Source organism: Heptranchias perlo, chromosome 16 (assembly GCF_035084215.1).
Source record: "Heptranchias perlo isolate sHepPer1 chromosome 16, sHepPer1.hap1, whole genome shotgun sequence".
Lineage (NCBI taxonomy): Eukaryota > Metazoa > Chordata > Chondrichthyes > Hexanchiformes > Hexanchidae > Heptranchias > Heptranchias perlo.
The window spans coordinates 1,779,891-1,851,979 of NC_090340.1; the positions used below are offsets into that span (position 1 = coordinate 1,779,891).

The 72,089-nt window shown below is 40.9% G+C and overlaps 1 protein-coding gene across 1 annotated transcript; it reads left to right on the plus strand.

The window, feature by feature from the left end:
- Positions 1-951: 951 nt before the first annotated feature.
- Positions 952-50,234, plus strand: LOC137333860 (probable G-protein coupled receptor 139). Its single transcript, XM_067998247.1, has 3 exons — positions 952-1,050; positions 46,472-46,613; positions 49,330-50,234. Exons 1-3 carry the CDS (start codon positions 952-954, stop codon positions 50,232-50,234), a joined length of 1,146 nt encoding a protein of 381 aa, XP_067854348.1.
- The last annotated feature ends 21,855 nt before the right edge of the window (positions 50,235-72,089 follow it).

A 72,089-nucleotide genomic window follows, 5' to 3' on the forward strand; every position in this document is an offset into this window, starting at 1 on the left:
TATTACCAACAGGATCTGGATATTACCAACAGGATCAGGATAGTACCATCAGGATCTGGATATTACCAACAGGATCAGGATATTACCAACAGGATCTGGATATTACCAACAGGATCAGGATATTACCAACAGGATCAGGATATTACCAATAGGATCTGGATAGTACCAACAGGATCTGGATATTACCAACAGGATCAGGATATTACCAACAGGATCAGGATAGTACCAACAGGATCAGGATATTACCAACAGTATCACGATATTACCAATAGGATCTGGATATTACAAACAGGATCTGGATATTACCAACAGGATCTGGATATTAGCAACAGGATCTGGATAGTACCAACAGTATCTGGATATTACCAACAGGATCTGGATATTACCAACAGGATCAGGATAGTACCAACAGGATCTGGATATTACCAACAGGATCAGGATATTACCAACAGTATCTGGATATTACCAACAGGATCTGGATATTACCAACAGGATCAGGATATTACCAACAGGATCAGGATAGTACCAACAGGATCTGGATATTACCAACAGGATCAGGATATTACCAACAGGATCAGGATAGATCGAACAGGATCCAGATGGACCCAACAGGATCAGAATTTTTGAATCGTGGCTTTCAAAAGGAAATTGTACAAATACTTGAATGGAAACAATTTGCAGGGATATGGGGAAAGGCTGGGGGAGCGGGACTAGTTGGATTGCTCTTGCAGAGAGCCGGCTCAACGGGCTGAATGGCCTTCATCTGTGCTGTAACCATTCTATGATTGTATGATTCTAGGATAGAACCAACAGAATCAGAATAGAACCAATAAGCACAACAAAGAACCAAAAGGCACCAGATTGAACCAAAAGGAACCAGATAGAACCAAAAGGATCAGGATAGAACCAACAGGATCAAGATAGAACCAAGTGGATCCAGATAGACATAACATGATCCAGATAGAACCAACAGGAACCAGATATTTCCAACAGGAATCAGTGAGACCAAACAGGAGCCAGATAGAACCAACAGGATCCAAGATAGGACCAGTAGGATCAGGATAGAAATAACAGGTCAAGATAGGACCAGTAGGATCAGGATAGTGCCAAGAGCCATCAGATAGAACCAACATGATGCAGATGGAACCAACAGAACTTTGATAGAAACAACAGGATCTAGATAGAACTAAAGGTTCAGGATTGAACCATCGGAGAGGTTCACTAGTGCTGTTGGGGTGGGGGAGTTTAAACTAATTTGGCAGGGGGATGGACACCAGGATGCAGCATTGGAAAGGGGAAACAATGGGCACAAAGGATCAGGCCAGAAGGATAGCCCTAGAGAAAAAATAGTAAGGTATTAGATGGGGTCAGACCAAGAGAGAGCACAACAAAGTCTAAGAAGGGTTTGTGATGCATGTGTGTGAACGCACAAAGCCTGGTAAACAAGGTTGGTGAGCTGCATGATGTCATGGTGATAACGGAGACCTGGCTCAAAAAAGGGCAGGATTGGGTACTAAATATTCCTGGATACAAGGTGTTCAGGAAAGATAGGGAAGGAAAGAAAGGAGGGGGTGGGGGGGGGGGGGCGGGGGTTGGCAGTATTGATTAAGGAGAATATTGGAGTGCTGGAGAGAGAGGATGTCCTGGAGGGGTCAAGGGAAGAATCTATTTAGCTAGAGTTAAGGAAAAATAGAGGTGCCATGACACTACTGGGAGTATGCTATAGGCCACTAACTAATGGGAAGGATATAGAGGAGCAAATTTGCAGGGAAATTACAGAGAGGTGCAAAAGCCATAGAGTAGTGATAACGGGGGATTTCAACTATCCTAATACAGACTGGGAGAACAATAATATAAGGGGCAAAGAGGGAGAGGAATTTTTGAAATGTGTTCAGGATAACTTTCTTGACGAGTATGTTTCTGGCCCAACGAGGAAGGAGGCAGTGCTGGACTTGGTTCCAGGGAATGAGCATTCGTAATAAGATAGATGAATTGACGGCACAAATAGAAACAAATGAGTATGATCTCGTGGCCATTACAGAGACGTGGTTGCAAGGTGACCAAGGTTGGGAGCTAAATATTCAGGGTTATTTAACATTTCGGAAGGATAGGAAAAAAGGCAAAGGTGGTGGGGTAGCTCTGTTAATAAAGGATGATGTGGAGATGCCGGTGATGGACTGGGGTTGACAATTGTAAACAATTTTACAACACCAAGTTATAGTCCAACAATTTTATTTTAAAATCCACAAGCTTTCGGAGGCTTCCTCCTTCCTCAGGTGAAGGTGGATATGAAATCCTCGAACCTATCGCATTTATAAATCACAGAACAACGCCTGGTGATTACAGACAGTCTTTTCAACTGCCCGTTGCCAAGGCAACCAAAGTGTTCAGACAGATAGGTGTTACCTACAGGGCCACCGAATATACAAACGGCCAGAACTAAAAAAACAGATGATGTGGAGACGCCAATTAAAAAAACAGAGCGAGAGAGGCAGAAACATAGAAACATCCGGAAGGAAAAGACAGCAATTGACCCGTTATATTAAAAACAGATAACATTTGTTCGCTGGTGGGGTAACGTGTAGCGTGACATGAACCCAAGATCCCGGTTGAGGCCGTCCTCATGGGTGCGGAACTTGGCTATCAATTTCTGCTCGACGATTTTGCGTTGTCGAGTGTCTCGAAGGCCACCTTGGAGAACGCTTACCCGAAGATCGGTGGCTGGATGTCCTTGACTGCTGAAGTGTTCCCCGACTGGGAGGGAACCCTCCTGTCTGGCGATTGTTGCGCGGTGTCCGTTCATCCGTTGTCGCAGCGTTTTCATGGTCTCGCCAATGTACCATGCTCTGGGGCATCCTTTCCTGCAACGTATGAGGTCGGGGAACACTTCCTAGTCGGGGAACACTTCCCAGTCGGGGGACACTTCAGCAGTCAAGGACATTCAGCCACCGACCTTTGGGTAAGCGTTCTCCAAGGCGGCCTTCGAGACACTCGACCACGCAAAATCGTCGAGCAGAAATTGATAGCCAAGTTCTGCACCCATGAGGATGGCCTCAACCGGGATCTTGGGTTCATGCCACGCTACATGTTACCCCACCAGCGAACAAATGTTATCTGTTTTTAATATAACGGGTCAATTGCTGTCTTTTCCTTCCGGATGTTTCTATGTTTCTGCCTCTATCGCTCTGTTTTTTTAATTGGCATCTCCACATCATCTGTTTTTTTTGTTCTGGCCGTTTGTATATTCGGTGGCCCTGTAGGTAACACCTATCTGTCTGAACACTTTGGTTGCCTTGGCAACGGGCAGTTGAAAAGACTGTCTGTAATCACCAGGCGTTGTTCTGTGATTTATAAATGCGATAGGTTCGAGGATTTCATTTCCACATTCACCTGAGGAAGGAGGAAGCCTCCGAAAGCTTGTGGATTTTAAAATAAAATTGTTGGACTATAACTTGGTGATGTAAAATTGTTTACAATAAAGGATGGAATTGGTATAATAGTGAGAAATGATCTTGGCTCAGAAGATCAAGATGTAGAGTCAATTTGGGTGGAGGTAAGAAATAGCAAGGGAAAGAAATCACTGGTGGGAGTAGTATAAAGGCCTCCTAACAGTAGCTACACTGTAGGGCAAAATATAAATCTGGAAATAAGGGGGACTTGTAAAAAAGGTAATGCAATAATCGTGGACGATTTTAACTTTGACATAGATTGGACAAATCAAATTGGCAAAAATAGCCCTGAGGAGGAGATCATAGAGTGTATTAGGGACTGTTTCTTAGACCAATACGTCAGGGAACCAACCAGGGAACAGGCCATTTTGGATCTGGTAATGGGTAACAAAACAGAATTAATTAATGATCTCAAAGTAAAGGATCCCTTGGGAAGCAGTGATCATAACATGATAGAATTTCACATCCAGTTTGAGAGCGAGGATCTTGGGTCTGAAACTAATGTATTAAACTTAAATAAGGGCAATTACAAAGGAATGAGGGCGGAATTGGCTCAAGCGGACTGGGTAAACAGATTAGATGGTATGATGGTGGATAAGCAGTGGCAAACATTTAAAAAGACATTTTATGACTTGCAACAAAAAATATATCCCTGTGAGGAGGAAAGACTCCACAAAAAGGGTGAACCGACCATGGCTAACTAAGGAAGGCAAGGATGGTATCAGGTTAAAAGAAAAAGCATCCAACATGGCAAAGATTACTGGTAAGCCCGAAGATTGGGAAAACTTTAAAAAACAACAAAGGATGACTAAAAGAATAATAAAGAGGGAGAAAATAAATGATGAGAGTAAACTAGCAAGAAATATAAAAACTGACAGTAAAAGCTTCTACAAGTATATACAAAGGAAGAGGGGAGCTAAAGTAAACATTGGTCCCTTAGAGGATGAGACTGGGGAAATAACAATGGAAAACAGGGAAATGGCAGAGGAATTGAACAGATATTTTGTATCTGTCTTCACAGTAGAAGACACTAATAACATACCCATAATAATAGAAAATCAAGGGGCAATGGGGAGGGAGGAACTAAAAACAATCACTATCACAAGAGAAAAAGTACTAGGTAAACTAATGGGTCTAAAGGCTGACAAGTCCACTGGACCTGATGGCTTGCATCCGAGGGTCTTAAAGGAAGTGGCTACAGAGATAGTGGATGCATTGGTTGTAATCTTCCAGAATTCACTACATTCTGGAAAGGTCCCAGCGGATTGGAAAACCGCAAACATAACACCCCTGTTCAAGAAGGGAGTGAGACAGAAAGCAGGGAACTATAGACCAGTTAGCCTAACATCTGTCATTGGGAAAATGCTAGAATCCATTATAAGGAAGTAGTAGCAGGACATTTGGAGAATCATAATACAATCAAGGAGAGTCAACATGATTTTATTAAGGGGAAATCATGTCTGACAAATTTATTAGAATTCTTTGAGGAAGTAACGGGCAGGGTGGATAAAGGGGAACCAATGGATTCAGTGTATTTGGATTTCCAAAAGGCATTCAATAAGGTGCCACATAAAAGATTACTGCACAAGATAAGAACTCATGGTGTTGGAGGTAATGTATTAGCATGGATAGAGGATTGGCTAACGAACAGAAAACAATGAATCGGGATAAAAGGGTCATTTTCAAAATGGCAATCTGTAACTAGTGGGGTGCTGCAGGGATCAGTGCTGGGGCCTCAACTATTTACAATCTATATCAATGACTTGGATGAAGGAACAGAGTGTCTTGTGGCCAAATTTGCTGATGATACAAAGATAGGTGGAAAAGCAAGTTGCGATGAGGACACAAAGTGTCTGCAAAGGGATATTGACAGGTTAAGCGAATGGGCAAAAATTTGGCAGATGGAATATAATGTGGGAAAATGTGAAGTCATCCACTTTGGGAGGAAAAATAAAAAAGCAAAATATTATTTGAAAGGAGAAATACTACAAAATGCTGCGGTACGGAGGGATCTGGGTGTCCTCGTAGATGGAACTCAAAAAGTCAACATACAGGTGCAGCAGGTAATCCGGAAGGCAAACGGAATAGTTTTTTAAAATTCGTTCATTGGATGTGGGCGTCACTGGCGAGGCCGGCATTTATTGCCCATCCCTAATTGCCCTTGAGAAGGTGGTGGTGAGCCGCCTTCTTGAACCGCTGCAGTCCGTGTGGTGAAGGTTCTCCCACAGTGCTGTTAGGAAGGGAGTTCCAGGATTTTGACCCAGCGATGATGAAGGAACGACGATATATTTCCAAGTCAGGATGGTGTGTGACTTGGAGGGGCTTGGTTTGCCGTTGTCGTGTCCGATGCCGGGTGGTCCGTCCGGTTATATTCTTATTATGACTTTTCGTAGCGAGATTTTACAACTGATTGGCTTGCTAGGCCATTTCAGAGGGCAATTAAGAATCAACCACATTGCTGTGGGCCTTTATTTCTAGGGGGATGGAGTTTAAAAGCAGTGAAGTCATGCTACAACTGTGCAGGGTGCTGGTGAGACCACACCTGGAGTACTGCATACAGTTCTGGTGCCCTTATTTAAGGAAGGACATACTTGCATTTGAGGCAGTTCAGAGAAGGTTCACTCAGTTGATTCCGGGTATGGAATGGTTGTCTTATGAGGAAGGATTGAACAGGTTGGGTCTCTACTCATTGGAGTTTAGAAGAATGAGAGGAGATCTTATTGAAACATATAAGATTCTGAGGGGACTCGATAGGGTAGATGCTGAGAGGATGTTACCCCTCATGGGGGAATCTAAAACTAGGGGGCATAGTCTCAGAATAAGGGGTCGCCCATTTATGATGGAAATGAGGAGGAATTTCTTCTCCCAGAGAGTAGTGAATCTTTGGAATTCTCTACCGCAAAAAGCGGTGGAGGCTGAGTCATTGAATACATTCAAGGTTGAGTTCGACAAATTTTTGATCAGCAAGGGAGTCAAAGGATATGGGGAAAGGGCGGGAAAATGGAGTTGAGGTAAAAATTAGATCAGCTAAGATCCCATTGAATGGCGGAGCGGGCTCGAGGGGCCGAATGGCCTACTCCTGCTCCTATCTCTTATGGTCTTATGGAGTCGGGCCAAGTGGAGCAAGTGTCAGTGGGAGAACATTTAGGGAACAGCAATCATAGTATCATAAGGTTTAGAATAGCTATGGAAAAGGACATGGACCACTCTATAATAAAACTACTCAATTGGAGGAGGGCCAATTTCAGTGGGATGAGAACCGATCTGGCCCGGGTAAATTGGAATCATAGATTGGCAGGCAAAACTGTAATTGAACAGTGGGCGGCCTTTAAAGAGGAGGTGATTCGGATACAGACAAGGTACATTCCAACGAGGGCGAAAGGTAGGGCAACTAAAGGTAGAGCTCCATGGATGACAAAGGAGCTAGAGAATAAGGTGAAGCAGAAAAAAGCGGCATATTACAGGTGTCAGGTTGATAACAGAAGTGAGAACCAGGCAGAATATAGAAAGTTCAGAGGGGAAATGAAAAAGGAAATAAGAGGGGCAAAGAGAGGGTAGGAGAATAGACGAGCGACCAACATAAAAGGGAATCCAAAAGTCTTCTACAGACATGTTAACAGTAAACGGGTAGCAAGAGGAGGGCTGGGGCCAATTAGGGACCGTAAAGGAGATCTGCTCATGGAGGCAGTGGGCATGGCTGAGGTATTAAATGAGTACTTTGCATCGATATTTACCAAGGAAGAAGATGCTGCCCGAGTCTCAGTAAAGGAAGATATAGTTAAGATACTGGATGGGTTAAAAATTGATAAAGAAGAGTTACTAGAAAGGCTGGCTGTACTTGAAGTAGATAAGTCACCTGGTCCAGATGGGATGCATCCTAGGTTGCTGAGGGAAGTAAGGGTGGAAATTGCAGAGGTACTGGCCATAATCTTCCAGACATCCTTAGATACGGGGGTGGTGCCAGAGGACTGGAGAATTGTTCAAAAACGGGTGTAAGGATAAACACGGCAACTACAGGCCAGTCAGTTTAACCTCAGTGGTGGGGAAACTTTCAGAAATGATAATCCAGGACAGAATTAACAGTCACTTGGATGAGTGTGGATTGATTTGGGGAAGCCAGCACGGATTTGTTAAAGGCAAATCATGTTTAACCAACTTGATCGAGTTTTTTGATGAGGTAACAGTGGGCAATGCAGTTGATGTGGTGTATATGGACTTTCAAAAAGCGTTTGATAAAGTGCCGCATGGTAGGCTTGCTATTAAGATTGCGGCCCATGGAATAAAAGAGACAATAGCAACATGGATACAGAATTGGCTAAATGACAGGAAACAGAGAGTAGTGGTGAGTAGTAGTGTTTTTTAGACTGGAGGGAGATGTGCAGTGGTGTTCCCCAGGGGTCGGTGCTGGGACCACTGCTCTTCTTGATATATATTAATGACTTGGACTTGGGTGTACAGGGCACAATTTCAAAATTTGCGGATGGCACAAAACTTGGAAGGGTAGTGAACAGTGAGGAGGATAGTGATAGACTTCAAGAGGATACAGAGACTGTGGTGGTATGGGCAGACACATGGGGCAGATGAAGTTTAATGTGGAAAAATGCGAGGTGATGCATTTCAGTAGGAAAAATGACGAGAGGCAATATAAAGTAGAGGGCACAATTTTAAAAGGGGTGGAGGTACAGAGGGATTTGGGGTATATGTACACAAATCACTGTAGGTGGCAGGGCAGGTTGAGAAAGTGGTTAAAAAAGCCTACTGGGTCCTGGGCTTTATAAATAGAGGCATAGAGTACAAAAGCAAGGAAGTCAGGATGAGCCTTTATAAAACACTGGTTTGGCCACAACTGGAGTATTGTGTCCAGTTCTGGGCACCACACTTCAGGAAAGATGCGAAGGCCTTAGAGAGGGTGCAGAAGAGATTTACTAGAATGATTCCAGGGATGAGGGACTTTAGTTACTTGGATAGACTGCAGAAGCTGAGGTTGTCCTCCTTGGAACAGAGAAGGTTGAGAGGAGATTTGATAGAGGTGTTCAAAATCATGAAGGGTCCAGACAGAGTGGATAGAGAGAAACTGTTCCCATTGGTGGAAGGATCAAGAACCAGAGGGCATAGATTTAAGGTGACTGGCAAAAGAACCAAAGGTGACATGAGGAAAAACTTTTTTACACAGCGAGTGGTTATGATCTGGAATGCACTGCCTGAGGGGGTGGTGGAGGCAGATTCAATCATGGCATTCAAAAGGGAACTGGATAAATACTTGAAACAAAAAAAAATGTGCAGGGCTACGGGGATAGGGCAGGGCAGTGGGACAAGCTGAATTGCTCATGCATAGAGCCGGCCCGGACTCGATGGGTCCAAAAGCCTCCTTCCGTGCTGTAACCTTTCTATAATTCTATGATTCTATGATCAACTACCAGGTAAAGCCAACAGGAACCAGATAGAATTAACAGGAGCAGGACAGAAATGTCAGGAACCTAATAGAACCAATAGGATCCTGGTAGGATCAACAGTAACACGATAGAATATACAGGATCAGGATAGAATATACAGGATCAGGATAGAATATACAGGAACAAGGTAGAACCATCAGGAACCAGATAGAACCGACAGGAAACAGAATCAACAGGGAGCAGAGAGAACCAACAAGATCCAAATAGAAGCAACTTGATCCGATGAGAACCAACACAATCTTGATGGGACCAACATGATCCATAAGCAAATGGAGCAGGAGAGAACCAGCAGGATTCAGATAGAACCAATAAGATCCCGATAGAAACAACAAGATCAGGATGGAACAATTAGGATCAGAATGGCACCAACAGGATACAGAAAGAACCAATATGATCAGGATAGCACCAATAGGAATGAGAAAAATAGAAAAGGTACCAGATCGAACCAAAAGGTACCAGGTTTATCCAACAAGAACCAGTTAAAATCAACAGGATCCAGATAGAACCATTAGGGTCAGGAAGGAACAGGAGGGTTTAAACTAAAGTGGCAGGGGGTTGGGAACCTGAACAGGGAGAGAGAGGAAAGCGTAACAGGAAGGGACAGAAGGTATGGAGTAATAGGTAAAGTGTTAAAAAAGGAAAAAGCAGGAACTAAGCATCACAAAACAGATTTGAAAGTTCTTTATCTGAATGCACGTAGCATTCGTAATAAAATGGACGAGTTAACGGCACAAATAACTACGTATGGGTATGATCTTGTGGCCATTACAGAAACATGGCTGCAGGGTGACAACGACTGGGAATTAAATATGCCAGGGTATTTAACAATCAGGAAGGACAGGCAGGAAGGAAGGGGAGGTGGGGTGGCTATGTTAATAAAGGAAGGAATCACTGTAATACAGAGAAATGATATTGGGACAAAGCATCAAGATAATGAAACAGTTTGGGTGGAGATAAGGAATAATAAGGGAAAGAAAACATTAGTGGGCGTAGTATATAGGCCTCCTAATAGTTGCAACTCTGCTGGAAGAAGTATTAATCAGGAGATAGTCGGGGCATGTAATAAGGGAACAGCCATAATTATGGGGGATTTTAATTATCATATTAACTGGACAAATCAAATTGGGCAGAGCAGCCTTGAGGACGAGTTCATTGAGTGCATCAGGGATGGATTTCTTGAGCAGTATGTAACTGATCCTACAAGGGGGCAGGCAACCTTGGACCTGGTCCTGTGTAATGAGTCAGGATTAATTAATAATGTCCTAGTTAAGGATCCCCTTGGAACGAGCGACCACAACATGGTTGAATTCCATATCCAATTAGAGGGTGAGAAGGTTGATTCTCAAACAAGCGTACTGAGCTTGAATAAAGGAGACTATGATGGTATGAGAGCGGAATTGATTAAAGTGGACTGGGAAAATAGATTAAAGGGTAAGACGGTACATGAGCAGTGGTGTTCATTTAGGGAGTTATTTTACAACTTTCAAAATAAATATATTCCACTGAGGAAAAAAGGGTGTAAAAGAAATGACAGCCACCCGTGGCTAAGTAAAGAAATCAAGGATAGTATCCGACTAAAAACAAGGACATATAAGGTAGCCAAACTTAGTTGGAGGATAGAAGATTGGGAATTCTTCAAAAGACAGCAAAAAGTAACTAAAGGATTGATTAAGAAAGGGAAGTTAGATTATGAAAAGAAATTAGCAAAAAATATAAAAACAGATAGCAAGAGTTTCTATAGTTATATAAAAAGAAAAAGGGTGGCTAAGGCAAACATAGGTCCCTTAGAGGATGAGACCGGGAAATTAATGGTGGGAAACATGGAGATGGCAAAAATGCTGAACAAATATTTTGTTTCAGTCTTTACAGTAGAGGACACTAAGAATATCCCAACACTGGACAAACAGGGGACTCTCGGGGGGGAGGAGCTAAATACGATTAAAATCACTCAAGAGATGGTACTCAGTAAAATAATGGGACTCAAGGCGGATAAATCCCCTGGACCTGATGGCTTCCATCCTAGGGTCTTGAGGGAAGTGGCAGTAGGGATTGTGGATGCTTTGGTGATAGTTTTCCAAAATTCCCTGGACTCAGGAGAGGTCCCGGCAGATTGGAAAACTGCTAATGTAACACCGTTATTTAAAAAGGGTAGTAGGCAGAAGGCTGGAAATTATAGGCCAGTTAGCTTAACATCTGTGGTGGGTAAAATTTTGGAGTCTATTATTAAGGAGACAGTAACGGAACATTTAGATAAGCATAATTTAATAGGACAAAGTCAGCATGGCTTTATGAAGGGGAAGTCATGTCTGACAAATTTGCTTGAGTTCTTCGAGGATATAACGTATAGGGTGGATAAAGGGGAACCAGTGGACGTAGTGTATTTAGACTTCCAGAAGGCATTCGACAAGGTGCCACATAAAAGATTATTACTTAAGATAAAAAATCATGGGATTGGGGGTAATATTCTGGCATGGGTGGAGGATTGGTTATCAAACAGGAAGCAGAGAGTTGGGATAAATGGTTCATTTTCGGACTGGCAACCAGTAACCAGTGGTGTTCCACAGGGGTCGGTGCTGGGTCCCCAACTCTTTACAATCTATATTAACGATTTGGAGGAGGGGACCGAGTGCAACATATCAAAATTTGCAGATGATACAAAGATGGGAGGGAAAGTAGAGAGTGAGGAGGACATAAAAAACCTGCAAGGGGATATAGACAGGCTGGGTGAGTGGGCGGAAATTTGGCAGATGCAATATAATATTGGAAAATGTGAGGTTATGCACTTTGGCAGGAAAAATCAGAGAGCAAGTTATTTTCTTAATGGCGAGAGACTGGAAAGTACTGCAGTACAAAGGGATCTGGGGGTCCTAGTGCAAGAAAATCAAAAAGTTGGTATGCAGGTGCAGCAGGTGATCAAGAAAGCCAACGGAATGTTGGCTTTTATTGCTAGGGGGATAGAATATAAAAACAAGGAGGTATTGCTGCAGTTATATAAGGTATTGGTGAGACCGCACCTGGAATACTGCATACAGTTTTGGTCTCCATACTTAAGAAAAGACATACTTGCTCTCGAGGCAGTACAAAGAAGGTTCACTCGGTTAATCCCGGGGATGAGGGGGCGGACATATGAGGAGAGGTTGAGTAGATTGGGACTCTACTCATTGGAGTTCAGAAGAATGAGAGGCGATCTTATTGAAACATATAAGATTGTGAAGGGTCTTGATCGGGTGGATGCAGTAAGGATGTTCCCAAAGATGGGTGAAACTAGAACTAGGGGGCATAATCTTAGAATAAGGGGCTGCTCTTTCAAAACTGAGATGAGGAGAAACTTCTTCACTCAGAGGGTGGTAGGTCTGTGGAATTTGCTGCCCCAGGAAGCTGTGGAAGCTACATCATTAGATAAATTTAAAACAGAAATAGACAGTTTCCTAGAAGTAAAGGGAATTAGGGGTTATGGGGAGCGGGCAGGAAATTGGACATGAAGCTGAGTTCGGATCGGTCAATGCCCTGTGGGTGGCGGAGAGGGCCCAGGGGCTATGTGGCCGGGTCCTGCTCCGACATCTTGTGTTCTTTAGATTTGTGGTTGGGATCAGATCAGCCATGATCTTATTGAATGGCGGAGCAGGCTCGAGGGGCCGATTGGCCTACTCCTGCTCCAATTTCTTATGTTCTTATGTTCTTATGTAACATAAACAGGATAGAACAGGATCCCAATGGAATCAACATGGTCTTTATAGAACCAACTGGATCAAGATAGCATGAACAGGATCAAAATAGAATGAAAAGGATCAGGATAGAATGAACTGGATTAGGATAGATACAACAAGATCCAGGTAGAATCAACAGGTTCCAGGTAGAACCAACAGGATAAGTATGTAACTAACAGGTTCTGGATAGAACCAACAGGATCAGGATACAACCAACAGGATCAGGAGTGAGTCAACAGGATCTGGATAGAACCAACAGGATCTGGATAGAACCAACAGGATCAGGAGAGAGCCAACAGGATCAGGAGAGAGCCAACAGGATCAGGAGAGAGCCAACAGGATCAGGAGAGAGCCAACAGAATCAGGATAGAACAAATAGGATCAGGATAGAATCAATAGGATCAGGAAAAAAAACAATAGGAGCAGGGTAGAACCAATAGGATCAGGATAGAATCAATAGGATCAGGAAAGAACCAATAGGATCAGGAAAAAACCAATAGGATCAGGATAGAACCAACAGGATTAGGAAAAACAATAGGATCAGGACAGAACCAATAGGATCAGGAAAAAACAATAAGATCAGGATAGAATCAAAAGGATCAGGAAAAAAACAATAGGATCAGGATAGAACCAACAGGATCAGGAAAAAACAATAGGATCAGGATAGAACCAACAGGATCAGGAAAAAACAAAAGGATCAGGAAAAAACCAATAGGATCAGGATAGAACCAATAGGATCGGGAAAAACAATAGGATCAGGATAGAATCAATAGGATCAGGATAGAATCAATAGGATCAGGAAAAAACAATAGGATCAGGATAGAATCAATAGGATCAGGATAGAATCAATAGGATCAGGAAAAAACAATAGGATCAGAATAGAACCAATAGGATCAGGATAGAATCAATAGGATGAGGAAAAAACAATAGGATCAGAATAGAACCAATAGGATCAGGATAGAATCAATAGGATCAGGAAAAACCAATAGGATCAGGATAGACCTGACAATCCGGATTCTTTCCCCTCAGTCTGGTTCAGTAATAACTGAAGTCGAATACATTTTAAAGTTCAACACAACTTTAATAGCAGGGTTCTTAGTCTGCAACATTGATTTGGACTCCTGATAGAGTCCCTCTGTGCTGGCAGAGCAAGAACAAAAACATACAGAAATCCACACGTCTTTATACAGATGAATAGGGTTGGAACATACTTAACGAGGGTCAACACCAATCATAAGCCGGGCATAGGTTGCCATGCGAGGTTACATTATTTCCGACCAATCATAAATCGTCCATGTGCTGATCATGCTGCTGTTAGACATCAAAGGGGATAACTTCCTCACTTTCCAACTTGGAATGTTCTTCCCTGTTCCTTCTGTTCCTTATCTCCCAACCTGGAATGTCTTTCAACTTTGGCTAAGCTCGTTACCTATATTGATCTGCCATAAACATGGAGACATTCAGACCAGTCCTTGACTCACATCAAAGACCTATCATTGATAAGACAATGCAGGCCTGCTGACTAAGCAAAGATATGGCCCAGCAGGAGGGCCAGGCCACTTGTATCAATCTCAGTTACTAACTAATTAACCCTTTCTAACCATTTTGCATTCTGCTTCTTTGCCACGTAGGCATTTTAATATTTTACTAAAAACTGACCACGTAGGGATTCTCATTCCCCCCTTTTATCATATCATGATAACCAATTATTACGGTGCTCACTGGTTCTGCAGGTTCTGCAGCGCAGCAACATTTAAGTAAGCAATAAACTATAAGAATTATAACAATGAATATGACTAGCCCTTGAACTAGAGAAGTCCCAATAGAACACAGACATGTTTCATCAATACGCCTTTGTACTCTTATCTGTTCTCAGGAACAGACTCCTTCTAAACATCTCTCAAGTAAGCTGCGAATGTCCTTGGTCAGCTAAACCTATTCATGTTAGTTTGAAAAGGCTAACATAGTCAAATATCCTATGGTGCTTTATATTTTGTTTCCAGCCTAACTAGACTGATTGGTACCTTTCAGACCATTTTACACCTGTGAATTGGTGCCCTCCCCATTATATCCCTTAATCCAAATTCTCCCTACAATATCCCGTTAGATGCTGTACCTCATATTAACCAGGTTCCCTTCGTGTTGGCCACCAGTCCGGGTGGAAGAGAGGCAGAGCATCTGATAATCCTATCAAACTATAATTGTCTTCCCTTTTACATGCACCTTACCCCAGCGGGTGCTACTCCCGGTACCATTAAGATGTTTTCTTAGTTGAAACCACAGAGACAATGGGGACATTCTCACCCAGGCTCTGTTTTACTATCTTTGCCAAACCCTTCATCCTCTGCTTACATTTATTACATGCAATGAAAATCAAGAAGCACATTACAACAAACTGCACTACGACTAATACATATGAAACTAATCTAATCCAAAGATGGATCTGTATATTCAGTCCCAAATTCCAGAGGTCATTTCACCAGGTGGTGACTTTAATTTGGTCAATGTCATGCTTAATGTTGTTATTGTCCTGTTGTAGGTTATAATAAACCTTCTGGGAGAGGCGTATCTCCATTCGCAATGCTTCCAAGTATTTAGGCAACAGGGGTGTCAGATACCCAAATGTGTCCTGATATTCTTTTAAGTCCTTTCTGACATTCTCAGAAACTTGTACGGTGGTGAGGTTATGCCGATGTATCTCTACCAGTTCCTCGGGTCCAATCCGAACCAGGACTTCAGAAATGGAGTAGAATTCTGGACTTAAAATATCACAAGTTAGATTGGCATATTTAAACGTTTTCAAATTAGTTGTAACACAGTATTCGCCCTCTCCGGCATATACCACTTAAGTGGGTTTTAGATCCGCCTCTAGGACCTCCATGGTACAGTTAATATCCTGATTGGTACCGGTATTATTAAACCCACACTGTGCTTCTAGGCTGTGTCCAACACTATGTGGACACACAGTGACAGCATGTCTAGTAACACATCCCTTTAATTTTGTTCCAGCCAATCTGCTTAAATCTACGTCCTCTAGTTCTTGAACCCTCTGCTAGGGGAAACAGGTACTTCCTGTCTACTTTATCTGGGCCCCTCATAATCTTGTAATTTTGTATCTATCGTGCGGATATCTTCTAAATATTGTTTCTCCCAATTTTATTGTTAACTGATGGGAACCTAACCCTGAATTTTGGAAATCCAAATTACTGTGTCCCTCTTTACTTTAATTTCAGTCCTTTTGATTGATACCAGTGTTTCCTGACTGTTTCATTAATTAGTTGGTTTCTCTATGGACCATGTGTCAGTGCCTTGTTTAAAAGGATTTCTCACTCGCCTGGACCACATTAACCATTTTCCTGTTGTGCTGTTGTCAAGTAACTGAGCCTGTCTGAGACTCATTCTTCAATGTATCTTCTTCATGTATCTCCGCATACTAGCAGCATCTCATAGGAATGAGCTTAGTGTTCTTGGATATTAACTTTCTGCTGGCCAGTCTCTTCGTCCTCATGGTATTTCCGAACATTTTCCATGGCACACATCATATGACCTGTAGGATTCAGTCCTGTAAAAGCAACTGGTTTGTTTAAAGAGTGGTTGCAATAGCTCACCAGGCCATAGGCCTTTGTAATCGTGTTCTTCATCCTGATCTCCGTTTCAGATGATGGCAACATACATTTGTATCTTTTATGTCCACTGTAGCCATTCTTAGGTTTTCAGGTTATCTTATCAAAAAGATCAGGGGTGTCTAGAGTGCTTATCTCCCCCTGCATGGTCCCGATGTCAGGGTAGTGGCCAGGCTATTGAGTGTAGTTTTCTCATTATTCATTATAGGCAAGGACACAAATATCTCCATGAGAAAGCTATCAATTTACTATTCTCAACTACACTTTCCTGACTTCCACTAGATTGTATATTTATGCCAGATTGATTTTTTATCATGCCCAATTCAATGACTTTAGAGAAATTCCCATATCTCCCCACCTCGAGCATTCTGTCTCGGAAGACAACAAATAGGTTAAAACAAAACAAAAACAAATCAAAATGTTTTCAAAAGAAGAGAATCAGGTTGATATCATCACGCTGTGACATTTGGTATCCGCTGATGTCTGCAGCTAAAGTCTTAAATCTTTAACACCACTGGATCGTTTCCTGCACCAAATTTCTCCAGCAAAGGTTGCACCGTAACTTTGTAACTACTCTTGGTAATCCTGCACCATCAACACTCACGTGGTCCCAAAAAAAAACCAGGGTCACCTGTTTTAAAAGAAACACAGAAAATCCATTGCGGCTCTTCTTGAGAGCCCAAGTGATTAATTTGTCAAATCTTCATTTATTATTTATTTATCCAAAGGAATAATCCCTTTACCCGAAACAAATTTAGAAAACAAAACAGGAGAGAGAAAGTGCCTAGTTCCACTCTCTCTGAAGCACGCAGCCTGTCTGAAATAAACACAGTCTCTCCCACATACAGATGTACGCAGGGCTGCAGACTGGAATTTCTAACTCCAAGTCCTAATCTCTGTGTTTTCAAGATGTAACCACATTAAGCAGATATCATTAGCAGCCGCCTGCTAAGATACGTTATATTCCTCTTTTATTAATTTATTAATGGTTTGGGCATGTGTTTCTAGCACTGTAGCTATCCTTTGCAAATATATGGTCAGCATTTGATCCTCAGACAATTCCTTATCTGTATTTTCATTTATCTTTTAATATATCTTTAATGTGAGACCCTAAATCTCTGACCTTTTGATCTAATGTTGTCAAATCAATGGTGTTAACAACAGAGGCAAAGGCAGTTGCTATATCACTTATCACAGATCTTTACGTCTCCATATTTGCCTATCTCTTTTTACGATGTCCACCTTCATTCCATGTGGCTCTTTGTTTTAACACTTGAGTTAGGAGGTGTTGATCTAATTGTTGGGTTTTCTTAGCAGTCTCAATGCGAGTTATATAATTTGTCAGGGAAGGTCTCCCCTCTTTGGTCAGATCTTGTATTCTACTATTAATTTCAAATAAAATTGAATAGCCCCAGAACTTGTCAAAACTTCCTTATCATACTGTGGCAGGGTAAAACTGATAGGCGTTTAGTACCCTGTGTCAGTACATAGCTCAAGTAATGGACTTCCAATTGTCTAACCTAAGCTTCCTTTTCATATGATTTGTTTTACATTCCTTTCTTATCAATTTTTCACTGTAGCGTGAAAACTTATATCTCAGTCAATTGTAGCCTTTGGCATTTCCGAGTGATTGGGACAATTTTACTAATATAACCTATACCAATTATTACCTCATGTTCACCTGTGTTCTGGGCAAGCCTCAGACAGTTCTCAACCGACTGGGTCATTTCTATCTGTTTGAACTGGTCTTGGCATGACAGTCTGGCTTCTTGGGATGGAAGGGGTTAATATTAACTTGCTCTTGTGGTAGGAGTAACTTGATCCTTCTAATGTCTTTCAACTTTGGCTAAGCTCGTTACCTATATTGATCTGCCATAAACATGGAGACATTCAGACCAGTCCTTGACTCACATCAAAGACCTATCATTGATAAGACAATGCAGGCCTGCTGACTAAGCAAAGATATGGCCCAGCAGGAGGGCCAGGCCACTTGTATCAATCTCAGTTACTAACTAATTAACCCTTTCTAACCATTTTGCATTCTGCTTCTTTGCCACGTAGGCATTTTAATATTTTATTAAAAACTGACCACGTAGGGATTCTCAGACCCAATAGAATCAGGAAAAAACAATAGGATCAGGATAGAATCAATAGGATGAGGAAAAAACAATAGGATCAGGATAGAACCAACAGGATCAGGATAGAACCAACAGGATAAGGAAAAAACAAGAGGATCAGGATAGAACCAATAGGTTCAGGATAGAACCAACACGATCAGGATAGAACCAATAGGTTCAGGAGAAAACAATAGAATCAGGATAGAATCAATAGGATCAGGAAAAAACAATAGGATCAGGATAGAAGCAACAGGAACAGGAAAAAACCAATAGGATCAGGATAGAATCAATAGGATCAGGATAGAACCAACGGGATCAGGAAAAAACAAATAGGATCAGGATAGAATCAATAGGATCAGGAAAAAACAACAGGATCAGGATAGAACCAACAGGATCAGTAAAAACCAATAGGATCAGGATAGAATCAATAGGATCAGGAAAAAGCAATAGGATCAGGAGAAAACAATAGGATCAGGATAGAACGAACAGGATCAGGAAAAAACAATAGGATCAGGAAATAACCAACAGTATCAGGACAAAGCAATCGGATCGGGAAAAAACAATAGGATCAGGATAGAACCAACAGGATCAGGAAAAAACAATAGGATCAGGATAGAACCAACAGGATCAGGAAAAAACAATAGGTTCAGGATAGAATCAATAGGATTATGAAAAAACCAATAGGATCAGGATAGAACCAATAGGATCAGGAAAAAACAATAGGATTAGGATAGAATCAAAAGGATCAGGAAAAAACAACAGGATCAGGATAGAAAGAACAGGATCAGGAAAAAACAATAGGATCAGGATAGAAGCAATACGATCAGAAAAAGCAATAGGATCAGGAAAAAACAATAGGATCAGGATAGAACCAATAGGATCAGGATAGAACCAATAGGATCAGGATAGAACCAACAGGATCAGGAAAAAACAATAGGATCAGGATAGAACCAACAGGAGCAGGAAAAAACAATAGGATCAGGATAGAACCAACAGGATCAGGAAAAAACAATAGGATCAGGATAGAACCAACAGGATCAGGAAAAAACAATAGGATCAGGATAGAACCAATAGGATCAGGAAAAAACAATAGGATCAGGAAAGAATCAAAAGGATCAGGATAGAACCAATAGGATCAGGATAGATTCAATAGGATCAGGAAAAAACAACAGGATTAGGATGGAAACAACATGATCAGGAAAAAACAACAGGATCAGGATAGAATTAATGGGATCAGGAAAAAGCAATCGGAGCAGGAAAAAACAATAGGATCAGGATAGAACCAATAGGATCAGGAAAAAACAATAGGATCAGGACAGAATTAATTTGGATCAGGAAGAAACCAATCGGATCAGGATAGAACGAATAGGATCAGGAAAAAACAACAGGATCAGGATAGAAAGAACAGGATCAGTAAAAAACAATAGGATCAGTATAGAAAAAATAGGATTAGCTACAGCAATAGGATCAGGAAAAAACAATAGGATCAGGATAGAACCAACAGGATAAGGAAAAAACAATAGGATCAGTATAGAAAAAATAGGATCAGGATAGAACCAAACGGATCAGGAAAAAACAATAGGATCAGGATAGAACCAATAGGATCAGGATAGAACCAACAGGATCAGGAAAAAACAATAGGATCAGGAAAGAATCAATAGGATCAGGAAAAAACATATAGGTTCAGGATAGAACCAATAGGATCAGGAAAAAACAATAGGATCAGGATAGAACCAGAAGGATCAGGAAAAAAACAATAGGATCAGGATAGACTCATTAGGATCAGGAAAAAGCAATAGTATCAGGATAGAACCAACAGGATCAGGAAAAAACAATAGGATCAGGAAAAAAGCAATAGGATCAGGATATAACCAATAGGATCAGGAAAAACAATAGGATCAGCATAGAACCAATAGGATCAGGATAGAACTAATCGGATCAGGAAAAAACAACAGAATCAGGATAGAACCAACATGATCAGGAAAAAACAATAGGATCAGGATAGACTCATTAGGATCAGGAAAAAGCAATAGTATCAGGATAGAACCAACAGGATCAGGAAAAAACAATAGGATAAGGAAATAACCAACGGTATCAGGATAGAACCAATTGGATCAGGAAAAAACAATAGGATCAGGAAAAAAGCAATAGGATCAGGATATAACCAATAGGATCAGGAAAAACAATAGGATCAGCATAGAACCAATAGGATCAGGATAGAACCAATTGGATCAGGAAAAAACAATAGGATCAGGAAAAAACAAAAGGATCAGGATAGAACCAACAGGATCAGGCAAAAACAATAGGATCAGGAAAGAATCAATCGGATCGGGAAACAACAAAAGGATCAGGATAGAACCAACAGGATCAGGAAAAAACAATATGATCAGGATAGAACCAACAGGATCAGGAAAAAACAATAGGATCAGGAAAAAACAATATGATCAGGATAGAACCAACAGGATCAGGAAAAAACAATAGGATCAGGAAAAAACAATATGATCAGGATAGAACAAACAGGATCAGGAAAAAAAAATAGGATCAGGATAGAACCAACAGGATCAGGAAAAAACAATAGGATCAGGATAGAATCAATAGGATCAGGAAAAGAACAACAGGATCAGGATAGAAAGAACAGGATCAGGAAAAGACAATAGGATCAGGATAGAACCAATAGGATCAGGATAAAAACAATAGGATCAGGAAAAAACCAATAGGATCAGGATAGAACAAATAGGATCAGGAAAAAACAATAGGATCAGGATAGAACCAATAGGATCAGGAAAAAACAATAGGATCAGGATAGAATCAATAGGATCAGGAAAAAACAATAGGATCAGGATAGAACCAATAGGATCAGGATAGAACCAACAGGATCAGGAAAAAACCAATAGGTAAAGGATAGAACCAATAGGAACTGGAAAAAACAATAGGATCAGGATAGAACCAACAGGATCAGGAAAAAACAACAGGATCAGGATAGAACCAACAGGATCAGGAAAAAACAATAGGATCAGGATAGAATTAATTTGGATCAGGAAGAAACCAATCAGATCAGGATAGAACCAATAGGATCAGGATAGAACCAACAGGATCAGGAACAAACAATAGGATCAGGATGGAATCAATAGGATCAGGAAAAACCAATAGGATCACGATAGAACCGGAAAGATCAGGAAAAAACCAATAGGATCAGGATAGAACAAATTGGATCAGGCAAAAACAACAGGATCAGGATAGAACCAACAGGATCAGGAAAAAACAATAGCATCAGGATAGATTCAATGGGATCAGGAAAAAGCAATCGGATCAGGAAAAAACAATCGGATCAGGATAGCACCAATAGGATCTGGATCGAACCAGCAGGATCAGGATTGAAACAATAGGATCAGGAAACAACAATAGGATCAGGATAGAATCAATTCGATCAGGAAAAAGCAATCGGATCGGGAAACAAAATAGGATCAGAATAGAACGAAAAGGATCAGGAAATAAACAATAGGATCAGGAAAAAACAATAAGATCAGGATAGAACCAACAGGATCAGGAAAAAACAATAGGATCAGGATAGAATTAATTTGGATCAGGAAGAAACCAATAGGATCAGGATAGAACCAACACGATCAGGAAAATACAATAGGATCAGGATAGAATCAATAGGATCAGGAAAAGCAATAGGATCAGGAAAAAACAATAGGATCAGGATAGAACCAATCGGATCAGGACAGAACCAATAGGATCAGGAAAAAACAATAGGATCAGGAAAGAATCAATAGGATCAGGAAAATACCAATAGGATCAGGATAGAACCAATAGGATCAGGAAAAAACAATGGGATCAGGATAGAACCAGAAAGATCAGGAAAAAACCAATAGGATCAGGATTGAACCAATTGGATCAGGAAAAAAACAATAGGATCAGGATAGAACCAATAGGATCAGGAAAAAACAATAGGATCAGGAAAAAACAAAAGGATCAGGATAGAACCAACAGGATCAGGCAAAACAATAGGATCAGGAAAGAATCAATCGGATCGGGAAACAACAAAAGGATCAGGATAGAACCAACAGGATCAGGAAAAAACAATATGATCAGGATAGAACCAACAGGATCAGGAAAAAACAATAGGATCAGGAAAAAACAATATGATCAGGATAGAACCAACAGGATCAGGAAAAAACAATAGGATCAGGAAAAAACAATATGATCAGGATAGAACAAACAGGATCAGGAAAAAAAAATAGGATCAGGATAGAACCAACAGGATCAGGAAAAAACAATAGGATCAGGATAGAATCAATAGGATCAGGAAAAGAACAACAGGATCAGGATAGAAAGAACAGGATCAGGAAAAGACAATAGGATCAGGATAGAACCAATAGGATCAGGATAAAAACAATAGGATCAGGATAGAATCAATAGGATCAGGAAAAAACAATAGGATCAGGATAGAACCAATAGGATCAGGATAGAACCAACAGGATCAGGAAAAAACCAATAGGTAAAGGATAGAACCAATAGGAACTGGAAAAAACAATAGGATCAGGATAGAACCAACAGGATCAGGAAAAAACAACAGGCTCAGGATAGAACCAACAGGATCAGGAAAAAACAATAGGATCAGGATAGAATTAATTTGGATCAGGAAGAAACCAATCAGATCAGGATAGAACCAATAGGATCAGGATAGAACCAACAGGATCAGGAACAAACAATAGGATCAGGATGGAATCAATAGGATCAGGAAAAACCAATAGGATCACGATAGAACCGGAAAGATCAGGAAAAAACCAATAGGATCAGGATAGAACAAATTGGATCAGGCAAAAACAACAGGATCAGGATAGAACCAACAGGATCAGGAAAAAACAATAGCATCAGGATAGATTCAATGGGATCAGGAAAAAGCAATCGGATCAGGAAAAAACAATCGGATCAGGATAGCACCAATAGGATCTGGATCGAACCAGCAGGATCAGGATTGAAACAATAGGATCAGGAAACAACAATAGGATCAGGATAGAATCAATTCGATCAGGAAAAAGCAATCGGATCGGGAAACAAAATAGGATCAGAATAGAACGAAAAGGATCAGGAAATAAACAATAGGATCAGGAAAAAACAATAAGATCAGGATAGAACCAACAGGATCAGGAAAAAACAATAGGATCAGGATAGAATTAATTTGGATCAGGAAGAAACCAATAGGATCAGGATAGAACCAACACGATCAGGAAAATACAATAGGATCAGGATAGAATCAATAGGATCAGGAAAAGCAATAGGATCAGGAAAAAACAATAGGATCAGGATAGAACCAATCGGATCAGGACAGAACCAATAGGATCAGGAAAAAACAATAGGATCAGGAAAGAATCAATAGGATCAGGAAAATACCAATAGGATCAGGATAGAACCAATAGGATCAGGAAAAAACAATGGGATCAGGATAGAACCAGAAAGATCAGGAAAAAACCAATAGGATCAGGATTGAACCAATTGGATCAGGAAAAAAACAATAGGATCAGGATAGAACCAATAGGATCAGGAAAAATCAATAGGATCAGGATAGAACCAACAGAATCAGGAAAAATCAATAGGATCAGGATAGAACCGATAGGCTCAGGATCGAAGCAACAGGATCAGGAAAAAACCAATAGAATCAGGATAGAATCAATAGGATCAGGAAAAAACAACAGGATCAGGATGGAACCAATAGGATCAGGATAGATTCAATTTGATCAGGAAAAAGCAATAGGATCAGGAAAAAACAATCGGATCAGGATCGAACCAACAGGATCAAGAAAAAACAATAGGATCAGGATAGAACGAATAGGATCATGATTGAACCAACAGGATCAGGAAAAAACAATCGGATCAGGATAGAATCAATAGGATCAGGATCGAACCGGCAGGATCAGGATTGAAACAATAGGATCAGGAAACAACAATAGGATCAGGATAGAATTAAAAGGATCAGGAAAAAACAACTGGATCAGGATAGTACCAACAGGAACAAGAAAAAGCAATAGGATCAGGATAGAATCAATAGGATCAGGAAAAGGCAATAGGATCAGGAAAAAACAATAGGATCAGGATGGAACCAATAGGATCAGGATAGATTCAATTTGATCAGGAAAAAGCAATAGGATCAGGAAAAAACAATCGGATCAGGATCGAACCAACAGGATCAAGAAAAAACAATAGGATCAGGATAGAACGAATAGGATCATGATCGAACCAACAGGATCAGGAAAAAACAATCGGATCAGGATAGAATCAATAGGATCAGGATCGAACCGGCAGGATCAGGATTGAAACAATAGGATCAGGAAACAACAATAGGATCAGGATAGCATTAAAAGGATCAGGAAAAAACAACTGGATCAGGATAGTACCAACAGGAACAAGAAAAAGCAATAGGATCAGGATAGAATCAATAGGATCAGGAAAAGGCAATAGGATCAGGAAAAAACAATAGGATCAGGATAGAACCAATAGGATCAGGAAAAAACAATAGGATCAGGAAATAACCAGCAGGATCAGGATAGAACCAATTGGATCAAGAAAAAACAATAGGATCAGGATAGAATCAATAGGATCAGGAAAAGGCAATAGGATCAGGAAAAAACAATAGGATCAGGAAAAAAGCAATAGGATACAGGATAGAACCAATAGGATCAGGTAAAAGAATAGGATCAGCATAGAACTATTAGGATCAGGATAGAACTAATAGGATCAGGAAAAAACAACAGGAACAGGATAGAACCAACAGGATCAGGATAGAACCAATTGGATCAGGAAAAAACAATAGGATCAGGATTGAACCAATAGGATCAGGAAAAAACAACAGGATCAGGAAAAAACAACAGGATCAGGATAGTACCAACAAGAACAAGAAAAAGCAATAGGATCAGGATAGAATCAATAGGATCAGGAAAAGGCAATAGGATCAGGATGGAACCAACAGGATCAGGAAAAAACAATAGGATGAGGAAATAACCAGCAGGATCAGGATAGAACCAATTGGATCAAGAAAAAACAATAGGATCAGGAAAAAAACAATAGGATACAGGATAGAACCAATAGGATCAGGTAAAAGAATAGGATCAGCATAGAACTATTAGGATCAGGATAGAACCAATTGGATCAGGAAAAAACAATAGGATCAGGAAAAAACAACAGGATCAGGAAAAAACAACAGGATCAGGATGGAAGCAACAGGATCAGGATAAAACAATAGGATCAGGATAAAACAATAGGATCAGGATAGAACCAATATGATCAGGACAAAACAATTGGATCAGGATAGAACCAACAGGATCAAGAAAAAGCAATAGGATCAGGATAGAATCAATAGGATCAGGATAAAGCAATAGGATCAGGAAAAAAAAATATGAACAGGATAGAATCAATGCGAGCAGGAAAAAGCAATCGGATCGGGAAAAAAATAGGATCAGAATAGAACAAACAGGATCAGGAAATAAACAATGTGATCAGGAAAAAACAATAAGATCAGGATATAACCAACAGGATCAGGAAAAAACAATAGGATCAGGAAAAAAATAGGTTAAGGATAGAATCAATAGGATCAGGAAAAAACCAATAGGATCAGGATAGAACCAATAGGATCAGGAAAAGCAATAGGATCAGGAAAAAACAATAGGATCAGGATAGAACCAACAGGATAAGGAAAATACAATAGGATCAGGATAGAACCAATAGCATCAGGAAAAAACAATAGGATCAGAATAGAATCAATGGGATCAGGAAAAAGCAATCGGATCGGGAAAAAAATAGGATCAGAATAGAACGAACAGGATCAGGAAATAAACAATGGGATCAGGAAAAAACAATAAGATCAGAAAAAAAATAGGTTAAGGATAGAATCAATAGGATCAGGAAAAAACCAATAGGATCAGGATAGAACCAATAGGATCAGGAAAAGCAATAGGATCAGGAAAAAACAATATGACCAGGATAGAACCAACAGGATCAAGAAAAAACAATAGGATCAGGATAGAACCAATAGGATCAGGATCGAACCAGCAGGATCAGGATTGCAACAATAGGATCAGGATAGAATTAATAGGATCAGGAAAAAACAACAGGATCAGGATAGAGCCAACAGGATCAGGAAAAAACAACAGGATCAGGATTGAGCCAATAGGATCAGGAAAAAACAACAGGATCAGGGTAGAACCAATATGATCAGGAAAAAGCAATGGGATCAGGAAAAAACAACAGGATTAGGATAGAATCAATAGGATCAGGAAAAAACAATCAGATCGGGAAAAAAACATAGGATCAGTATAGAACCAACAGGATCAGGAAACAACAATAGGATCAGGAAAAAACAATAAGATCAGGATAGAACCAACAGGATCAGGAAAAAACAATAGGATCAGGATAGAATTAATAGGATCAGGAAAAAACAACAGGATCAGGATAGAGCCAATAGGATCAGGAAAAAACAACAGGATCAGGATCGAGCCAACAGGATCAGGAAAAAACAACAGGATCAGGATCGAGCCAACAGGAACAGGAAAAAACAACAGGATCAGGATAGAACCAACAGGATCAAGGAAAAATCTAACAGAATCAGGATAGAACCAATATGATCAGGAAAAAGCAATAGGATCAGGAAAAAACAACAGGATTAGGATAGAATCAATAGGATCAGGAAAAAACAATCAGATCGGGATAAAAACATAGGATCAGTATAGAACCAACAGGATCAGGAAACAACAATAGGATCAGGAAAAAACAATAAGATCAGGATAGAACCAACAGGATCAGGAAAAAACAATAGGATCAGGATAGAACCAATAGGATCAGGAAAAAAATAGATTCAGGATAGAATCAAAAGGATCAGGAAAAAACAATAGGATCAGGATTGAACCAATAGGGTCAGGATAGAACCAACAGGATCAGGAAAAAACAATAGGATCAGGATAGAATCAATAGGATCAGGAAAAAACAATCGGATCAGGATAGAATCAATAGGATCAGCAAAAGCAATAGGATCAGGAAAAAACATAGGATCAGGATGGAACCAATAGGATCAGGAAAAAATAATAGGATCAGGATAGAACCAATAGGATCAGGAAAAAATAATAGGATCAGGATAGAATCAATAGGATCAGGATGGAATCAATAGGATCAGGAAAAAGCAATAGGATCAGAATAGAGCCAATAGGATCAGGATGGACCCAATAGGATCAGGAAAAAACATATGATCAGGATAGAACCAATAGGATCAGGAAAAATCAATAGGATCAGGATAGAACAAATTGGATCAGGCAACAACAACAGGATCAGGATAGAACCAACAGGATCAGGAAAAAACAAATAGGATCAGGAAAAAAACAATAGGTTCAGGATAGAATCAATAGGATCAGGATAGAAAGAACAGGATCAGGAACAGACAATAGGATCAGGATAGAATCAATAGGATCAGCAAAAGCAATAGGATCAGGAAAAAACAATAGGATCAGGAAAGAATCAATAGGATCAGGAAAAAACCAATAGGATCAGGATAGAACCAATAGGATCAGGATAGAACCAATAGGATCAGAAAAAAACAATAGGATCAGGAAAGAATCAATAGGATCAGGAAAAAACCAATAGGATCAGGATAGAACCAGAAAGATCAGGAAAAAACCAATAGGATCAGGATGGAATCAAAAGGATCAGGAAAAAAACAATAGGATCAGGATAGATTCAATGGGATCAGGAAAAAGCAATCGGATCATGAAAAAACAATCTGATCAGGATAGAACCAATAGGATCAGGATCGAACCAGCAGGATCAGGATTGCAACAATAGGATCAGGATAGAATTAATAGGATCAGGAAAAAACAACTGGATCAGGATAGTACCAACAGGATCAAGAAAAAGCAATAGGATCAGGAAAAAGCAATAGGATCAGGATGGAACCAACAGGATCAGGAAAAAACAATAGGATCAGGAAATAACCAGCAGGATCAGGATAGAACCAATAGGATCAGGAAAGAATTAATAGGATCAGGAAAAAACAACTGGATCAGGATTGTACCAAAAGGAACAAGAAAAAGCAATAGGATCAGGATGGAATCAATAGGATCAGGAAAAGGCAATAGGATCAGGAAAAAACAACAGGATTAGGATAGAATCAATAGGATCAGGAAAAAACAATCAGATCGGGAAAAAAAACATAGGATCAGTATAGAACCAACAGGATCAGGAAACAACAATAGGATCAGGAAAAAACAATAAGATCAGGATAGAACCAATAGGATCACGAAAAAAACAATAGGATCAGGATAGAATCAATAGGTCAGGAAAAAACAACAGGATCAGGATAGAAAGAACAGGATCAGGAAAAAACAATCGGATCAGGATCGAATCAATATGATCAGGAAAAACAATAGGATCAGGATAGAGCCAATAGGATCAGGATGGACCCAATAGGATCAGGAAAAAACAATAGGATCAGGATAGAATCAATAGGATCAGGAAAAAACAACTGGATCAGGATAGAAAGAACAGGATCAGGAACAGACAATAGGATCAGGATAGAATCAATAGGATCAGCAAAAGCAATAGGATCAACATAGAACCAACAGGTTAAGGAAAAAACAATAGGATCAGGATAGAACCAACAGGATCAGGATAGAACCAATTGGATCAGGAAAAAACAATAGGATCAGGATTGAACCAATAGGATCAGGAAAAAACAACAGGATCAGGATAGATGCAACAGGATCAGGAAAAAAACAACAAGATCAGGATAGAACCAACAGGATCAGGAAAAAACAACAGGATCAGGATAGAACCAACAGGATCAAGGAAAAATCTAATAGAATCAGGATAGAACCAATATGATCAGGAAAAAGCAATAGGATCAGGAAAAACAACAGGATTAGGATAGAATCAATAGGATCAGGAAAAGCAATCAGATCGGGAAAAAAAACATAGGATCAGTATAGAACCAACAGGATCAGGAAACAACAATAGGATCAGGATAGAACCAACAGGATCAGGAAAAAACAATAAGATCAGGATAGAACCAACAGGATCAGGAAAAAACAATAGGATCAGGAAAAAAATAGGTTCAGGTTAGAATCAAAAGGATCAGGAAAAAACCAATAGGATCAGGATTGAACCAATAGGGTCAGGATAGAACCAACAGGATCAGGAAAAAGCAATAGGATCAGGATAGAATCAATAGGATCAGGAAAAAACAACAGGATCAGGATCGAAAGAACAGGATCAGGAAAAAACAATCGGATCAGGATAGAAACAATAGGATCAGCAAAAGCAATAGGATCAGGAAAAAAGCAATAGGATCAGGATAGAACCAACAGGATCAGGATAGAACCAATAGGATCAGGATAGAACCAATAGGATCAGGATAGAACCAACAGGATCAGGAAAAAACAATAGGATCAGGATAGAATCAATAGGATCAGGATAGAACCAATAGGATCAGGAAAAAACAATAGGATCAGGATAGAATCAATAGGATCAGGAAAAAGCAATCGGATGGGGAAAAAACAATAGGATCAGGATAGAACCAACAGGATCAGGAAAAAACAATCGGATCAGGATAGAACCAATAGGATCAGGATAGAACCAATTTGCTCAGGAAAAAACAATAGGATCAGGATAGAATCAATAGGATCAGTAAAAAAACAACAGGATCAGGATAGAAAGAACAGGATCAGTAAAAACAATAGGATCAGTATAGAAAAAATAGGATTAGCTACAGCAATAGGATCAGGAAAAAACAATAGGATCAGGATAGAACCAACAGGATAAGGAAAAAACAATAGGATCAGTATAGAAAAAATAGGATCAGGATAGAACCAAACGGATCAGGAAAAAATAATAGGATCAGGATAGAACCAATAGGATCAGGATAGAACCAACAGGATCAGGAAAAAACAATAGGATCAGGAAAGAATCAATAGGATCAGGAAAAAACATATAGGTTCAGGATAGAACCAATAGGATCAGGAAAAAACAATAGGATCAGGATAGAACCAGAAGGATCAGGAAAAAAACAATAGGATCAGGATAGACTCATTAGGATCAGGAAAAAGCAATAGTATCAGGATAGAACCAACAGGATCAGGAAAAAACAATAGGATCAGGAAAAAAGCAATAGGATCAGGATATAACCAATAGGATCAGGAAAAACAATAGGATCAGCATAGAACCAATAGGATCAGGATAGAACTAATCGGATCAGGAAAAAACAACAGAATCAGGATAGAACCAACATGATCAGGAAAAAACAATAGGATCAGGATAGACTCATTAGGATCAGGAAAAAGCAATAGTATCAGGATAGAACCAACAGGATCAGGAAAAAACAATAGGATAAGGAAATAACCAACGGGATCAGGATAGAACCAATTGGATCAGGAAAAAACAATAGGATCAGGAAAAAAGCAATAGGATCAGGATATAACCAATAGGATCAGGAAAAACAATAGGATCAGCATAGAACCAATAGGATCAGGATAGAACCAATTGGATCAGGAAAAAACAATAGGATCAGGAAAAAACAAAAGGATCAGGATAGAACCAACAGGATCAGGAAAAAACAATAGGATCAGGAAAAAACATTAGGATCAGGATAGAACCAACAGGATCAGGAAAAAACAATAGGATCAGGATAGAACCAACAGGATCAGGAAAAACAATAGGCTCAGGATAGAAACAATAGGATCAGGAAAAAACAACAGGATCAGGATAGAACCAACATGATAAGGATAAAACAATAGGATCTAGATAGAAAAAATAGGATCACGATAGAACCAATCGGATCAGGATAGAACCAATAGGATCAGGATAGAACCAACAGGATCAGGAAAAAACAATGGGATCAGGATAGAACCAATAGGATCAGGAAAAAAACAATGGGATCAGGATAGAACCAGAAGGATCAGGAAAAAACCAATAGGATCAGGATAGAACCAATTGGATCAGGAAAAACAACTGGATCAGGACAGTACCAACAGGATCAGGAAAAAACAATCGGATCAGGATAGAACCAATAGGATCAGGATAGAACCAATTTGATCAGGAAAAAAGAATAGGATCAGGATAGAACCAATAGGATCAGGAAAAAACAACAGGATCAGGATAGATGCAACAGGATCAGGAAAAAAACAACAGGATCAGGATAGAACCAACAGGATCAGGAAAAAACAACAGGATCAGGATAGAACCAACAGGATCAAGGAAAAATCTAATAGAATCAGGATAGAACCAATATGATCAGGAAAAAGCAATAGGATCAGGAAAAAACAACAGGATTAGGATAGAATCAATAGGATCAGGAAAAGCAATCAGATCGGGAAAAAAAAACATAGGATCAGTATAGAACCAACAGGATCAGGAAACAACAATAGGATCAGGATAGAACCAACAGGATCAGGAAAAAACAATAAGATCAGGATAGAACCAACAGGATCAGGAAAAAACAATAGGATCAGGAAAAAAATAGGTTCAGGTTAGAATCAAAAGGATCAGGAAAAAACCAATAGGATCAGGATTGAACCAATAGGGTCAGGATAGAACCAACAGGATCAGGAAAAAGCAATAGGATCAGGATAGAATCAATAGGATCAGGAAAAAACAACAGGATCAGGATCGAAAGAACAGGATCAGGAAAAAACAATCGGATCAGGATAGAAACAATAGGATCAGCAAAAGCAATAGGATCAGGAAAAAAGCAATAGGATCAGGATAGAACCAACAGGATCAGGATAGAACCAATAGGATCAGGATAGAACCAATAGGATCAGGATAGAACCAACAGGATCAGGAAAAAACAATAGGATCAGGATAGAATCAATAGGATCAGGATAGAACCAAGAGGATCAGGAAAAAACAATAGGATCAGGATAGAATCAATAGGATCAGGAAAAAGCAATCGGATGGGGAAAAAACAATAGGATCAGGATAGAACCAACAGGATCAGGAAAAAACAATCGGATCAGGATAGAACCAATAGGATCAGGATAGAACCAATTTGCTCAGGAAAAAACAATAGGATCAGGATAGAATCAATAGGATCAGTAAAAAAACAACAGGATCAGGATAGAAAGAACAGGATCAGTAAAAAACAATAGGATCAGTATAGAAAAAATAGGATTAGCTACAGCAATAGGATCAGGAAAAAACAATAGGATCAGGATAGAACCAACAGGATAAGGAAAAAACAATAGGATCAGTATAGAAAAAATAGGATCAGGATAGAACCAAACGGATCAGGAAAAAATAATAGGATCAGGATAGAACCAATAGGATCAGGATAGAACCAACAGGATCAGGAAAAAACAATAGGATCAGGAAAGAATCAATAGGATCAGGAAAAAACATATAGGTTCAGGATAGAACCAATAGGATCAGGAAAAAACAATAGGATCAGGATAGAACCAGAAGGATCAGGAAAAAAACAATAGGATCAGGATAGACTCATTAGGATCAGGAAAAAGCAATAGTATCAGGATAGAACCAACAGGATCAGGAAAAAACAATAGGATCAGGAAAAAAGCAATAGGATCAGGATATAACCAATAGGATCAGGAAAAACAATAGGATCAGCATAGAACCAATAGGATCAGGATAGAACTAATCGGATCAGGAAAAAACAACAGAATCAGGATAGAACCAACATGATCAGGAAAAAACAATAGGATCAGGATAGACTCATTAGGATCAGGAAAAAGCAATAGTATCAGGATAGAACCAACAGGATCAGGAAAAAACAATAGGATAAGGAAATAACCAACGGGATCAGGATAGAACCAATTGGATCAGGAAAAAACAATAGGATCAGGAAAAAAGCAATAGGATCAGGATATAACCAATAGGATCAGGAAAAACAATAGGATCAGCATAGAACCAATAGGATCAGGATAGAACCAATTGGATCAGGAAAAAACAATAGGATCAGGAAAAAACAAAAGGATCAGGATAGAACCAACAGAATCAGGAAAAAACAATAGGATCAGGAAAAAACATTAGGATCAGGATAGAACCAACAGGATCAGGAAAAAACAATAGGATCAGGATAGAACCAACAGGATCAGGAAAAACAATAGGCTCAGGATAGAAACAATAGGATCAGGAAAAAACAACAGGATCAGGATAGAACCAACAGGATAAGGATAAAACAATAGGATCTAGATAGAAAAAATAGGACCACGATAGAACCAATCGGATCAGGATAGAACCAATAGGATCAGGATAGAACCAACAGGATCAGGAAAAAACAATGGGATCAGGATAGAACCAATAGGATCAGGAAAAAAACAATGGGATCAGGATAGAACCAAAAGGATCAGGAAAAAACCAATAGGATCAGGATAGAACCAATTGGATCAGGAAAAACAACTGGATCAGGACAGTACCAACAGGATCAGGAAAAAACAATCGGATCAGGATAGAACCAATAGGATCAGGATAGAACCAATTTGATCAGGAAAAAAGAATAGGATCAGGATAGAATCAATAGGATCAGGAAAAAACAACAGGATCAGGATAGAAAGAACAGGATCAGGAAAAAACAATAGGATCAGGAAATAACCAACGGTATCAGGATAGAACCAATAGGATCAGGAAACAACAATAGGATCAGGAAAAAACAATAAGATCAGGATAGAACCAATAGGATCACGAAAAAAACAATAGGATCAGGATAGAATCAATAGGTCAGGAAAAAACAACAGGATCAGGATAGAAAGAACAGGATCAGGAAAAAACAATCGGATCAGGATCGAATCAATATGATCAGGAAAAACAATAGGATCAGGATAGAGCCAATAGGATCAGGATGGACCCAATAGGATCAGGAAAAAACAATAGGATCAGGATAGAATCAATAGGATCAGGAAAAAACAACTGGATCAGGATAGAAAGAACAGGATCAGGAACAGACAATAGGATCAGGATAGAATCAATAGGATCAGCAAAAGCAATAGGATCAACATAGAACCAACAGGTTAAGGAAAAAACAATAGGATCAGGATAGAACCAACAGGATCAGGATAGAACCAATTGGATCAGGAAAAAAGAATAGGATCAGGATTGAACCAATAGGATCAGGAAAAAACAACAGGATCAGGATAGATGCAACAGGATCAGGAAAAAAACAACAAGATCAGGATAGAACCAACAGGATCAGGAAAAAACAACAGGATCAGGATAGAACCAACAGGATCAAGGAAAAATCTAATAGAATCAGGATAGAACCAATATGATCAGGAAAAAGCAATAGGATCAGGAAAAAACAACAGGATTAGGATAGAATCAATAGGATCAGGAAAAGCAATCAGATCGGGAAAAAAAACATAGGATCAGTATAGAACCAACAGGATCAGGAAACAACAATAGGATCAGGATAGAACCAACAGGATCAGGAAAAAACAATAAGATCAGGATAGAACCAACAGGATCAGGAAAAAACAATAGGATCAGGAAAAAAATAGGTTCAGGTTAGAATCAAAAGGATCAGGAAAAAACCAATAGGATCAGGATTGAACCAATAGGGTCAGGATAGAACCAACAGGATCAGGAAAAAGCAATAGGATCAGGATAGAATCAATAGGATCAGGAAAAAACAACAGGATCAGGATCGAAAGAACAGGATCAGGAAAAAACAATCGGATCAGGATAGAAACAATAGGATCAGCAAAAGCAATAGGATCAGGAAAAAAGCAATAGGATCAGGATAGAACCAACAGGATCAGGATAGAACCAATAGGATCAGGATAGAACCAATAGGATCAGGATAGAACCAACAGGATCAGGAAAAAACAATAGGATCAGGATAGAATCAATAGGATCAGGATAGAACCAATAGGATCAGGAAAAAACAATAGGATCAGGATAGAATCAATAGGATCAGGAAAAAGCAATCGGATGGGGAAAAAACAATAGGATCAGGATAGAACCAACAGGATCAGGAAAAAACAATCGGATCAGGATAGAACCAATAGGATCAGGATAGAACCAATTTGCTCAGGAAAAAACAATAGGATCAGGATAGAATCAATAGGATCAGTAAAAAAACAACAGGATCAGGATAGAAAGAACAGGATCAGTAAAAACAATAGGATCAGTATAGAAAAAATAGGATTAGCTACAGCAATAGGATCAGGAAAAAACAATAGGATCAGGATAGAACCAACAGGATAAGGAAAAAACAATAGATTCAGTATAGAAAAAATAGGATCAGGATAGAACCAAACGGATCAGGAAAAAATAATAGGATCAGGATAGAACCAATAGGATCAGGATAGAACCAACAGGATCAGGAAAAAACAATAGGATCAGGAAAGAATCAATAGGATCAGGAAAAAACATATAGGTTCAGGATAGAACCAATAGGATCAGGAAAAAACAATAGGATCAGGATAGAACCAGAAGGATCAGGAAAAAAACAATAGGATCAGGATAGACTCATTAGGATCAGGAAAAAGCAATAGTATCAGGATAGAACCAACAGGATCAGGAAAAAACAATAGGATCAGGAAAAAAGCAATAGGATCAGGATATAACCAATAGGATCAGGAAAAACAATAGGATCAGCATAGAACCAATAGGATCAGGATAGAACTAATCGGATCAGGAAAAAAACAACAGAATCAGGATAGAACCAACATGATCAGGAAAAAACAATAGGATCAGGATAGACTCATTAGGATCAGGAAAAAGCAATAGTATCAGGATAGAACCAACAGGATCAGGAAAAAACAATAGGATAAGGAAATAACCAACGGGATCAGGATAGAACCAATTGGATCAGGAAAAAACAATAGGATCAGGAAAAAAGCAATAGGATCAGGATATAACCAATAGGATCAGGAAAAACAATAGGATCAGCATAGAACCAATAGGATCAGGATAGAACCAATTGGATCAGGAAAAAACAATAGGATCAGGAAAAAACAAAAGGATCAGGATAGAACCAACAGGATCAGGAAAAAACAATAGGATCAGGAAAAAACATTAGGATCAGGATAGAACCAACAGGATCAGGAAAAAACAATAGGATCAGGATAGAACCAACAGGATCAGGAAAAACAATAGGCTCAGGATAGAAACAATAGGATCAGGAAAAAACAACAGGATCAGGATAGAACCAACATGATAAGGATAAAACAATAGGATCTAGATAGAAAAAATAGGATCACGATAGAACCAATCGGATCAGGATAGAACCAATAGGATCAGGATAGAACCAACAGGATCAGGAAAAAACAATGGGAACAGGATAGAACCAATAGGATCAGGAAAAAAACAATGGGATCAGGATAGAACCAGAAGGATCAGGAAAAAACCAATAGGATCAGGATAGAACCAATTGGATCAGGAAAAACAACTGGATCAGGACAGTACCAACAGGATCAGGAAAAAACAATCGGATCAGGATAGAACCAATAGGATCAGGATAGAACCAATTTGATCAGGAAAAAAGAATAGGATCAGGATAGAACCAATAGGATCAGGAAAAAACAACAGGATCAGGATAGATGCAACAGGATCAGGAAAAAAACAACAGGATCAGGATAGAACCAACAGGATCAGGAAAAAACAACAGGATCAGGATAGAACCAACAGGATCAAGGAAAAATCTAATAGAATCAGGATAGAACCAATATGATCAGGAAAAAGCAATAGGATCAGGAAAAAACAACAGGATTAGGATAGAATCAATAGGATCAGGAAAAGCAATCAGATCGGGAAAAAAAACATAGGATCAGTATAGAACCAACAGGATCAGGAAACAACAATAGGATCAGGATAGAACCAACAGGATCAGGAAAAAACAATAAGATCAGGATAGAACCAACAGGATCAGGAAAAAACAATAGGATCAGGAAAAAAATAGGTTCAGGTTAGAATCAAAAGGATCAGGAAAAAACCAATAGGATCAGGATTGAACCAATAGGGTCAGGATAGAACCAACAGGATCAGGAAAAAGCAATAGGATCAGGATAGAATCAATAGGATCAGGAAAAAACAACAGGATCAGGATCGAAAGAACAGGATCAGGAAAAAACAATCGGATCAGGATAGAAACAATAGGATCAGCAAAAGCAATAGGATCAGGAAAAAAGCAATAGGATCAGGATAGAACCAACAGGATCAGGATAGAACCAATAGGATCAGGATAGAACCAATAGGATCAGGATAGAACCAACAGGATCAGGAAAAAACAATAGGATCAGGATAGAATCAATAGGATCAGGATAGAACCAAGAGGATCAGGAAAAAACAATAGGATCAGGATAGAATCAATAGGATCAGGAAAAAGCAATCGGATGGGGAAAAAACAATAGGATCAGGATAGAACCAACAGGATCAGGAAAAAACAATCGGATCAGGATAGAACCAATAGGATCAGGATAGAACCAATTTGCTCAGGAAAAAACAATAGGATCAGGATAGAATCAATAGGATCAGTAAAAAAACAACAGGATCAGGATAGAAAGAACAGGATCAGTAAAAAACAATAGGATCAGTATAGAAAAAATAGGATTAGCTACAGCAATAGGATCAGGAAAAAACAATAGGATCAGGATAGAACCAACAGGATAAGGAAAAAACAATAGGATCAGTATAGAAAAAATAGGATCAGGATAGAACCAAACGGATCAGGAAAAAATAATAGGATCAGGATAGAACCAATAGGATCAGGATAGAACCAACAGGATCAGGAAAAAACAATAGGATCAGGAAAGAATCAATAGGATCAGGAAAAAACATATAGGTTCAGGATAGAACCAATAGGATCAGGAAAAAACAATAGGATCAGGATAGAACCAGAAGGATCAGGAAAAAAACAATAGGATCAGGATAGACTCATTAGGATCAGGAAAAAGCAATAGTATCAGGATAGAACCAACAGGATCAGGAAAAAACAATAGGATCAGGAAAAAAGCAATAGGATCAGGATATAACCAATAGGATCAGGAAAAACAATAGGATCAGCATAGAACCAATAGGATCAGGATAGAACTAATCGGATCAGGAAAAAACAACAGAATCAGGATAGAACCAACATGATCAGGAAAAAACAATAGGATCAGGATAGACTCATTAGGATCAGGAAAAAGCAATAGTATCAGGATAGAACCAACAGGATCAGGAAAAAACAATAGGATAAGGAAATAACCAACGGGATCAGGATAGAACCAATTGGATCAGGAAAAAACAATAGGATCAGGAAAAAAGCAATAGGATCAGGATATAACCAATAGGATCAGGAAAAACAATAGGATCAGCATAGAACCAATAGGATCAGGATAGAACCAATTGGATCAGGAAAAAACAATAGGATCAGGAAAAAACAAAAGGATCAGGATAGAACCAACAGAATCAGGAAAAAACAATAGGATCAGGAAAAAACATTAGGATCAGGATAGAACCAACAGGATCAGGAAAAAACAATAGGATCAGGATAGAACCAACAGGATCAGGAAAAACAATAGGCTCAGGATAGAAACAATAGGATCAGGAAAAAACAACAGGATCAGGATAGAACCAACAGGATAAGGATAAAACAATAGGATCTAGATAGAAAAAATAGGATCACGATAGAACCAATCGGATCAGGATAGAACCAATAGGATCAGGATAGAACCAACAGGATCAGGAAAAAACAATGGGATCAGGATAGAACCAATAGGATCAGGAAAAAAACAATGGGATCAGGATAGAACCAAAAGGATCAGGAAAAAACCAATAGGATCAGGATAGAACCAATTGGATCAGGAAAAACAACTGGATCAGGACAGTACCAACAGGATCAGGAAAAAACAATCGGATCAGGATAGAACCAATAGGATCAGGATAGAACCAATTTGATCAGGAAAAAAGAATAGGATCAGGATAGAATCAATAGGATCAGGAAAAAACAACAGGATCAGGATAGAAAGAACAGGATCAGGAAAAAACAATAGGATCAGGAAATAACCAACGGTATCAGGATAGAACCAATAGGATCAGGAAAAAACAATAGGATCAGGAAAAAAGCAATAGGATCAGGATAGAACCAATAGGATCAGGAAAAACAATAGGATCAGGAAAAAAGCTATAGGATCAGGATAGAACCAATAGGATCAGGAAAAACCAATAGGATCAGGAAAAAAGCAATAGGATCAGGATAGAACCAATAGGATCAGGAAAAACAATAGGATCAGCATAGAACCAATCGGATCAGGATAGAACTAACGGGATCAGGAAAAACAACAGGATCATGATAGAAACAACAGGATCAGGAAAAAACAATAGGATCAGGAAAAAACAATAGGATCAGGATAGAACCAATAGGATCAGGATAGAATCAACTGGATCAGGAAAAAACAATAGGATCAGGATAGAACCAACAGGATCAGGATAGAACCAATAGGATCAGGAAAAAACAACAGGATCAGGATAGAAAGAACAGGATCAGGAAAAAAACAATAGGATCAGGATAGAATCAATAGGATCAGCAAAAGCAATAGGATCAGGAAGAAACAATAGGATCATGATAGAACCAACAGGATAAGGAAAAAACAATAGGATCAGGATAGAACCAATTGGATCAGGAAAAAAACAATCGGATCAGGACCGAACCAAGAGGATAAGGCAAAAACAACAGGATCAGGATAGAATCAATAGGATCAGGAAAAACAACTGGATTAGGATAGCACCAACAGGATCAGGAAAAAACAATAGGATCAGGATAGAATCAATAGGATCAGGAAAAAACAATAGGATCAGGAAAAAACAATAGGATCAGGATAGAACCAACAGGATCAGGAAAACACAATAGGATCAGGAAAAAACAATAGGGTCAGGATAGAATCAATAGGATCAGGAAAAAACCAATCGGATCAGGATAGAACCAATAGGATCAAGATAGAACCAATAGGATCAGGATAGAACCAACAGGATCAGGATAGAACCAATAGGATCAGGATAGAATCAATAGGATCAGGATAGAACCAATAGGATCAGGATAGAACCAAAAGGATCAGGATAGAACCAATAGGATCAGGATAGAACCAATAGGATCAGGAAAAAACAATAGGATCAGGATAGAATCAATAGGATCAGGAAAAAACAATAGGATCAGGATAGAATCAATAGGATCAGCAAAAGCAATAGGATCAGGAAAAACAATTTGATCAGGATAGAACCAACAGGATAAGGAAAAAACAATAGGATCTGGATAGAAACAATAGGATCAGGAAAAAACTATAGGAACAGGAAAGAATCAATAGGATCAGGAAAAAACAATAGGATCAGGATAGAACCAGAAAGATCAGGAAAAAACCAATAGGATCAGGAAAGAACCAATAGGATCAGGAAAAAACAAAAGGATCAGGAAAGAACGAACAGGATCAGGAAAAAAAACAATAGGATCAAGATCGAATCAATAGGATCATGAAAAAACAATCGGATCAGGATAGAACCAATAGGATCAGGATAGAACCAACAGGATCAGGAAAAATCAATGGAATCAGGATAGAACCAATAGGATCAGGAAAAAACAATAGGATCAGGAAAAAATAATAGGATCAGGATAGAACCAACAGGATCAGGAAAAACAATAGGATCAGGAAAAAAGCAATAGGATCAGGATAGAACCAATAGGATCAGGAAAAAACAATAGGATCAGGAAAAAACAATAGGATCAGAATAGAACCAATAGGATCAGGAAAAAACAATAGGATCAGAATAGAACCAATAGGATCAGGAAAAAACAAGAGGATCAGGAAAGAACCAATAGGATCAGGAAAAAACAATAGGATCAGGATAGAACCAACAGGATCGGAAAAAACAATAGAATCGGGATAGAACCATTAGGATCAGGAAAAAACCAATAGGATCAGGAAGAAACCAATAAGATCCGTTAGAACCAATAGGATCAGGAAAAAACAATAGGATCAGGATAGAACCAATAGGATCAAGAAAAAACCAATAAAATCAGGATAGAACCAATCGGATCAGGAAAAAAAACAATGAGATCAGGATAGAACCAATAGGATCAGAATAGAACCAATAGGATCAGGAAAAAACAGTAGGATTAGGATAGAACCAATAGGATCAGGAAAAAACCAATAGGATTAGGATAGAACCAATAGGATCAGGAAAAAACAGTAGGATTAGGATAGAACCAATAGGATCAGGAAAAAACCAATAGGATCAGGATAGAACCAATAGGATCAGGAAAATACCAATAGGATCAGGATGCAACCAATAGGATCAGGAAAAAAACCCAATAGGATCAGGATAGAACCAATAGGATCAGGATAGATCCAAAAGGATCAGGATAGAACCAACAGGATCAGGAAAAATCAATAGGATGAGGATAGAATCAATCGGATCAGGATAGAACCAATATGATCAGGATAGAACCAACAGGATCAGGATAGAACCAATAGGATCAGGAAAAAACAATAGGATCAGGAAAAAATCAATAGGATCAGGAAAAAAACAACAGGATCAGGATAGAACCAACAGGATCAGGAAAAAACAATAGGATCAGGATAGAACCAACAGGATCAGGAAAAAACAATAGGATCAGGATATAATCAATAGGATCAGGAAAAAAAATCAATAGGATCAGGATAGAACCAATAGGATCAGGATAAAACAAAAGGATCAGGAAAAAACCAATAGGATCAGAATAGAACCAATAGGATCAGGAAAAAACAATAGGATCAGGATAGAACCAATAGGATCAGGATAGAACCAATCGGATCAGGAAAAAAACAATAGGATCAGGAAAAACAATAGGATCAGGATAAAACAATAGGATCAGGACAGAACCAACAGGAGCAGGTTAGAACCAATAGGTTCAGGATAGAACCAATAGGAACAAGAAAGAGTGAAAGTATCAGGTAGAACGAAAAGACACCAGATGTATCCAACAGGAACCAGATAGAATCAAAAGGATCCAGGTCGAACCAACAGGATCCCGAGAGAAGCAACAGGGTCAGGACTGAACCAAAATATTCAGGATCGAACCAACAGGGTTCAGTTAGAACATAAGAACATAAGATAATAAGAGATAAGAGCAGGAGTAGGCAATTTGGCCCTTAGAGCCTGCTCCGCCATTCAATGAGACAACAGCTGATCTGATTCTGGCCTCAACTCCACTTTCCCGCCTGATCCCCATAGCCTTTGACTCCCTTGCTGATCAAAAAATTGTCTAACTCAGCCTTGAATATATTCAATGACTCAGCCTTCACCTCTTTTTGGGGTAAAGAATTCCAAAGGTTCACAACCCTCTGAGAGAAGAAATTTCTCCTCATCTCCGTCTTAAATGGGCGACCCCTTATTCTGAGACTATGCCCCCTAGTTCTAGATTCCCCTATGAGGGCAAACATCCTCTCAGCATTTATCCTATCAAACCCCCTCAGAATCTTATGTGTTCCAATAAGATCTCCTTGCATTCTTCTAAACTCCATTGAGTATAGGCCCAACCTGTTCAATCATTCCTCATAAGGAAACCCTTCCATACCCTGAAGCAACCGAGTGAACCTTCTCTGAACTGGCTCCAATGCAAATATATCCTTCCTTAAATAATGGGGCCAAAACTGTACGCAGTACTCCAGGTGTGGTCTCACCAGCATCCTGTACAGTTGTAGCAAGATGTCCCTGCTTTTATACTCCATCCCCCTTGAAATAAAGGCCAATGTTCCATTTGCCTTCCCAATCACTTGCTGCACCTGTATGTTGACTTTTTGTGTTTCATTTACAAGTACCACAGCATTCTGTAGTCTTTCGCCATTTATATATTTTGCTTTTTTATTCTTCCTACCAAAGTGGATGACTTCACATTTTCCCACATTATACTCCATCTGCCAAATTTTTGGCCTTTCGCTTAACCTGTCAATATTTAGTTTTTTGAGAATGTAACTGGTAGAATAGATAAGGGAAAACCTTTTCAGAAGGCCTTTGATAAAGTCCCACATAAGAGGTTAGTGTGCAAATTTAAAGCACATGGGATTGGTGGTAATATACTGGCATGGATTGAAAATTGGTTAACAGGCAGGAAACAGAGAGTAGGAATAACTGGGTCTTTTTCGGGGTGGCAGGCAGTGACTAGTGGGTTACTCAGAGGATTTGAGTACAGCAGCAAGGATGTCTTACTGCAGTTATACAGGGCCTTAGTGAGACCACACATGGAGTATTGTGTGCAGTTTTGGTCTCCTTACCTAATAAAGGATATATTTGCCATAGAGGGAGTGCATCAAAGGTTCACCAGACTGATTCCTGGGATGGCAGGACTACCGTATGAGAAGAGATTGGGTCGACTCGGCCTGTATTCACTGGAGTTTAGAAGAATGAGAGGGGATCTCATTGATACATATAAAATTCTGACAGGACTAGACAGACTGGATGCAGGGAGGATGTTTGCCCTGGCTGGGGGGGATCAGAACGAGGGGTCACAGTCTCAGGATACGGGGTAGGACATTCAGGATTGAGATGAGGAGAAATTTCTTCATTCAGAGGGTGGTGAACCTGTGGAATTCTCTAACACAGAAGGCTTTGGAGGCCAAGTCACTGAATATATTTAAGAAGGAGCTAGATAGATTTCTCGACACAAAAGGCATCAAGGGACATGGGGAGCAGGCTCGAAGGGCCGAATGGCCTACTCCTGCTCCTATTTTCTGTGTTTTTATGTTTCTATCTCTTTGCAGACACTTTGTGACCTCCTCACAACTTACTTTTCCACCTACCTTTGTATCATCAGCAAATTTGGCCACAAGACACTCTGTTCCTTCATCCAAGTCATTGATGTATATTGTAAATAGTTGATCCCTGTGGCACCCCATTAGTTACAGATTGCCATTTTGAAAATGACCCCTTTATCACGACTCTTTGTTTTCTGTTAGTTAGCCAATCCTCTATCCATGCTAATATATTACCCCAACACTATGAGATCTTATCTTGTGCAGTAATCTTTTATGTGGCACCTTATCGAATGCTTTTTGGAAATCCAAATACACTACAACTACTGGTTCCCCTTTATCCAACCTGCTCGTTACTTCCTCAAAGAACTATAATAAATTTGTCAAACATGATTTCCCTTTCATAAAACCATGTTTACTCTCCTTGATTTTATTTTGAGTCTCTAAATGTCCTGCTACTACTTCCTTAATAATTGATTCTAGCATTTTCCTAATGACAGATGTTAGGCTAATTGGCCTATAGTTCCCTGCTTTCTATCTCCCTCCTTTTTAAAATAGGGGCGTTACATTGGCGATTTTCTAATCCGCTGGGACCTTTCCAGAATCTAGTGAATTTTTGAAGATTACAACCAATGCATCCGCTATTTCTGTATCCACTTCTTTTAAGACCCTCGATGGAAGCCATCGGATCCAGGAGGCTTGTCAGCCTGCAGACCCATTAGTTTGCCTAGTACCTTTTCTCCAGTGATAGTGATTGTTTTTAGATCCTCTCTCCCCTTTGCCCCTTGATTATCTATTATTATGGGTATTTTATTAGTGTCTTCTACTGTGAAGACAGATACTAAATATCTGTTCAATTCCTCTGCCATTTCCTTTATTATTATTTCCCCAGTCTCATCCTCTAAGGGACCTCTACTTACTTTAACTACCCTTTTCCTTTTTATATACTTGTAAAAGCTCTTACTGTCTGTTGTTATATTTCTTGTTAGTTTTCTCTCAATCTATTTTCTCTCTCTTCATTAATTTTTATTCATCCTTTGCTGGTTTCTAAAGTTTTCCCAATCTTCAGGCTTACCACTAATCTTTGCCACATTGATACCATCCTTTATTTCCTTAGTTAGCCATGGTTGGTACACCCTTCTCATGGAGCCTTTCCTCCTTACTGGTGTATATTTTTTGTTGAGAGTCATAAAATATCTTTTCAAATGTCTGCGACTGCTTATCCACCATTATACCTTCAAATCAGTTTTCCCAGTCCACTTTAGTCAACTCTGTCCTCGTGCCATTATAATTGCCCTTATTTAGGTATAATACAGTAGTTTCAGATCCAAGATCCTGACTCTCAAACGGAATGTGAAATTCTATCATATTATGATCACTATTTCCTGAGGGATCCTTTTCTTTCAGGTCATTAATTAATCCTGTCTCGTTACCCATTACCAAATCTAAAATGGCCTTTCCCTGGTTGGTTCCACAACGTATTGTTCTAAGAAACAATCCAGAATACATTCTACAGCTACTTTTGCCAATTTGATTTGTCCAATCGAAACAAAATTAAAATTGCCCATGATTATTGCATTATCTTTTTTTTACAAGCCCCCATTATTTCTTGATTTATATTTTGCCCTACAGTCTAGCTGCTGTTAGGGGCCCATAGACTACTCCCACCAGTGATTTCTTACCCTTGCTATTTCTTACCTCCACCCAAATTGATTCAACATTTTGATCTTCTGAGCCAAGATCATTTCTCACTATTATACCAATTTCATCCTTTATTAACAGAGCTACCCCACCACCTTTACCTTTTTAATATTCTTCCAAAATGTCAGATAACCCTGAATATTCAGTTCCCAACCTTGGTCACCTTGCAACCACGCCTCTGTAATGGCCATTTGTTTCTATTTGTGACATCAATTCATCTATCTTATTACGAATGCTGTGTGCATTCAGATAAAGAACCTTTAATTTTGTCTTTTTATCATTTTTTCCCTGACCCCATTTGCTGGTGCACTCTTATGTTTGTTTGCTCCGTTCCTTCCTGTCACACTCTGGTTATCATTACCTCGATCTCTTCCCTGTACTACTTCCTTCTTCTTTCTCTTCAACATTCTAAGTTTCTCCCTACCTGAACCCTCCCCCCACCCCCCACCATTTAGTTTAATGCCTTATCTACAGCCCTAATTATTCGATTAGCCAGATCACTGGTTCCAGCATGGTTCAGGTGATGCCTGTCTTGACAGAACAGCTCCCTCTTTCCCCAGTACTGGTGCCAGTGCCCCATGAATCGAAACCCAATTCTCCCACACCAATCTTTGAGCCACGCATTCATCTCTCTCCTCTGATTTACCCTGTGCCAAATTGCTCATGGCTCAGATAATAATCCAGATATCATTAACTTTGTGGTTCTGTTCTTTAATTTAGTCCCTAGCTGCTGGAACTCTCTCAGCAGAACCTCTTTCTTAGTCCTACCTATGTCGTTGGTACCTACGTGGACCACGACAACTGGCTCCACCCCTCCCACTCCAAGTTTCTCTCCAGCCCAGAGGAGATGCCCTTAACCCTGGCCCTTGGTAGGTAACAAAGCCTTCGGGTCTCTCACTCCTGGCTGCAGAGAACAGTATCTATCCCCCTAACTATACTGTCGCCTACCACAACCAACTTCCTTTTTACTTCCCCCACTTGAATGGCCTCATGGACCACAGTGTCGTGGTCAGTATGCTCATCCTCCCTGCACTCGTTGTTCTCCTCCACACAGCTTGTTAGACAAGTGCAGAGGCTGAGGCTCCTACAATGCTACCTCCTGGATCCCCGTACCTGCCTCACTCACAGGTCACAACCTGCAGTCCCTGACCACGTGCCAATTCTACAGTATTTAGTCTAAGGGGCGTGACTGCCTCCTGGATCAAAGTGTCCAGGTAACGTTCTCCCTCCCTGATGCCTCGCAATGTCTGCAGCTCAGACTCCAGTTCCTCAACTCGGAGCTGAAGTTCCTCGAGCTGCAGAAACTTACTGCAGATGTGGTTTCCCCGGACAAAATTGCCCAGTAGTTCCCACGTGTTGCCTGCCCTGTCACATCTATAGTATTTATTTTATTAATTACGTCACTATCAATCAAATTATTCATAATTTTAATCTAAATACTAACCTCGATTCATTTATTTAATTAAGTTTAGTTAATTAGTTAATTTTAAATTTAGTTTTATGCTATACGGTTTTACGAAACTTAGCCCACAGTCCTAAGAAAACGACAGACTCACCACCAATCACCCACCTGCTTTACCTGTGATGTCACTCTGATTTTTATCAAAACGCGGTGGGTCCGTTCCGCTCTGGTGAACTCTCGCCCTGCGCTGTCCTTAGCCCCACTCCACCCTGGTGAACTCTCACTCTGGTGAACTCTCGCCCTGCGCTGTCCTTATCCCCACTCCACCCTGGTGAACTCTCACTCTGGTGAACTCTCGCCCTGCGCTGTCCTTAGCCCCACTCCACCCTGGTGAACTCTCACTCTGGTGAACTCTCGCCCTGCGCTGTCCTTATCCCCACTCCACCCTGGTGAACTCTCACTCTGGTGAACTCTCGCCCTGCGCTGTCCTTATCCCCACTCCACCCTGGTGAACTCTCACTCTGGTGAACTCTCGCCCTGCGCTGTACTTATCCCCACTCCACCCTGGTGAACTCTCACTCTGGTGAACTCTCGCCCTGCGCTGTTCATATCCCCACTCCACCCTGGTGAACTCTCACTCTGGTGAACTCTCGCCCTGCGCTGTCCTTATCCCCACTCCACCCTGGTGAACTCTCACTCTGGTGAACTCTCGCCCTGCGCTGTCCTTATCCCCACTCCGCTCTGGTGAACTCTCACTCTGGTGAACTCTCGCCCTGCGCTGTCCTTATCCCCACTCCGCTCTGGTGAACTCTCACCCTGGTGAACTCTCACTCTGGTGAACTCTCGCCCTGCGCTGTCCTTATCCCCACTCCACCCTGGTGAACTCTCACTCTGGTGAACTCTCGCCCTGCGCTGTCCTTATCCCCACTCCACCCTGGTGAACTCTCACTCTGGTGAACTCTCGCCCTGCGCTGTTCATATCCCCACTCCACCCTGGTGAACTCTCACTCTGGTGAACTCTCGCCCTGCGCTGTTCATATCCCCACTCCACCCTGGTGAACTCTCACTCTGGTGAACTCTCGCCCTGCGCTGTTCATATCCCCACTCCACCCTGGTGAACTCTCACTCTGGTGAACTCTCGCCCTGCGCTGTTCATATCCCCACTCCACCCTGGTGAACTCTCACTCTGGTGAACTCTCGCCCTGCGCTGTCCTTATCCCCACTCCACCCTGGTGAACTCTCACTCTGGTGAACTCTCGCCCTGCGCTGTCCTTATCCCCACTCCACCCTGGTGAACTCTCACTCTGGTGAACTCTCGCCCTGCGCTGTCCTTATCCCCACTCCACCCTGGTGAACTCTCACTCTGGTGAACTCTCGCCCTGCGCTGTTCATATCCCCACTCCGCTCTGGTGAACTCTCACTCTGGTGAACTCTCGCCCTGCGCTGTTCATATCCCCACTCCGCTCTGGTGAACTCTCACTCTGGTGAACTCTCGCCCTGCGCTGTTCATATCCCCACTCCGCTCTGGTGAACTCTCACTCTGGTCAACTCTCGCCCTGTGCTGTTCATATCCCCACTCCGCTCTGGTCAACTCTCACTCTGGTCAACTCTCGCCCTGTGCTGTTCATATCCCCACTCCGCTCTGGTCAACTCTCGCCCTGTGCTGTTCATATCCCCACTCCGTTCTGGTCAACTCTCGCCCTGTGCTGTTCATATCCCCACTCCGCTCTGGTCAACTCTCGCCCTGTGCTGTTCATATCCCCACTCCGTTCTGGTCAACTCTCGCCCTGTGCTGTTCATATCCCCACTCCGTTCTGGTCAACTCTCGCCCTGTGCTGTTCATATCCCCACTCCGCTCTGGTCAACTCTCGAAGAGAAAATAATTGAAGGGCTACGGGGCAAGAGCGGGGGAATGGAGCTAATTGGATTGTTCTTATGAAGAGCCGGCACAGGTTCGATGGGCCGGATGACCTCCACCTGGTCTGCAATCATTCTGTGATTCTAAGGTAGCGCTGTCCAGGTCCAGAGATTCGTCTCCATTTGATAGCACTGACCAGGTCTAGGTATCAGTGTCCATTTCCTGAATGCAGTAAGGACAGTATAAATTCCTCTCAAAATCCGGTACATTCTTTGCTGCAAATATGATAAGTGATTGACCGATTTTTTGTTCCGATTTCTCCCAGCTAACCTGCTGGTGATCCTGATCTTGTCCCGGGGAAAGTGCGGTCTGTCCCGATGCATCACCTGTTACCTGGTGGCCATGGCAGCGGCTGATCTCACCGTTATCTTCACTGACGTGATACTGAACCAGATTGTCCCCCTTTATTTCACGGATCCATTCACAAACAAGATTACCCTGTGTGGTCTCATTGACTGCCTCACTCATCCAGCCACGGACTGTTCTGTCTGGTTCACAGTCGCTTTCACCTTTGATCGATTTGTGGCCATTTGTTGCCAGAAGCTGAAAACTCAATATTGCACCGTGAGAACAGCGGATGTGATTATCGGAACAGTGTGTGCGCTGAGCTCTTTGACGAACGTCCCTTGGTATTTTCGATATCAACCTGTGAATCTCTTTTCCATCCCGTTGTTTTGCATGGTGAAGCTCAGTTACTATAGCTCACCCCTGTGGAAAGCATTTGACTTGTTACATCGTGTGTTAACTCCACTGCTGCCGTTCGCTCTGATCCTGCTCCTAAACGCTCTGACTGTCAGACACATTTTAGTGGCGAGTCGAGTGCGCAGGGAGCTCCGGGGGAACAGGGACAGGGAGAATCACAAGTATACAGAGATGGAGAACCGCAGGAAATCCATCATTCTTCTCTTCAGCATATCTGCAAGCTTCATACTGCTGTGGATGACACAAGCTGTGTACACCATCCACGAACGAATTACGTTAAATCACTTCACTGATCTACTCTTCGCAAGCCGCCTTCCATCCGTCATTTTTTACATCGGGCCAATGCTCCGGCTCCTCAGTTCCTGCAGCAACACCTGCATCTACGTCGTGACCCAGACCAAAGTCCGAGAGGAGTTTAAGAATGTGCTCACTTATCCCTTTGTTCTGATTGTCCAGATAGTTAAATAACAGCGAGAGTTGAGCACTTTCCTGCACCAGAACTGATTCTGTTGCAGTGATACAGTAATAGAAATGGAGACTGATCTCTCGACCTGGACATTGCTACGAAATGGAAATTCATCCCCAGACCTGGGCAGTGCTATCAAATGGAGAGTGAGTTCTGGATTTGGGCAGCGCTGTCAAATCTCATCCCGGCTCCTATTTCTGGAAACACAAAACATCACTGAAATTATTATAATCATGTGCCATTTTAAAGCGAATCCAATAATACTTGACTTGGAACTCATTTAACCGTGCCTGACAGCAATGTGAAGGATTATTCATCCGGATTCTAAGCTGAATATTTATTATCAAAGAAATGACAATCAAATAAAACAAAGATTAAAAATCTCCAATAATACAAAAAAGACACGTAAATTTCATTCATAGTGTCGTCACAAGTGAATCCTCTCTGCGGCCTGTCGTTCAGTCCCTCGGTTACTCTGCGGCCTGTAGCTAGTCCTTCAGTCACTCAGCAGCCTGTAGTTAGGCCCCATAGTCAATCAGCAGTCTGTAGTTCAGTCCCTCATACAAACATACGAAATTGACGGGAAGGAAAAGGCCAGCTGGTCCATCAAGCCTGCCCCTCACAATGATGGCCAGACACTCAGGCTAAACACTTTTTCCCTTTACCGCCCCACCCTCCCCCCCCACACCCAAATCCATGTAATTTCCAACGAGAGGCACAAAATCCCCCACCATCAACATCCTGGGGGTCACCATTGACCAGAAACTTAACTGGACCAGCCATATAAATACTGTGGCTACAAAAGCAGGCCAGAGGCTGGGTATTCTACGGCGAATGACTCACCTCCTGACTCCCCAAAGCCTTTCCACCATCTACAAGGCACAAGTCAGGAGTGTGATGGAATACTCTCCACTTGCCTGGATAAGTGCAGCTCCAACAACACTCAAGAAGCTCGACACCATCCAGGACAAAGCAGCTCGCTTGATTGGCACCCCATCCAACACCCTAAACATTCACTCCCTTCACCACCGGTGCACAGTGGCTGCAGTGTGTACCATCCACAGGATGCACTGCAGCAACTCGCCAAGGCTTCTTCAACAGCACCTCCCAAACCTGCGACCTCTACCACCTAGATGGACAAGAGAAGCAGGTACATGGTAACAACATCACCTGCATGTTCCCCTCCAAGTCACACACCATCCCGACTTGGAAATATATTACTGTTCCTTCATCGTCGCTGGGTCAAAATCCTGGAACTCCCTTCCTAACAGCACTGTGGGAGAACCTTCACCACATGGACTGCAGTGGTTCAAAAATGCAGCTCGCCACCACCTTCTCAAGGGCAATTAGGGATGGGCAATAAATGCTGGCCTCACCAGCGACGCCCACATCCCATGAACGAATAAAAAATAACAATTCAGCAGACTGTTGTTAGGACCCTCAGTCACTCAGCAGCATATAGTTTGGTCTGTAGTGAGGGCCGTCACTCCTCACCAGCCTGTAGTGAGGCCCCTAAGTAATTTAGCAGCCTGTATTTTTGGCACATTTTTGAGTGAACTTTTCACAAATACGCGCACGGTAATGTTTGTAGACCTGTTAGTACCATGTGTACTTGGGCAATGTTAATACAAGATAACCCACGACATTGAGTTAAGTTGCAGCCAACAGAGTACCATATAATGTGTGGCAACCCTGATTAGCAAATACTGGTTGTGATCTCGTTCTTCTACTTCTAAAAACGTCTCATACTTCCTTTCTGTATTGATTTGTGTTTGTATCGCATTTTAACAAAACAACAATGGTCGCTGTTCCCAAACAGTCATTAACTGTGCGAGACGTGTGCGTTGTGGTGATCTATCAAGACAAGTATTATTTATTGATTATTAGAATTTGTATTTATTGATTGCTCAGAATATAAAGCGTTAGGACAGAGTCAGAATGTGCCACCAATTCGAGTGTGATACTGAAATATTTTATTGTACAGAACCAATAAAGCAGATGGGCCTGAGCAAAACTCATCTCTTCAAATCAATATAGTGTTTGAAGATGAAGACTGACATTCGTGTTTACCGAGTATTATTTGCTGCTCAGACAATTCTGCCAATTGGTGATTGGCAGGAATACAGTAGTGAGATCCCTTGGTCCACACCTGACACTTGTTCACTGCAGTCATTTGGACGAATAGGATCGAGATACAATTGGCTAAATAGGGCAAGTAAATTCTTTCCACCCTAAAGAAAGAAGTTAAAGTGGGTCCGAACCATGAGGCCTGGTGTTGTAATCCATTTCTCTGCATGTCCGTGGACCCCATATTATGACATGTCTCCCCCCTCAAACCCTCAGAGTTCTGTAGCTTCTATCCTTGGATCATCTACGGTTCTGTCTGGTCCCCACTCTCAGTTGTGCCCAGTACCTCAGGGTTCAGTCTGGCCCCTCTCTGTTCTGACCGGTCCCTCTCGGTTCTGTCTAGTCCCTTTCTGTTCTGTCTGGCCCCTCTTATTTGATCCATGCTGTCCTTCTGTCTTGTTCCTGTGGTTACTTTTGGATCCCTTTGGTTCTATCGAGGTGTTTCTAAACTGATCCAGTTGATTCAAGCTGGACCTTGTTGGTTCTATCTGTATTATGTTGATTCTGTGCGAATTCGGTTGGTTCTATCATGACACTTTTAGTGCTATCCAGGTCATGTTGGTCCTATCTGGATCCCATTGGTTATACCCTGATCCTATTGGTTCTATCTGCGTTATTTTGGTTCCATATGGATCCTGTTGTATCTATCCTGATCCTATTGTTTCTTTTTGGATGCTGTTGGTTTTAGGTGGATTAAGTTAGATCCATCTGGATCCTGTTGATGCTAGCTGGATTCTGTTGGTTCTATCGTAAAACTGTTGGTTCTATTCTGGTCCTGTTGGTTCTATCCGGATCATGCTGGTTCTATATGGATCCTGTTCTCTCTATTGTTTTTTTATTCGTTCATGGGACGTGGGCATCACTGGCAAGGCCAGCATTTATTGTCCATCGCTAATTGCCTTTGAGCAGGTAGCAAGTACCTCGTTCCTATTGGACAATGTCAAGGGCCGAGGCCCCTCCATGACTACATCCTGAGTCCCCTTACCTGCCTGACTTGCAGTCACGCCCTCCTATCCCTGACCACTGAACAAATCTAAACTACTACCTAATCTAAAGGGTGACTACCTCCGGATATATCGTAATGTCTGCAGCTCGGACTCCAGCTCAACAATTCTGAGCCGAAGTTCCTCCAGCTGCAGGCACTTACTGCAGATGTGTTTACCTGGGATCATCTTGATCTTCACCAACTCCCACATTCTGTTGGTTCTACCTGACTCAAGCAGGTGCTATCCTGTTCGTGCTGGTTCTAGCAGGGATATGTAAGTTCTATTTAGTTCCTGTTGGATCTGACCTGATCCTGTTCGTTCTATCATGATGCTGTTGCTTCTACCCTGATCCTATTGGTTCTATCCTGATCCTATTGGTTCTATCTGGATCCCGTTGGTTCTATCAGTATTGTGTTGGTTGTACTTGATCCCGTTGGTTCTATCAGTATTGTGTTGGTTGTACTTGATCCTGTTGGTTCTATGGTGAAACTGTTGGTTCTACTCTGGTCCTGTTGTTCCCTTTTGGATCCTACTGGTTCTATCTAGATCCTGTTGGTTCAAGTTGGACCCTTTGCTGTTTATCCTGATAATTTTGTTTCTATCTATATCATGTTGGTTTTGTTAAGATTCTGCTGTTTCTGTCTGTATTATGTTGGATCTATCCTGAAGCTGTTGGTTCTATCGTGAACCTGTTCATTCTTACCTGGTCCTGTTGCTTTTGCCTGGATCCTGTTTATTCTCTCCTGATTCTGTTGGTTCTATCTGGATCCTGTTTGTTTTATCTTATTCTTGTTGGTTCTAGCTGTATTCTGTTGGATCCTTCTTGATCCTCTCAATTCTATTTGGATCCTGTTGGTTCTACTATGATTCTGTTGGTTCTATCTGGACCCTGTTCGTTCTATGTGGACCTGTTGGCTTTACTTGGATTCTGTGGTTGTGTCTGGATCCTGTTGGGTACACCTGGAACCCGTTGGTTCCAACCTGATCTTGTTGGGTCTATATGGATCCCGTTGGTACTTTCCCGATGCTGTTCGCTCTAGCAGGATCATATTGGTTCTATATCGTTCCTCTTGGATCTGCCCTGATCCTGTTTGTTTTATCATGATGCTGTTGGTTCTATGCTGATCCTATTGGTTTTATCTGGATCTATTGGTTCTATCTGTATTATATCGGTTCTATACTGACCCTCTTGTTTCTATTGTGATCCTTTGGTCCTATCCTGATCCTGTTAGCTCTGTCTGGATCCTGTTTGTTCTATCTGTATTATGTTGGTTCTTTCTTGATCCAGTTAGTTCCATCTTGAACCTGTTGGTTCTAGTTGGATTCTGTTGGATCTTTTCCGATCATTTTGGTTCTATTGGGATCATATTGGCTCCATGTCGTTCCTGTTGGATCTGTCCTAATCCTGATCCTCTACGATGATCTTGTTGGCTCTTTCCCAATCCTATTGGTTCTATCTGTATCTTGTTGATTCTATCCTGATAATTTTGGTTCTATCTAAATCCAATTGGTTCTGTTTGGATTCTTTTGGTTCTATCCTGATCCTATTGGTTCTATCTGTATTTTGTTGGTTGTATCTTGACCTTGTTGGTTCAATGGTGAACCTGCTGGTTCTATCTGGATACTGCTGGTTCTATTTGGATCCTATTGGTTCTCTCTGGATCCTCTTGGTTCTATCCTGATTCTGTTGGTACTTTGTGGATCCTGTTGGTTCAATCTGGATCCTGTTGGTTCAAACTGGACTCTGTGGTTTCTATTCTAGTACTTCTGCTTTTATCTATATTCTGTTGGTTCTGTCTGTATTATGTTGGGTCTATCCTGAAGCTGTTGGTTCTATCGTGACCCTGTTCATTTTTACATAGTCCTGTGGCTTTTGTCTGGATCCTGTTTGTTCTCTCTTGATCCTGATGTCTCTATCTGAATACTGTTGTTACTATCTGAATCCTGTTGGTTCCATCTGGATCCTGTTGCTTCTATCTGGATCCTGTTGCTTCTATCTGGATCCTTTTGGTTCGAACCTGAATCTGTTGGTTCTGTCTGGTTTTTGTTGGTTTTATCCTGATCCTGTTAGTTCTATTTGTTTCCATTTGGTTCCATCTTGATCCTTTTGGTTCTGTCTGAATTCTGCTGATTCTATCCTGATCCTATTGACTCTATATGGATCATGTTGGTTCCATCCTAATCTTTTTGGTTCTATCTGCGACTTGTTGGTTCTGTCAGGATTCTGCTGGTTCAAGCTGGATCCTGTTGGTTCTTTCCTGATCCTTTTCGTCCTCTCTAGATCTCTTTGTTTATGTCTGCATTATGTTGTTTCTATATGGATAATGGTGGTTCTATCCTGATCCTGTTCGTTCTTTCATGATCCTGTTGCTCCTACCCTGACCTTTTTGTTTCTGTCTGGATCTGTTGGTTCTATCGTGAACCTCTTGGCTCTATCCTGGTCCTGTTGGTTCCATCTGTACTTTGTTGGTTCTAATTTAACCTGTTGGTTCTACCTTGTACCAGTTGATTTATTCTGCTCCTGTTGGTTTATATGGATCCTTTTGGTTCTGTATGCATCCTATTGTATATATCCTGATCCTGTTCATTCTATCTGCATACGGTTGGTCCTATCTTTATCTTGTTGGTTCTATTTGGATCCTTTTGGTTCTAGTTGGATTCTGCTGGACCATTCCTGATCATTTGGTTCTATCTGGATCCTATTGGTTCGACCACAATTCTGTTGGTTCTATCTAGCTCCTTTCGTTCTATGTGGACCCGTTGTTTCTATTTGGATTCTATTTATTCTCTCCTGACCTTGTTGTGTCTATCTGGATCTTCTTGGTACTATCCTGATCTTGTTGGTTCTATTTGGATCCTGTTGGTTCTATCTATTTTATGTTGGTTCCATCCTGATCTTGTTGGTTCTATCATGAAGTCATTGTTTCTATCCAGGAACTGTCTGTTCTATCTGGATCCTGTTGGTTCCCAATGGAACCTGTTGGTTCTCTCCTGATCCTGTTGGATCTATCTGAATAATGTTGGTCCAACCTGGATCCAGTTGGTTCCATCCATTTCCTGTTAGTTTTCGCTGTATACTATTGTTTCTTTCCTGATCCATTTCGTTCTTTCTAGATCCCTTTAGTTATATTTGTTTTATATCGTTTCTATATGGAGAATGTTGGTTCTATCCTGATTCTGTTGGATTTGTCCTTATCCTTTTCGTTCTATTATGATCCTGTTGCTTCTACCCTGATCTCATTGGTTCTCTCTGGATCCTGTTGGTTCCATCCTGAAACTTTTGGTTCGATCTATATCCTGTTGGTTCTATGCAGATCCCGTTTTTTCTATCTGTATTTTGTTGATTCTCTCTTGATCCTGTTGGTTCTATCTTGAACCTATTGGTTCTATTCTGCTCCTGCTGGATCTATACTAATCCTTTTTGTTCTATCTGGATACTGTTAGTCCTATCTGTAATCTGTTGGTTCTTTCTAGAACCTCTTGGCTCTATCTGGATACTTTTGGTCTTATCTGGATCCTGATGGTACTACCTTGATCCTGTTGGTTTTGGTGCATTCTGATCCTTTTGGTTCTATCCGGATCCTGTTAATTTTATATGGATCTGTTGGTTCTACTTGGAATTTGTTGGCTCTATCATAATCCTGTTGGGTCTATCTTGATCTTGTTGGTTCTTTCCTGATCCTGTTTGTTCTATCTGAACCATGTTGATTCTCTCTGGATCCTTTTGATTCTAATTGGTTCCAGGTGGTTCTATCCTGATCAGATTAGTTCGACCCTGATCCTGTTTGTTCTATCTGGACCCCGTTGGTTCCATGTGTTTCATGTTGATTATATCTGGTTTATGTTAGTTCTCTCCTGATCCTGTTGTTTCTATCACTATCGTGTTGGATCTATGCGGTTCCTTTAGGTTCTGTCCCGAACCTGTTCATTCTACCTTGATCCTATTGGTTCTATCGGGATCCTGTTGATTCTATCCTGATACTTTTGGTTCCATCGATATCCTGTTAGTTCTTTCAGGATTCTGTTGGTTCAACGTAGATTGTGGTGGTTCTATCGTGATCATGGTGGTTTTATCTGGATCATTTTGGTTATATTTGTGTTATGTTCGTTCTTTCTTGAAAATCCAAATACACCATATCCACTAGTTCTCCCTTATCTATTCCACCAGTTACATCCTCAAAAAACTCCAGTAGGTTTGTCAAACATGATTTCCCTTTCATAAATCCATGTTGACTTTGTCTAATCCCGTTGATATTTTATAAGTGTCCTGTTAACGCATCCTTTATTATAGACTCTAGCATTTTCCCTACTATTGATGTTAGGCTAACCGGTCTGTAGTTCCCTGTTTTCTCTCTCCCTTCTTTTTTAAATAGTGTGGTTACATTTGCCACCCTCCAATCTGTAGGAACTGTTCCAGAATGTATAGAATTTTGGAAGATGACAACTAATGCATCCACTATTTCCATGGCTACCTCTTCTAGTACTCTGGGATGCAGATTATCAGGCCCTGGGGATTTATCGGCTTTCAGTCCCATTAATTTTTCCAGCACTATTATTTCACTAATACTAATTTCCTTTAATTCCTCCTTCTCACTAATCCCTTGGTTCCCTAGCATTTCTGGGAAGTTATTTGTTTCCTCTTCCGTGAAGACAGAACAAAAGTATTTATTTAATTGTTCTGCCAATTCCATGTTCCCCATTATAAACTCTCCCGTTTCTGACTGTAAGGAACCTACGTTTGTCCTCACTAATCTTTTTCTTGTTACATACTTGTAGAAGCTTTTTACAGTCCACATTTATGTTCCTTGCACGTTTACTTTCAAACTCTGTTCTTCCCCTCTTAATCAATCTCTTGGCCCTTTTTTGCTGAATTCTAAACTGCTCCCAATCCTCAGACTTGCTACTTTTTCTGGCAACTTTATATGACTCCTCTTTGGATCTGATACTATCCTTAATTTCTTTTGTTCCCCATGTTTCGGTTGCATTTCCTTTTGTGTTTTTGCGCCAGAAAGGAATGCATAATTGTTGCAATTCATGCATTCGTTCCTTAAATGTTAGCCATTTGTTTAATTGCTCTGCCATTTCTGGACAACTATGGCTAACAAAACAAATTAAGGATAGTATTAGATCCAAAGAGGAGTCATATAAAGTTGCCAGAAAATTAGCAAGACGTCACAGGTGAGAAAGGTAAGTGATTGGTATTGATTGTGGGCTAAATTTTAAGTGAACATATCGCATATAACTAAATTTTGAAAAATAAACTTAATTTAATTAATCTAATAAATTAAACGAGGTAAATAATTTGATTAACACTAAATTAAATAATTTTCTATATAAAATAATTGGAGAACAAGAGATGTGTTGTTGCTGCAATATTTAGGAGCTTGTGGACATTTTCGTCCAGGGCGACTACATTTGCAGTAAGTGTCTGCGGCTCGAGGAACTTCGGCTCCGAGTTGAGGAGCTGGAGTCCGAGCTGCGGACATTGCGAGACATCAGGGAGGGAAAAAGCTACCTGGACCTTTTCCTCTCTGAGGCAGCCATACCCCTTAGATTAAATGCTTTAGAAATGACACGTGGTCAGGGACAGGAGGGTGTGACTGCGAGTAAGGCAGGTACGGGGATCCAGGAGGTAGTATTGCAGGACCCTCAGTCATAGAATCATAGAAGTTTACAACGTGGAAACAGGCCCTTCGGCCCAACATGTCCATGTCGCCCAGTTTATACCACTAAGCTAGTCCCAATTGCCTGCACTTGGCCCATATCCCTCTATACCCATGTTACCCATGTAACTGTCCAAATGCTTTTTAAAAGACAAAATTGTACCCGCCTCTACTACTGCCTCTGGCAGCTCGTTCCAGACACTCACCACCCTTTGAGTGAAAAAATTGCCCCTCTGGACCCTTTTGTATCTCTCCCCTCTCACCTTAAATCTATGCCCCCTCGTTATAGACTCCCCTACCTTTGGGAAAAGATTTTGACGATCTACCTTATCTATGCACCTCATTATTTTATAGACTTCTATAAGATCACCCCTTAACCTCCTACTCTCCAAGGAAAAAAGTCTCAGTCTATTCAACCTCTCCCTATAAGTCAAACCATCAAGTCCCGGTAGCATCCTAGTAAATCTTTTCTGCACTCTTTCTAGTTTAATAATATCCTTTCTAAAATAGGGTGACCAGAACTGTACACAGTATTCCAAGTGTGGCCTTACATTTGCTACCCTCCAATCTTCAGGCACCTCACCTGTAGCTGTCGATGATTCAAATATCTCTGCTGGGGGACCCGCAATTTCCTCCCTAACATCCCTAACCTCCCATAACGTCCTGGGATACATTTCATCAGGTCCCGGAGATTTATCTACCTTGATGCGCGTTAAGACTTCTAGCACCTTCCTCTCTGTAATATGTACACTCCTCAAGACATCACTATTTATTTCCCCAAGTTCCCTAACATCCATGCCTTTCTCAACCGTAAATACCGATGTGAAATATTCATTCAGGATGTCACCCATCTCTGCGCTTGTAGTGTACAACTTCAACAAGACATCCCAACTCCTGCATTCAATGTTCTGACCAATGAAACCAAGCATGCTGAATGCCTTCTTCACCACCCTATCCACCTGTGACTCCACTTTCAAGGAGCTATGAACCTGTACTCCTAGATCTCTTTGTTCTATAACTCTCCCCAACGCCCTACCATTAACGGAGTAGGTCCTGACCCGATTCGATCTACCAAAATGCATCACCTCACATTTATCTAAGTTAAACTCCATCTGCCATTCATCGGCCCACTGGCCCAATTTATCAAGGTCCCGTTGCAATCCTAGATAACCTTCTTCACTGTCCACAATGCCACCAATCTTGGTGTCATCTGCAAACTTACTAACCATGCCTCCTAAATTCTCATTCAAATCATTAATATAAATAACAAATAACAGCGGACCTAGCACCGATCCCTGAGGCACACCGCTGGTCACAGGCCTCCAGTTTGAAAAACAACCCTCTACAACCACCCTCTGTCTTCTGTCGTCAAGCCAATTTTGTATCCAATTGTCTACCTCACCTTGGATCCCGTGAGATTGAACCTTATGTAACAACCTACCATGTGGTACCTTGTCAAAGGCTTTGCTAAAGTCCATGTAGACCACGTCTACTGTACAGCCCTCATCTATCTTCTTGGTTACCGCTTCAAAAAACTCAATCAAATTCGTGAGACATGATTTTCCTCTCACAAAACCATACTGACTGTTCCTAATCAGGCCCTGCCTCTCCAAATGCCTGTAGATCCTGTCTCTCAGAACACCCTCTGACAACTTACCCACTACAGATGTCAGGCTCACCGGTCTGTAGTTCCCAGGCTTTTCCCTGCCGCCCTTCATAAACAAAGGCACAACATTTGCTACCCTCCAATCTTCAGGCACCTCACCTGTAGCTGTCGATGATTCAAATATCTCTGCTGGGGGACCCGCAATTTCCTCCCTAACATCCCTAACCTCCCATAACGTCCTGGGATACATTTCATCAGGTCCCGGAGATTTATCTACCTTGATGCGCGTTAAGACTTCTAGCACCTTCCGCTCTGTAATATGTACACTCCTCAAGACATCACTATTTATTTCCCCAAGTTCCCTAACATCCATGCCTTTCTCAACCGTAAATACCGATGTGAAATATTCATTCAGGATGTCACCCATCTCTGCGCTTGTCCAATAGATTTGCAGTTCTTGCAATCCTCGTGGACAAGTACGGGGACTGCGGGGAGGAGGAGCAAACTGACCATGGAACCATGGTACGGGAAGCAGTTCAAGTTGGGGGAGTAAAATGGAATGTGGTTGTAGTAGGCGACAGTATAGTTAGAGGGATAGATACTGTTCTCTGCAGCCAGGAGCATGAGTCCCAAAGGCTGTGTTGCCTACCCGGTGCCAGGGTTAAGGACATCTGCTCCGGGCTGGAGACGAACTTGGAGTGGGAGGGGGAGGATCCAGTTGTCGTGCTCCACGTAGGTACCAACAACATAGGTAGGACTAAGAAAAAGGTTCTGCTGGGAGAGTTTGAGCAGTTAGGAACTAAATTAAAAAGCAGAACCACAATGGTAATAATATCTGGATTATTACCTGAGCCATAATCAAATTGGCACAGGATAAATCAGATCAGAGAGATGAATGCGTGGCTCAAAGATTGGTGTGGGAAAAGTGGGTTTTGATTCATGGGGCACTGACACCAGTACTGGGGAAAGAGGGAGCTGTTCCGTTGGGATGGGCTTCACCTGAACCGTGCTGGGACCAGAGTTCGAGTGAACCGAAAAGGGCTAGTAGATAGGGCTTTAAACTTAATAAGGTGATGGTGGTGGTGGGAGTTGGGGGGGGGGGGTGGGGTGTGGAGGCGTGGAGAGAAATCTAGAATGCTAAAGAGAAAAGACAAAGAAGCAGTGCAGGAAAGTGATTGGAGTGAGGAAACCAGATTGTGTCAGGAAGGGACAGAGCGTACAAACAAAAGAGTGCACTAAAAATAGGGTCCGGGTAAGAAAAATTGGTAATAAGACAAATAGGGCCATAGTACAAAAAATTCAAATCTGAATTCACTGTATCTGAATGCACGAAGCATTCATAATAAGGTATAGGAATTAACAGCGCAAATAGATGTAAACAGATACGATAAAATTGCAATTACGGAGTCATGGCTGCAGGTTGACCAAGGCTGGCAGCTGAACATCCAAGGGTATTCGATATTTAGTCAGGACAAGCAAAAACGAAAAGGAGGCGGGGTGGCGTTGTTCGTAAAGGATATTGGCTCAGAAAATCAAGATGTAGATTTAGTCTGGGTGGAGTTAAGAAGCACCAAGGGGCAGAAAACACTGGTGGAAGTTGTCTTTAGACCTCAAAACAGTATTGGTAATGTAGGGGACGGCATCAAACAGGAAATTAGAGATGCATATAACAAGGGTACTACAGTAATCATGGGTAACTTTAATCTACGCATCGACTGGCCAAACCAAATTAGCAATAATACTGTGGAGGATGAATTCCTGGAGTGTGTACGGGATGGCTTTTTAGACCAGTGCATTGAGGAGCCAACCAGGGAACAGGCTGTCCTAGATTGGGTATTGTGCAATGAGGAGAGACTAATTAATAATCTTGTTGTGCGGGGTCCTTTAGGGAAGAGTGACCATAACATGATAGAATTCTTCATTAAGATGGAAGGTGAAGTAGTCCAATCCGAAACTAGGGTCCTAAATCTAAGAAAAGGAAACTACGAAGGTATGAGGAGCGAGTTGGCTATGATAGAATTGGGAAGCTTCATTAAAAGGCATGACGGTGGATAAGCAATGGCTAACATTTAAGGAACGAATGCATGAATTGCAACAATTATACATTCATTTCTGGCACAAAAACACAAAAGGAAAAGCAGCCCAACCATGGCTAAGAAAATAAATTACGATAGTATTAGATCCAAAGAGGATTCATATAAAGTTGCCAGAAAAAGTAGCAAGCCTGAGGATTGGGAACAGTTTAGAATTCAGCAAAAAAAGACCAAGAGATTAATTAAGAGGGGAAAAATAGAGCATGAAAGTAAACTTGCAAGGAACATAAAAATGGACTGTAAAAGCTTCTACAAGTATATAAAAATAAATAGATTACTGAAGACAAATGTAGGTCCCTTACAGTCAGAAACGGGAGAATTTATAATGGGGAACAAGGAAATGGCAGAGTAATTAAACAAACACTTTGGTTCTGACTTCACGGAAGTGGACACAAATAACTTCCCAGAAATGCAAGAGACTAGTGAGAAGGAGAAATTAAAGGAAATTAGTATTCGTAAAAAAATAGTGCTGGAGAAATTAATGGCACTGAAAGCCAATAAATCCCCAGGGCCTGATAATCTGCATCCCAGAGTACTAAGAGAGGTAGCCATGGAAATAGTGGATGCATTAGTTGTCATCTTCCAAAATTCTATAGATTCTGGAACAGTTCTTGTAGATTGGAGTGTGGCAAATATAACTCCACTATTTAAAAAAAAGAGGGAGAGAGAAAACAGGGAACTACAGACCGGTTAGCCTAACATCAATAGTAGGGAAAATGCTAGAGTCTATTATAAAGGATGTGATAACAGGACACTTAAAAAATATCAACGGGATTAGACAAATTCAACATGGATTTATGAAAGGGAAATCATGTTTGACAAACTTACTGGAGTTTTTTGAGGATGTAACTGGTAGAATAGATAAGGGGGAACCAGTGGATGTGGTTTATTTGGATTTTCAGATGGCCTTTGATAAATTCCGACTTAAGAGGTTAGTGTGCAAAATTAAAGCACATGGGATTGGTGGTAATATACTGGCATGGATTGAGAATTGGTTAACAGACAGGAAACAGAGAGTAGGAATAAATGGGTCTTTTTCGGGGTGGCAGGCGGTGACTACTTGGGTACCGCAGGGATCAATGTTTGGGCCACAGCTATTCACAATCTATATCAATATTTTGGATGAAGGAACCAAATGTATTATTTCGACGTTTGCTGACGACACAAAACTAGGTGGGATTGTGAGTTGTGAGGTGGATGCAAAGAGGTTTCAAGGCGATTTAGACAAGTTGAGTGAGTGGGCAAATACATGACAGATGCAGTATAATGTGGATAAATGTGAAATTATCCATTTCAGAGGGACAAACAGAAAGACAGTGTATTATTTACATGGTGATAGATTGGGAAATGTTGATGTCCAAAGGGACCTGGGTGTCCTTGTACACCAATCACTGAAAGCAAACATGCAGCTGCAGCAAGCAGTTAGGAAGGAAAACGGAATGTTGGCCTTCATTGCAAGAGGATTTGAGTACAGGAGCAAGGATGTCTTACTGCAGTTATACAGGGCCTTGGTGAGACCACATCTGGAGTATTGTGTGCAGTTTTGGTCTCCTTACCTAATAAAGGATATATTTGCCATAGAGGGAGTGCAGCGAAGGTTCACCAGACTGATTCCTTCATGGACTGTCGTATGAAGAGAGATTGGGTCGACTCGGCCTGTATTCACTGGAGTTTAGAAGAATGAGAGGGGATCTCATTGAAACATAAAAATCTGACAGGGCTAGACAGACTGGATGCAGGGAGGATGTTTCCCCTGGCTGGAGGGTCTAGAACGAGGGGTCACAGTCTCAGGATAAGGGGTAGGACATTCAGAACTGAGATGAGGAGAAATTTCTTCACTCAGAGGGTGGTGAACCTGTGGAATTCTCTACCACAGAAGGCTGTGGAGGCCAAGTCACTGAATATATTTAAGAAGGAGCTCGATAGATTTCCAGACACAAAATGCATCAATGGGTATCGGGAGAGAGCGGGAATATGGTATTGACATAGAGTATCAGCCATGATCATATTGAATGGTGGATCAGGCTTGAAGGGCCGAATGGCCTACTCCTGCTCCTATTTTCTATGTTTCTACATTTCTGTCAGGATTCTGTTAGTTCTAACTGGATCCTGTTGGTTCTCTCCAGATCCTGTTGGTTTTATTTGGATCCTGTTGGTCCTATCCGAATCTTGTTGGTTCTACCTGGATCCTGTTCTACCATGATCCTGTTGATTCCATCCTCGTCCTGTTGTTGCAATCTGGTTCCTCTTGTTTCTATCCTGAACCTTTTGAGTGTATCTATATCCTGTTGGTTCTGTCAGGATTCTGTTGGTTCAATTTGGATCATGTTGATTCTATCTGTTATGTTCGTTCTATCTTATTCCTGTTGGTTGTTGGTTGTTGGATTTTGCTGGTTGTATATGGATCTTATTGGTTCTCTCCTGATCCTGTTGGATCTATCTGAATACTGTTGGTCCAATTTGGATCCTGTTGGTTCTAGCTGGATCATGTTGGTTCTTTCCTGATCCTTTCGATCTTTCTAGATCCCAACATTACCTGTATTGTGTTGTTTCTATATAGTTTATGTTTGTTCGATCCTAATCCTGTTGGATCTGTCCTGATCCTGTTCGTTCTGTCATGATCCTGTTGCTTCTACACTGATCCTATTGCTTCTACTTGGATCCTGCTGGTTCTATCCTGACACATTTGTTTCTATCTACATCCTTTGGTTCTATGCAAATCCCGTTGATTCTATCGTGAATCTCTTGGTTCTATCCTGATCCAGTTGGTTCTATCTGTATCCTGTTGGCTCTATCGGTATTCTGTTGTTTCTATCTTGATCCTGTTGGTTCTATGTTGAATTTGATGGCTCTATTCTGCTCCTGTCGGTTCTATCTTGATACATGTTTGTTGTATCTGGATTCCGTTTGTCCTATCGATATCCTGTTGGTTCTATCTGGATCCTGTTGGTTCTAGCTGGAATATTTTGGATCTTTCCTCATTCTTTCGGTCCTATCTGGATCCTGTTGGTTCCACGTGCAAGTGTTGGTTCCACTTGAATTCTGTTGGTTCTTTCATGATCCTGTTGAGTCGATCTGGATCCTGTTGGTACTATCCTGACCTTGTTGTTTCTATCCTGATCCTGTTAGTTCTATCATTATCCTGTTGGTTCGATCCTGATTCAATTGATTCTATCTGGATCCTGTTGATTCCATTCCGTTAGATTTGGTTCACTATATCCCGCTGCTTCTGTCAGGATTCTATTGGTTCTATCTGGATCCTGCAGGGTCTTTCCTGATCCTGTTGGTTCTGTATTATGTCGGTTCTATCTTGATCCTGTTGGTTGTATGGTGAGTCTATTGGTTCTATTCTGGTCATGGTGGTTCTATCTAGATCCTGTTGACTCTATCTGGGATCTTGTTGGCTCTTTCTGATTCCTGTTGGAACTATCAGAATTCTGTTGGCTCGATCTGGTTCCTGTTCGTCCTATCATGATCCTATTAGTTCTATCCTGATAATGTTGGTTCTATTGTGAAGGTATTTTTTTCTATTCGGGTCCCGTTGGTTCAACCTGGATCCTGTTGATTCTATGTGGAACCTGTTGGTTCTTTCTTGATCCTGTTCGATTTATCTGAATACTGTTCCAATCTGGATCCTGTTTTTCAATTTGGATCCTATTGGTTCTAACTGTATTCTGTTGGTTCTTTCCTGATCCTTTTCATTCTTCCTGGATCTCTTTCATTATATCTGCTCTGTGTTGTTTCGATATGGATAATGGTGGTTGCATCCTGATCGTGTTCGTTCTATCATGACCCTGTTGCTTCTACCCTGACCCTTTTGGTTCTATGTATGTCCTGTTGGTTCTATGCAGATCCTGTTGGTTCTACCTGGATCTCTTGATTCTATCTGTATTATGGTGATTCGAGTTGGTTTCTGCTTGACGTTTTCTAATCCCATTGGTCCTATCTGGATCCTGTTGGTTCTACCACAATTCTGTTGGTTCTATCAGGATCCTGTTCATTCTATGTGGATCTGTTGGTTTTACTTGGGTTCTGTTGGTTCTATCCTGATCCTGTTGGGTGTAGTTGGATATTGTTGGTTCTCTCCAGATCCTGTTGGTTCTATTGGAATCTTGTTTTTCTGTCTATATCATGTTGGCTCTACCTGATCCAGTTGGCTCTATCGTGAACCTAGTTCTATCCGGGTCCTGTTCAGTCCACCTGGATCCTGTTTTTTCTATATGGATCCTGTTGGTTCTCTCCTGATCCTGTTGGATCGATGTGAATACTATTGGTTCAATTTAGATCCTGTTGGCCTTACTTGGATTCTGTTGGTTCTTGCTGGATTCTATTGGTTCTTTCCTGATCCTTTTTGTTATTTCAAGATCCCCTTGATTATATCTGTATTATGTTGTTTACATATGGATAATGTTAGATCTATGCTGAACCTGATGGTTTTATCTGGATCCTGTTGATTATATCATCATCCTGTTTGTTCTATCTGGTTCCTGTTGGATCTGTCCTGATCCTGTTCGTTGCATCATGATCCCGTTGCTTCTACCTTGATCCCATTGATTCTATCCTGACATTTTTGGTTCTATCTTGATTTTTGTTACTGATTTGTTTCTCTCTAAGTTAGGGCAGTGGGTTAAACTGACAGCTTAAATCAATAAGTTAAAGCAGATAAATCATGTAGTTAATAAATCTAGGTATAGCGAGTGATTATAAACTCTAATAAAGTAAATTAATAAATTCTGGTTCGACAAGGGATGGCATGGCAGGTGCTGTGTCGTAACTGCAGCATGTGGGAGTTTGTTGAGACCAGCAAGATCCCGAGTACCCACATCTGCAGTAAGTGTCTGCAACTTGAGGAACTTCGGCTTAGAATTGTTGCGCTGGGGTCCGAACTGCAGACATTACGATTGGGAGGAGGAGAGTTATCTGGACACTTTGATCCAGGAGGTTAGGATGTAGTTTAGACTCGTTCAGTGTTCAGGGAGAGGAGGGTGTGCCTGTGAGTCAGGTATTATGGGGACCCAGGATGTAGCGAAGGAGGAACCTCTGCCTTTGACCTTGCCCAACAGGTATGAGGTACTTGCTACCTGTATGGATGAGAGCAAACAAAACAGAGAGAATGGGCAAACTGACCACAGCACTGTGGTACAGGAGGCATTTCAAGTGAGGGGAGTGAAAAGGAGTATGCTAGTGATAGGGGATAGCATAGTCAGAGAGATATATACTGTTCTCTGCAGCTGCGACCGAGAGTCCCAAAGGCTGTGTCGCCTGCCCGGTGCCAGAGTTAAGGGCATCTCCTCACGGCTGGAGAAGAACTTGGAGCATGAGGAGGAGGATCCAGTTGTCGTGGTCCTCGTAGGAACCAACGACGTAGGTAGAACTAAGAATGAGGTTCCCCTGAGACAGTTTGAGGAGCTAGAGACTGAATTAATAAGCAGAACCTCAAAGGTAATAATCTCTGGATTACTACCTGAGCCATGTGCTATTTGGCATGGGATCAAGCAGATCAGAGAGTTAAACGCCTGGCTCAAAGATGGGTGTGGGAGACAGGGGTTTCGATTCACAGGACACTGGCACCAGTACTGGGGAAAGAGGGAACTGTTCTGATGGGATGGACTCCACTTAAACCGGGCTGGGACCAGCATCCTGGCGAATTGAATAACTAGGGCTGTAGGCAGGACTTTAAACTAAAAAAAAAGTCAGGGTGGGGGCAGGGGGCAGGTGAGGGGAAATTTAGAAATCTAATGAGAAACGTCAAGGCAACAGAGCAGTGTAGCGATTTGGGAAAAGATAAGCACAGTGTGGCATTAAAGGACAGAGAGTTTACCAATAATATTACATCAGCAAATAAGGTCAAAGCAGGAAAAATGGTAAAAAGTTAAAATGAAAGAGCAGCAGTCACAATATAGACGAATTAGTTGCACAAATGGAGATCTAATATGGATTTGATGTAATAGCCTTTACAGAGACATGGTTGCAAAATGACCAAGGTTGAAACTAAATATTCCAGGATACATGGCATTTAAAAAAAGACAGGCAGAATGGAAAAGGAGGGGATGTAGTCCTAATAATAAAGGGTGACATAAGGACAGTGGTGAGAAAGTATCTTGGCTCAGAAGATCAAGGAGTAGAATCAATATGAATGGAATTAAGTAATAACAAGCGGCAGAAAACACTGGTGGGAGCAGTTCTTTTAGGACCCATAATAATAGCTATACCGTTGGACAGGGTACTAATCATGAAATAATAGGAACTTGTAACAAAGGTAATTCAGTAATCGTGGGGGACATTAATCTTGAGCTAGACTGGGCAAATCAAATTGCCAAAGTTAGTGTGGAGGACCAGTTTATGGAATGCATTCAAGACGGCTTCCTGGAACAGTACATCATGGAACCAACCAGAGAACAGGCTATTTTAGATTTTGTGTAATGAGACAGGGTTAATTAGTATTCTCACAGTAAACAATCATCTGGGAAAGCGTGATCATAATATGATAGAATTTCATGTTGAGTTTCAGAGTGACGTACTTAAGTCAGAAACTAGAGTCTTAAACTTAAATAAAACCAATTACATTGGTATGAGGGGCGAGTTGGCTAAGGTAGATTGGGAAATTAAATAAAAGGGTATGAGGTTGACAAACAATGGCAAAAATTTAAAGAAATATTTAAATATTTTCAACAAATACACGTTCCATTCAGAAATAAAAACTCCAGGGCAAAAGCGAACCATCCGTGGCGAACTGAAGAAGTTAAGGATAATATTAGATTAAAAGAAGAGACCTATAATGTTGCGAAGCAGAGTAGTAAGTCTGAGGATTGGGAGAGTTTTAGAAACCAGCAAAGGATGATCAAAAAATTGATAAAAAGGGAGAAAATAGAATATGAAAGTAAATTAGCAAGAAATATAAAAACGGATTGTAAGAGCTTCTACAACTATGTGAAAAGGAAGAGAGTGGCAGAAGTAAACATTGGTCCCTCAGAGGCTGAGACAGGAGTAATTGGAATGGAGATCAAGAAATGGCAGATGTGTTCATCGAATATCTTGTAACTGCCTTCACAGGAGAAGACACAAAAAGCATACCAGAAATAATGGGGAAACAAGGGGTTAATGAGAGTAAGGAACTTAAAGTAATTAATATCAGTAGAGAAAAAGTACTTGAGAAACAAATGGGACAAAAAGCCAATAAATCCCCTGGACCTGATGGCCGATATCCGAGGGTTCTAAAAGAGGTGGCTGCAGAGATAGTGGATGCATTGGTCATGATTTCCAAAATTCCCTAGATTCTAGAATGGTCCATGTGGATTGGAAGGTAGTAAATGTAACCCTGTTATTCAAGAAAGGAGGGAGAGGGAAAACAGGGAACTATAGGCCAGTTAGCCTGACATCAGTAGTCTGGAAAATGCTGAAATCCATTATTAAGGAAGTGGTAACGGGGCACTTAGAAAATCATAATATGATTAGGCAGAGTCAACATGGTTTTATGACAGGGAAATTGTGTATGACAAATTTATCATTTATTAGATTAATTATGAATTTATTCGAGATTTTTGAGGAAGTAACTAGTAGGGTAGGGAAAGTGGAACCAGTGGATGGAGTATATTTGGATTTTCAAAAGGCATTCGATAAGATGCCACATAAAAGGTTGTTGCGCATGATAAGTGCTCATAGAATCATAGAAATGTTAAAGCACGGAAGGAGGCCATTCAGCTCATCGAGTCCGCCCCAGCTCTATGCAAGAGCAATCCAGCTAATGCCACTCCCCCGCCCTATCCCCGTAGCCCTGCATTTTTAAAAAATTCAAGTACTTATCCAGTTCGCTTTGGGGAACTCATGGGGTTGGGGGTAACATATTAGCATGGATAGATGATTGGTTAATGGACAGAAAATAGTTTAGGGATAAATGGTTCATTTTCAGGTTGCAGGCTGCAGCTCGTGAGGTGTCGCAAGGATCAATGCTTGGATCTCAGCTAATACAATTAAAATTAATGACTTAGGTGAAGGGACCGAGTGTAATGTATCCAAGTTTGCTGATGATATAAAGCTAGGTGGGAAAGTAAGCTGTGAGGAGGACACAAAGTGTCTGCAAAGGCATATTGACAGGTTAAGTGGATAGGGAAGAAGGTGGCGGATGGAGTATAATGTGGGCAAATGTAAGTTTATTCGCTTTGGTACGAAGAATAGGAAAACAGAATATTTTTTAAATGGTGAGAATCGATTGAATGTTGGTGTTCCGAGAGACTTGGGTGTCCTAATAATAGAAACAAAAAGCAGTTAGCATATAATTGGGAAAGCAAATGGCATGTTGTCATTTATTGCAAGGGGATTGGAGTACAAAGGTAAGGAAGTCTTACGACAATTGAACAGGGCTTTGATGAGACCTCAACTGGAGTACTCTATACAGTTTTGGTCTCCTTATCTAAGGAGTTATATGCTTGCCTTAGACCTTAGAGGAGGTATAACAAAGGTTTTTTGTTATTCATTCATGGTATGTGGGCGTCGCTGGCAGGGCCAAAATTTATTTCCCATCCTTAATTGCCCTTGCGAAGGTGGTGGTGAGCCGCCTTCTTGAATAACTGCAATCCGTGTGGGAAGGTTCTCCCACAGTGCTGTTAGGTAGGGAGTTCCAGGATTTTAACCCAGCGACGATGAAGGAACGGCGATATATTTCCAACTCAGGATGGTGTGTGACTTGAAGGCGAATGTGCAGGTGGTGTTGTTCCCATGTGCCTGCTGCCCTTGTCCTTCTTGGTGGTAGAGGTCGCGGGTTTGGGAGGTACTGTCGAAGAAGCCTTGGCGAGTTTCTGCAGTGCATCCTGTGGATGGTAAACACTGCAGCCACTGTGCGCCGGTGGTGAAGGGAGTGAATGTTTAGGGTGGTGGATGGGGTGCCAATCAGGTGGGCTGCTTTGTCCTGGATGGTGTTGAGCTTCTTGAGTGTTGTTGGAGCTGCACTCATCCAGGCAAGTGGAGAGTATTCCATCACACTCCTGGGTTTCTATTTGCATCCTGTTTGTTCCATCCTGATCCTCTTTGTACTATCTGGTTCCTGTTGGTTCTACCTGTATTAAGTCGGTTTTATCATGATACCTTTGGTTCTATGTAGATTCTGTTGGTTCGATCTATAATATGTTGTTTCTATATGGACCATTTTGGTTCTATCCAAATCCTATTGGTTCTATCAGGATCCTATTGGTTCCATCGAACATTTTGGTTCTAAACTGATTCTGTTGGTTCCTGTTAGTTCTATTTGGTTTCTGTTGATTCTATCCTGATACTTTTGGTTCCAGCTGGATCCTTTTGGGTCTATTCTGATTTTGATAATTCCATCTGTATCCTGTTGGTTCCATGCTGATGTTTTTGGTTCTATCTGGATCCTGTTGGTTCTATC

Excerpts from the sequence above, each read along its gene's own strand:
- LOC137333860 (XM_067998247.1), top strand. The coding sequence starts at position 952 with ATGATCCAGATAGAACCAACAGGAACCAGATATTTCCAACAGGAATCA. Across the intron at positions 1,051-46,471 it reads CAGGATCCAAGATAGGACCA|CTGCTGGAACTCTCTCAGCA; the intron begins GTAGGATCAGGA and ends TTTAGTCCCTAG. Across the intron at positions 46,614-49,329 it reads GCCCTTAACCCTGGCCCTTG|CTAACCTGCTGGTGATCCTG; the intron begins GTAGGTAACAAA and ends GATTTCTCCCAG.